Genomic DNA, 72,089 nt, shown 5'->3' on the forward strand with positions numbered 1-72,089 from the left:
CACTACAATTCAGCTCTGGCACATAGGAGATATTCAATAATATATTGCTCAATGGATTCTTGAGAAGCTTGAATAATAGAGTCCTGTTCAGTCTGTTCAGTCTATTAACATTTTTTTTTTTTTTGAGACAGAGTCTCATTCTGTTGCCCAGGCAGGAGTACAGTGGCACAATCTCAGCTCACTGCAGTCTCCGCCCCAGGTTCAAGTGATTCTCCTGCCTCAGTCTCCCGAGTAGCTGGGATTATAGGCACCTGCCACTGCACCCAGCTAATTTTTGTATTTTTAGTAGAGATGGGGTTTCACCATCTTGGCCAGGCTGGTCTTGAACTGACCTTGTGATCCACACTCCTCGGGCTCCCAAAGTGCTGGGATTACGGGTATGAGCCACCACACCTGGCCTACCATAAAATATTTTATGTGGCTCATAAATATATCTCAAATCCATGCACTGCTCCAGTTTTAACAAAATCATCCTTATCCTAGGTGAACTTCTAAAACATTTTAAAATTTATCTACCTGCAGCCATGTTTGCTTTTCTACAGTCTGTTATTTTTACTACAGCCATAATAATAATTTAAAAATATAAATGTGATTATAATACCTCCTTAATTAAAAGCCTTTGAAATTTTATAATTAAAAAAATAAAGATGAAGTCTAAAAAAGCTGTTCATCTGACTGTATATCCTCTTGAAGCTTCACCTCTTACCACATTTGACATTACTCTCTACCCACCATTCCTACCAGCCTTTTGAGGAAACTTGGAGTGCTCCTGCCTGCCTCTACCCCATCACATATGCTGTTCTGTACTTCTCATTCTCTTTAGACAAAAAATTTATTTTCTTCATTCTGATTTCAGTGCAAACATTATTTCCTCATAATCATCTTGCACCTATAAAATTATGACATCTCTGTAATTGTTTCTTCACAGTACTTTTTAGGGTTGGAAACTAGATGATAATTTGTGTGAATAGTTGTTGATAACTCTCTTTTATCACTGGAATTCAGGTGTAATAAGGTCAAGAATCATATCTATTTTTGTTTCTCATTAGATACCTAGATTCTGATAGAGTACTTTGTATATATAATAATTTTGTCTGAAAAAAAAATTGAATGAACAACCTTCTTACATGTTTCAACTGAACTAAGCATTCTAAATAGACATCTCAAAAAATGTCTTTTTATTTGAACAGAGAGGCAAACAGCATCAACTTTCTAAATCCACTTTTCTTTCATGTCTGGCCCCAGAGTATGAATATTATGAACAAGTTTTTCCTATATATGGGACAGATATGCCTTAAAGTAGATGAACTATTAATGGTTCTTCAATGAGAACAACTTACCTGGCTTTATGTCTTTTTTTCTCTCTCAGAAATACCAGAGGAGTAGTAATGAGTTTTAGAAAATTAATCTAACCAGTATGAATTTAGCATCAATTATATGAGCCTACATCTGTGATTAGAGTTCAATCCTTTTGTAGTACTCTCTTCAAGATTTGTTAAAATCTTCTAATAAAAAAAAAAAAGATGAGGACTGGACATGGTGGCTCATGCCTGTAATCCCTGCACCTTGTTAGGTCATTGTGAAAGGATCATTTGAAGTCAGGAGTTTGAGACTAGCCTGAGCAATATAGTGAGACCCCCTCCAACTCCACCTCTACCAAAAAAAAATTAAAAATTAGCTGGGCATGGTGGTGTGAACATGTAGTCCTAGGTATTCTGAAGGCTGAGACAGGAGGATTGCTTGAGTCCAGGAATTTGAGGTTACAGTGAGCTATGATCATGCCATGCATTCTAGCCTAGGTAACAGAGCACTACCCTGTCTTTAAAAAATAATAATAGTGATGAACACTGGAGTCAGGCACTGAAGGAGACCAAATTTAAATATGCAATGTAGCAATTGTATGGGGAATTATACAAAAAGCTACATAATACATATGAAATATACTCAAAGAAGTTTTGGAGGAAAATTATATTTAATAAACATACATATGTTGTGAAACAGATTGCAAAGTGGCATGATTAATGTATCCTTTTAGACAGACTTTCTACTTTTTCTGCAAAATATATCTTTAGCTAAGTTTAGGAATGGGAAAATATTCTACAATATATCTGGTTTATACTCTTCTAAAGATCAAAATCAAGAAAGACAAAGGCTAAGTAATCATTTCAGAATAAAGGAGACTACAAGGAAGTAATAACTAAATGTGTGGCTTTGGATTTGATTATATGGAAGAAAGTGTAAAGGACATTACTGAGCAGTTGATAAACTGTAATTATGAAGTATGAATTAAAATACAATATTAGATTAATAGCAAATTTTCTTATTTTAATTAGTGTGTGATCAGATAAGAGAATATTCCATTTTTGTATTGATAAGCATTTAAGTATAAAAGCATTAAGGGGCGTGATAGCTCCAAACTTCAGTATCTATAAATTGATACATAGAAATAAATAGAAGAGATAAAAAGACAAGATGGAAGGGAAGAAAGAGAAGGGACAGGACAGAAGGAGAAAGTAAATAAGGCAAAATATAAGTAGTGGGTGAATCTGAATCAACGATATAATTGTATATATTTTGCAAACTTTCTTTAAACTTAAAATTATATATAATCAACAAGTTACAAAAAATGCATAGCATACTACCAGTCCTATGATATGCATATAATAAAGAAAGCTCTCAATAAGTAGGTTTGTCACATGCTGCCTATATTTTCTGTACTTTAATTAAACAACAAAAAAAACTAAATCATCACGTGAAACTTTTCATTCAAGTTTGTTCACTAATCCCAAAGTACTACTAAATATGAACCTACATATTTATGACTATAATTACTTCTGCTTCTGTCTTTCTGTGTTTGAACATTTATTTTAAGACACTGTTGTATTGAAACACAGCTATATAAAATTATATAAAATATTCTTATTTAAATGAGATTTATATATAACTAATAACATGTATTTTGCTATATTAAAATAATGACTATTATAATTAATTACTTATTTAATTACACATCAAATCATCTATTTTTATTGTAATTAGGTTCAAAAATATATTAAAGAATAATGGGCAATGATTTTTCTCCTAACTTCAGGAATTTATAAGTAATTTCTAATGAATTCCCATGTATAATAAGTAATCAAACTTAGTCTATAAGAAATAGGTGTCTTTACACATACAAATACACAAAATTCACCATAATTATTTTGATCAACAAAAAGTATTTACTTTAAATAAATTATTACTTCTTTTTAACTCATGATTATGGCATAAGTATTTACAAAAGATATATACTTGTCAATGTATAAGAGACATTTTCTTCCATGACTTGACTATTTCTGTTCCTCTCATTTTATGTGCTTCATTTGTTCTTCACAGTGAATTTGAGATTTGAGGTGGTTTTGAAAAATATATTCTAGAGTATTTCAGCCCTATTACTGAGGTCAGCCCTATAATACTGCTTTTTATGTTAAGGATAATGTTCTATTTTTCCCTCTACCTGAAGGTTATTTCATCCGTAGTTATCTTTGAACTTTTCTTTCTCAAAGAAGCATGAATTTTAATGCTGGAAATATTCCTTGGGCAGATTGTGGATATTATGACATATCTGATATATTGACTATTTTAAATAAAATTTAATTAGTCCTTTAACCTTGAACTTTAGTGCCTTCCTTATACAAGGCAGTTGACAAAATGAGGCATAACCATATTATTTAGGATAAAACCACTTATACAACAAATAATAATTGCTATCCCTTTTACTATTAGCTCCCAAGTTAGAAAACAATATATCTTATGTAAATTATAGCAACTATAACCAGGCAAGGTAAATATATGACCCATATTTTAATTTTTAATTATTCAAGTAGAAGTTTAATAATAATTATTATACCGAGGTGGGTGGATCACTTGAGGTCAGTAGTTTGAGATCAGCCCAGCAATATGGTGAAATCATTTCTAATAAAAATGCAAAATATATCTACTTGGGAGATTGAGGCAGGAGAATCACATGAACCCGGGAGGCAGAGGTTGCAGTGAGCCGAGATAGCACCACTTCACTCCAGCCTGGGTGACAGAGTGAGACTCTGTCTTAATAAATAAATAAATACATAAAGACATATTTTCATATATATTTTTTCAATAAAATATTGGAGGTTAAGCATATGTAAGTATAAATAATTTGACTCATTGTGATTATAATAGATACTAAAATGTCAGAATTATTACAAATAGATGAAATAAATTAGTATGTATACACATATTTATACATTTTCATATATAGTATGCTATCTATGTAAAAGTATATATAGTATATATTTGAAAAATACAAATAAAGAGGCAATTAGATGATACAGTGTTTTATACATGAACAGGAAATTTATAACATAACTCTCACACTTACAGCTTCTTATAAAAATATTTAGATTGAAATTGAAAAGGTAATAAGAGGGAAATTATTATGCTTTTTGAAAAAGCACTCTTCTTAAACCAAATTTTCAGAGGAAGTAGTTTTCCTGAACATTTATTTTATTACATATGGGACTCGTATTGAAATAGTGCTCAATAGTAAAAATAATACTTTGGCTCTTGCTCATGATTGGATGGCTATTCACATAATATTCTTTGGCTACTCAGCCTGCAGAATTGTAGCCCACCTGTGGGACAGATTTTATCAGTCTGTAAATTTCATATTAAATCATAAAAATCACATTAGTAATATGTGTGCTTTTCTGAGGTCAGTCACGGTTGACTAGAGAAACAGTCTCAAGGTAGATTTGGGCATAATGCAGTTCACTTCTGGTTATAATTAACAAAAATGGTTAGTTGTGTTTCATACTAGTTTAGGGAAAAGAGAGGTATACCTTGTGTTCACATTTAGAGTGATGCATTAACCCATAACATATGACCATGGGCCATTATGGACAGGCATGATGGGCAACAGTGCAAAATGCATCATATGAAACTGATTCCCAAAAGATTTTTAGGAAAGAGTCCTTTAGGTAGTAGGCATTTGAGATCATACGTGTGGATAAATTAGAGTTGATCCCACCAGAAGAGTTACTGGAATTGTAAAATTGTGTTATATATCAGTGTAAGTACAAGAAAATGTGAAGTTATACTTAATGGAGACAGCAAATGAATACTTTTGTTTTTCTCAATTCACAGGCAACTTCTTTTTCTATTATGCAGTATAGGTCTTTATAAGTTTTGCTTTGCATAACTTATGTTCAACATTATGAACTTACTAAAATGCAGAAGGACAAAAATGATTTTTTAAGGCTCAGTTATTCAAGCAGCAAAGAAGTTAAAATCTAGAGTGAATGGAATGATAATAGTACTTTTAAAGGATAATTTTGTTTCCAGACATGAAGAACTAATTGCTACAGAACTTTACTGCCTAAAACAACTAGAAAACATGGCAAAGTATATGAAAGCTATTTTCAATCACTGTGAAACAGACCTTTTAATACTGAGATACATCAGAAAATGAGCCCAAAAATGCCCTCAAATTTCTTTCTGGAGAGAATTTCCAAACCATATCTTAAGTAGGAAAAATACACATGCACCAAGTGGTCTTTCTATGTTGGAGATAATGTTCTTGGATTCTAGAGATGTCAACATGTCTAAAATGTTGGGGATATTGTACAGAGAGAAGGAAATGCCACAGAGAAAGAGCTATAGAGTTAGTCAAAGGGATGCTGGAGTCTTTGAATATCAATATGAAAATGGATAACTTACAATTCCATAAGGCTAAACATAGAAAAGCTACTAGAGAAGGAGATATTACTGGATAGTTATAAGCTGCAATTTTTTTTCAGTTCACACAGGACTGGGAATCATTTGAGTTCCTGTGAGCCAGAGTGAAAACAGCTCACTGAATATACAGAGTATTAAGTAGATTTCTTAAAAGCCTTATGATTTTTTTTGGGCTAAAGAAGCACTAGAATCAAGGGTACTCTAGACTCAGTCTGATAAATCTTCTCACAAAACGATTAAAGTGTTTTGTGAGGCGACTGTGTGATGAACAAAGATCAATAATTTAAAAAGGAATAAAACAAGACCTTTCACTCAAAAACATAGAATTCACAGTGCCAAAGATCCAATAATATTAGGTATGAAAAGAAGTGGAAAATGTGACCAGTAATACAGGAAAAAAAACAAGTCAAAATACAGTCAGAATATTTTTAAAAAGATAATGAAATTAGAAGACAAGGGTGTTAAGTATGCTCATTATGCTTAATACTTTAAGGTTGATCATAATAAAAAAAAAATAGAAGTTTTACAAACATACCTAAGAGAAATAATAAAGATGAAACTAAGATTATCCATAGTGAAAATTTTCTGTAAGTAAATTACTGCAGGCAGCAGATTGGATGATCTGGAAGAAAACATTAGTCAATCTGAACAGGGGCAATCAAAACTGTGAAAAACAAAAGACAGCAAGATAAAAAGAGTGAAATAATAAATGTTTAAAAAAACAGGTAATTTCTATTCAGCCTAATATATGTGAAATTATAGTCTTAGAAAGTGTGAGGGGCAAAATATTTAAAAAGAAATAGAAATATTTTCCAACTGTTATAACCTAAAAACCTACAAATACAATGAACTCTAAACAGGAAAGAAATTCAAAGAAAACTGCATCAAGACAGATTATAATTATCTTGATGAAAACCAATAATAAAATTAAAAATTGAATATTAATAGAGAAAAAGCCATATCTCCTGCAAAGGAACAAATATAAGTGAGTGCAGAATTTCTAACATAAATGTATAAGGCTAAAAGACAATGAAATAACATCTTTATAATACTGAGAGGAAAAGCTCACCTAAAATACCATACTAAGTGAAAATATATTTCACTTACTTCTGTAGAATACTGGGAGAAAAAGTTAACTTACAATTCAATACTAAGTGAAAATATATTTCAGTATGATGAAAAAGGTCTATTTTTCATACATACAAAAGCTGGAAGAATCTATTTCTAACAAACCTGCGGTACAAAAAAAATGTTTAATGAAATTCCTCAGGTGGAAGAAAATACTATATGATGAAAATTGAATATATACACATAATTAAATAAATATAATCATCATCATCTCAGAAATGAAAGTTTTACCTAAAATTCAGAAACAGTTAAGGGAATTCCCTATATTAAAAGAATAAGAACAAAACATTTTTATTAAATAATTTGGCACAATTCAAATTTTTTTTAAGATTAAAAAATAAGAAAAGAGATTAGGAGAGGAGCAAGATAGCGGAGCAAAAACTTTGATTGCTCCTCCTGCAGAGTGTCTACAAGGACACAAAATTAACAACTATCTACCCAGAAAAACTACCTTCATAAGAACCAAAAATTAGTTGAGCCCTCATAGTAACTGGTTTTAACTTCAAATGACTTAAAGAGCCACTGAAGTGATTAAAAAAAAGAAAACAGTTTTTAATCGCCTATGCCACCAATCCTTTACCCTCAGTGGCAGTGGTGCACTGTGGAGTGCCTGTAGGCACTGTGGGAGGGAGAACACAGAAACTGTGAGGCATTAAACTAAGTACTGTCCTGTTAGAGCAGAAATAAAAACGAACCAAACTTGACTGATGCTAGCCCACACAGGGAGCATTTTAACAAGCCCTAGCCAGAGGGAAATCTTCAATCCCAGAGGTCAGAACTTGAGTGCCCATATACCTTGCCACTGAGGGCCAATGTGCTGTCAGTCTATAAGTAAACTTGAAAGGTAGCCTTGGCCATAAGGACTACAACTCTTAGGTGAGCCCTGGAGCTTAAGTACACCCAGAGACATTGCACTGGGGAGGGCACGAGACATACTGAGAAACCAGCTGGGGCAGCCAAAGGAGTGCTGGCCTCACTCATTCCTTAACCCCAGGTGCACAGGTCATGGCTCCAAAAGAGACCCCTTTCTTCAGCTTGAGGAGAGGAGAAGAAAAAGTAGGGAGGACTTTGTCTTGCATCATACATGCCACCTCAGCCATAGCAGGATAGGGCACCAGTCAGAGTCATGAGATCCTTGTGCCAGGTCCTTACTCCCAGATAACATTTCTGTACACATTCTGGGCCAGAAGAGAACTCACTGCCTTGAAGGAAAGGACTCAGTTCTGCCAGCAATAATCAACTTCTAACTGCACGTTGTGCACGTGTACCCTAAAATTTAAAGTATAATTAAAAAAAAAGAAAAAATACACTAAAAATGTAAGAAAAAAAAAAAAGAGAGAGAGAGAGATTTGAGCCTTAAGGAAATATCAGCAGTAGTCTGACAGAACTCATGATAGCCAGGAGTGGCAGTGACAATGGGGTGAAGCTTTTCTGCCTTTGGAAAGAAGAGGGAAGAATGGGAAGAACTGCATCTTGTAGATCCAGTGCCAGCTAAGCTGCAATACAATAGAATACCAAGTAGACTTCTAAGATTTGTCTCTGTAGTCCCTGACTTCTAGACAGCATGTCTGGACCCAGCCAGGGCTTGTGGTCCAAGATTATCAAGGTAGTACCTCTATGAGACTGTAAGAATCACATTATGGACTTGGAGTGGTCCCTAAGGCAGACACAGCTTAGATCACAACATCCAAGTTCTTTCAAATATCTGGAAAGTGTTCCCAAAAAGGATGGCTACAAATAAGCCTAGAAAGTGAAGACTACAATAAACACCTAAATATTCAATACCCAGACACTGAAGAACATCTACTGACATCAACACCATCCAGGAAAACATGACCTCACCAAAGGAAGTAAATAAAGCACTAAGGACCAATCCTGGAGAAATGGGGACTTTTCCAACAGAGAATTCAAAGTAGCTGTGTTGAGGAAACTCAAAGAAATACAAGATAACACAGAGAAGGAATTCAGAATTCTATCACACAAATTTAACAAACAGATTGAAACAATTAAGAAGAACCAAGCAGAAATTCTGGAGTTGAAAAATGCAATAGGCATACTAAGAATGCATCAAGATTCTTTAATAACAGAATTGATCAAGCAGAAGAAATAATTATTGAACTTGAAAAGAAGCTATTTGGAAATACAGTCAGAGGACACAAAAGAAAAAAGAATAATAAACAATGAAGCAAACCTATAGGATCTAGAAAATTGCCTCAAATCTAAGAGTTAACTGGCTTTAAATAGAAGGTAGAAAAAGATAGTAGTTGAAATGTTATTGAAAGAAATAATAACAAAGAACTTCTCAAACCTAAGTAAAGATATTAATATCCAAGTACAAGGCTATAGAACAACAAGCAGATTTAACCCAGAGAAGACTGCCTCGAGCATTTAATAATCAAACTTACAAAAGTCAAGGATAAATAACAAAAGGTCCTAATAGAGCTCCAATACATCTGGCAGCAGACTTTTCAGTGGAAACGTTATTAGGCCAGGAGAGAGTGGCATGACATATTTAAAGTGCTGAAGAAAAAAAAAGAAAAATAACTTTTATACTAGAATAGTATATCTGGTGAAAATATCCTTCATACATGAAGGGGAAGCAAAGACTTTCCCAGACAAACAAGAGTTGAGGGATTTCATTAATACCAGACGCATCTTACAAAATATGCTAATAGGAGTACTTAAATCAGAGAGAAAAGGACATTAATGAGCAATAAATAATCACCTGAAGGTACAAAACTCACTGGTAATAGTAAGTGTGCAGAAAAACAGCATATTATCACACTGTAGCTGTGGCATGTAAACTATTCTTATCCCGAGTAGAAAGACTAAATGATGAACCAATAAAAAATAATAACTACAATTTTCAAGACATAGATAATACAACAAGAAAATATAAATGAAATAATAAAAAGTTAAAAATTGGGGGAGACAAAGTTAAGAAATAGAGATTTTCTTAGATTCCTTTTTGCTTCTTTGTCTGTTCCTTCAAATACTGTTAAGCTGTCATCAGGTTAAAGTAATGAGTTATAAGATAGCATTTGCAAGTCTCATGGTAACCTCAAACCAAAAAACAATAATGGATACACAAAAAAATAAAAAGCAAAGAACTATATCATATTACTGGAGAAAATCACCTTTAATAGAGAAAGACATGAAGGAAAGAAAGATGGATGAGAAGATAAAAACACAAACAACAACAATCAAAAACAACACAGAAAACAAGTAACAAAATGGCAGGAGTATGTTCTTACTTATCAATAATAACATTGAAAGTAAATGGACTAAACTTTTTATTCGATCAAAAGACATGGATTGGCTGAATGGATGAAAAAAGAAGACCCGTTGATCAGTAGCTTATAAGAAACACACTACACCTATGAAGACACACATAGGCTGAAAATAAAGAAACAAAAAAGATAGTCCATGCCAGTGAAAACATTTTATCCAAGAGCTGCAGAATACACATTCTTTTCCTCAGAGCATGTTTTATTCTCAAGGGTAGATCATATGTTACATCACAAAACAAGTCTTAAAACATTAAAAAAAATTGAAGTAATATCAAGCATTTTTTCTGACCACAATTGAATAAAACTAGCAATTAATAACAAGATGAATCTTGGAAACTGTACAGATATGGAAATTAAACAATATGCTCCTGAATGTCCAGTGAGTTAATGAAGAAATTAAGAAAGAAATTCATAAATATGGGATATAGCAAAAGCAATACTAAGAAAGAAGATTATAGTTATGTGTGCCTACATCAAAAAAGAGGAAAAATTTCAAACAATTTAATGATGAAACTCAACCAGAAAATGAAAAGTAAACCAAACCCAAAATTAGTAGAAGTAAAGAAATAACAGGGCAGAAATAGATGAAACTGAAATAAAGAGAATAATATCAATGAAACAAAAAGTTGATTTTTTGAAAAGTTAAACAAAATTGACCAATCTTTAGTCAGAATAATTAAGAAAAGAAAGAAGATCTAAATACAAAAAATCAGAAATGAAATGATACTACATAAATTCAAAGGATCAATAGTGGCTACTATAAGCAACTATTTGCCAGTAAGTTGGAAAATATAGAAGAAATGGACAAATTCCTAGATACATACAACCTACCAAGATTGAACCAGGAAGAAATCCAAAACCTAAACAGACAAAAACAAGTAACAAGATCAAAACGTCTCTTATACCCCATAAATATATAAACCCACTATGTGCCCACAATTTTTTTTTAATTTAAAATACAAAAAAAGAAAAGTGGAATAGAAGAAAAATTGCTTAATGAAATAAAGTACATCAAGGAACACATGAAGCCAACATCTTATATACTGCTGAATGACACAATGCTTTCTCTCTAAAATTATGCCTGTTTCTATTCAGCACTATAGTAGACATCCTAGCCAGTACAATATGGTAAGAAAAAGAAAAAAAAAAAAAAGAGGCTTATAGATTGGAAGTAAGGAAGTTAAATTGCCTTTTCTTCACAGACAACATAATTATGTTTGTAGAACATCTGAATCTTCCAAAAAGTTACTTGAATGAATAAGCTTCTTTAGCAATGTCTTGGAATATAATTGTTAATTAAACAAAATTTTAATTTTATATGTTAGCATTCAACAATCAGAGGGTTAAACTTTAGAAAATGTAGAATATCATATAATAAATACTTCGGTAGAAAGTTAAAAATATACTTCTAAGAACTTTATATGAAGAAGTATAAAGCATTATAATAATAGGTAAAAAAAGAGGTATATGATGTTCATGGATCAGAAGGGTTAATCCTAAGATATCAATTCTTTACCAATTAATTTTCTTGTTCATTGCTATCTCAATCAAAATTCAAGCAGATATTTTGACAAAATTGACAAAACAATTCTAATGATTTTAGAGAAATGTAAATAACCTAGAACAGCAAAAACCATTTTGAAATATAAAAAGAATAAGCTGGAAGTCTGTTTTCAAGACTTATCACTACTGTAAAGACATAGTAAACAATTAAGTCTGGTATTGGCATAAGGGTAGGTTTACAAATAAAATAGCATAATAAAGAAACCTGAATTATGCCATACGTAAAAGCCAATTGATTTTTCAACAGCAATACTAAGGTAATTCAATGGATAAAGTCCTTACAACAAATTATGTTGTAACAACTGCAGATTTTATATGTATTTCAACAGTTAATTCAAATCATGCTTTAAAAAAAACTTGAAATGTAACATACACCTAAAAGTAAAAGCTAAACATTTGAAAATTCTAGAAATTCAGAAAATTTCCAAAAAAATAACCTAATATATGATTCAATTCGAATGAAACCCTATGAAAAATAAAACTAGTTTATAATGGCAGAAAGAAGATAGTTGTTTTTCTGGGACCAGTTATTTGGTGATTAACTGCAGAAGGGCAATGGAATCTTTTTGGAATAAATATAAGTATTGTGATTTTGTTTGTTATATACACTCATGTTGTTATATGAATGTATGGTTTTAAAAATTCATCAAATTGCACACCAAAAATGAATACATTTTATTTTATGCAAAATGTACCCCTGTAAAGACAGTAAAAAAAATAGAAAAATACTTTATAAAATTCCTACAGAAATATGGCAACATCTAGAGCAACGAGGTTTTAAAAGTAAATCATTTATATTGATTATGGTCAATATGCAGTATTCTTATATGCACCATTTCTATAGGTATTTCTATATTTATTTTCAATATGCAGTATTTATATATGCAGTTTCTGTATGCAGTATTTTGGAGCTTAGTCAGAGGAAGTGACCAATTTGAGGGAAAGATTGATGCAGGTGAATTTGTCCTTCTTGTTATATGCAAACTTCTAACAAAGGGATGCTTTTTGGTAAATATTACATCATAGAGAAAAGTGCAAGGGGCAAAGAAATGACAAAATAAGTGCAGAATCAAGAAGAATCTTACTAACATGTTTCTTTTTATGGGAAGTTCAAATTAGAAAGTAGTACATGAAATACAAAGGTGTATTTAGAGAAATATGTGTAATTTGGAAACACATAAATGTAATCTATTATATAGAAGGAAGCAAGTGATTTAATTTTAGCCACAGGAAAATAAAAGAACTTAACATATTTGGGAGAATTTTTTTTAGCCCCACCAGTTTTTTTCCTGGGAAAGAGACTAAACAAAATTAGAAAGCAAGACAAAGTTGGAAAATTTTACGTGTGTAAAATTAGCCAAAACCAAACAGGAAGCACTATCAAGGATAAGTAAAAACCTGCTGCTTAAAAGGAAATTCAAAAACTAGGACAACATTACAGAAATGTGAATACAAATTGTCTTGTTGCCCTGTTAAATGGTTCAATGAATTAATGTCAATAGGTTTTTATTATAATATTATCAATAGGTTATTATTATGGTATAATCACTCCAGATAATTACAGAAAGAAATCAGAACACAGGCAAAATAGAAAGGCCAACAGAAGACAGTGTGACAACTTAAAAATAAGAAACACATGCAGGCTTCCACTATGCCTTGGTTTAGAGAGTAACAGGAAAAGATGGTGTTACTGGGTCCCAAGACTTGTGGTCACTCATTTGGAACTGTAGATATGACAAAGTGCTTCCTGGTTGGAGCTGGAGCTATACAGGAGAGGGTTGTCTTGTGGGCAGTGGAACCCTAAAGGAGATTCAACCCCTGCTGGAAATATTGCCCAAAACAAGGGGACAGAGTATGGTGTTCACTTCATGTCCACGTGTATAAAGTGATAAAGGCTGTGCCTGAGCTCAACTGCATGAACTTCAGTTCTCCGAGATAGACCTGGCTACCACTATTGGTGAAACCTCAGCCTGTCAACAGCACCTATCAGTTTTTAGTCGAAGAATGGCTTTATTTCCCTGGAAGATCAGGCATACACCTGACAGCAAGTTAATTACAACAAACCAGTTCCATCAAGGAGGTATCCATGATTGGTTATCACTGAAAAAGCCACTTCATCTGAATATGGATTTGCCTTCCCTGCAGCATCATCTACAGATACCATCCTGATGTTGTACAATATGTTGATTTTGATGAGGAACTCGGATCACAGAATTGTAAATGCAACTTAGTGTTGCATTTACTTAGTGTTACATTTACTAATGTAACTTAGTGTTACATTTACATTCTTCTCATGAGAATCTAGCCTCCATGGTACATTGATGCAATAGCTTATTGAAGACTCATTTACATTACTAACTAGCCAAGTAAATTTCTCAGATGGGGGGATGTTCTCCTTCAGCATGTGTGACATTCTTTGAACCAGAGCTCATTAGGTGCATTTTGTTTTGTTCTGTTCTGTTCTGTTTTTGCCTTCTCTCTCTAATATTTACGGTGTACTTATTCAGCTGCCACCCAGCAAGTTGTTTAAAAGTGCTTTTGCTTCCTATCTCCAGAAGAGTTAGAAGAGAAACCCTTGAGAGCTCTCAGAGAAGAGACCAAACAATACTTGAAGTGGCAAAAGTAGGAGAAAAAAATTTTGACAATTAGAGGACCACTTTAGGAGGACTAATATTTGAATAATAGGGAAATATCAAAGCAAGGCAATAACCAAGGAAACACATTTTTCTTTCACACATTTTTACAACTGAAGGATAAGAGTTTCCAATATGAAATTGCCTACTGAGTCACATCACAATTCATGAAAATAGAGCAATGTATTATCATGAAATTAAAAATTAAATTAAGGCTAGAGGCAAAGATAAGCCATTAATAAATTCCAGAAAGTGGGAGATATTAGGTCTCATGCAAGACCATTAATCAGAATGGCTTTGGAAATCTTAGCACCTTAAGTTATACTATAATACAGATTTTTTTTTCTCTCTCTCTCTCCCCCAGACGCATACACACACACACACACACATGCACACACACACACACACACACACACACACACAACTTTCTGAGTATTCAATTTGGTTCCATTGTAAAATCAACTTTTGCCATAAAAATGAAAGCAGAGAAGCACCTCATATATTTCAATCATGTAGATGAACCAGAATAAGAGAGAACAAGGAGGCAGGGGGCAGGCACAGAAACTAGGTCATAACTAGGTGTTAGTAACATTATTTGTCTTGGTAACATTATTTGTACCTCTGAATCAATTAGAAGTCAGAATCAATACCTACTCTTTTCTTTTATTTACATTTAGTTAAATGAGCCAATGAAACTGATATTCTTTGAGCTATTTTGTTTTCCTGTTAATTGAAATAAAATAGTCCTAAATTATGTAAGAATTTTGTTTAGAGCAGGTCAGCCTGAGTTAATGTCACAATGCATATCCTAGAACAATAATAAAATGTAAAATTAATTAGAAAAATGTGAGGGATAATAATTCCATATCTGAGGCACTATAGCCAGGTTTAATAACAATGCAGTAAGACATAGAGTAATGAAATGTGTTGTATTCATAGAAGTTAGCATATAAAATGATGAGTAGGGCAACATAATATAAATTCATGGCATATTTAATATATGCAAGGCACTGAGATAAAGATTTTTCATGAGGAACATGTTAATAAATTCTCAAATGAAACTATAAGGTAGGTAATAATAAACATCTCATTAATACCAGGTGATATTGCTATAACTGGAAATGTATTACAATAACATGAATTGCTGTTGTAACATGTTGAAGTATTTTGATGTGAAAAATGTATTTTGTATATCTACTAGTCCATATCTGGGGCTACATTGAAGTAGCAAATGGAAAGCATGTTTTAAGTCAACGTTACTGGGATAAGTATAGCTGGTCAAAAATAGCTGTTTTGTGAGGTAGTGAACTAGAAATGCCCTGGTAGTATATCACTTCCATTTTTATAAGATGTTAAAGTATGTAAACTAGCAATTAATTCTACATTAGGTAGGAGAATAGAATAAATAACCTTAGGACATCTTCCAGTTGCATAATTTATTGTCAATATTTTATTGGAATGACTAGGCTGTGGCACATGTGATCATTATCAGTGGCCTCCTTGGGAAATTCAAGTTACTTAGGATGAGAACCAAAAAGTCTTTTGAGATTCTAAAAGTTCCAAGTGCTGTACAATTTATTTTTTATATTACTTTATTTAACCAATTTAATTGTTCTAAGATAATGGTGTTTGCTTATTTCTAGATTTATAAAAAGCTGTATATAAGAGAAGTTACGTAGTTTAAGCCCACAAACTTAATGATTTGTACAACTGGTATTTGAACCCAGAATTTCTCTAATTTTATTAGTTTCATTCACAGTTTTGTCCAAAGGAGGTGTGACCAATCCCATTAATATAATAAATTATTTACCAAAAGAAGAATTTTACCTGAAGAATAATGATAGATTCTTATGTATTCACTATATGACAAACTATTATGTGTTTCATTCACTATATGACAACTAATATGTGTTTTATACCCAACTAACAAGAATTTGATATTTTCTTCTTACAGAGTATACCATATATATGAGCATGTGGTACACACATATGCACCTTATCTCTCTATATATACATTCCAGATATTCTGCCTTAATTCCGGACATTTATTTTTTAAATTATTTGTTTGCTTCATAAATATCTCACATCAGTAACATTTCCAAAAGGTTACACTCTAAAATATTATGAAAGCTTTGAGTAATTAAAGGTAGTAAATTAACAGACCTTGTCCATTCTTAGTTGATCGAACTCTAGTTTCATAAAAGAAAAAAAAATCATTTAAAAATTCAGGCTTAATTTTCTCCCTGTCTTCTAGATACTGTATATATCTTCTAAGAGAAACAAATGGCATGAATCATCAGCCTAATTATAGTAATGTCAGAGCTTGGTTTAGCTTACAGCAACATTTATTTTCTGTGCCTGGCTACATCTCTGTAATAATTACAGAGATTTGGCAATGGTGCTTATATAACCATTGACCATAAATTATAGTTAGACCAAACAGCTTTGGAAACTGATGGCAGAGCAGCTGACATTTCTAATTTACTGATCCTGTTGTCATTAGTGTAAAGTAGGTGGTGAGGTGAAAAGAGGGTCAAGGCTTAATCCTTCACATGTTGAAATTCTGCCCACCACCATAGGGGACAATTACCCTTCAGAAAAGATTACTCAGACAGTCTTTTAACAAGAGTGACATCTGCTGGCCCACATATGCAATTCAAACTATTCCATTTTTATAATTCTTTGCAATAGCCTAGCTTCATTTCCACAGATGGCAAATTAGCTGAGTTTATAATTACAAAGGACAATATTTAGCACAATGGAGTCTTATTTAGTTATTTTAAATGTGTGGTTTAAACAAGATGACTCTAAATTTGTTTGCTTTTCATTGTGACATTTTAATTGCAAAATTTTTTTCATGTGTTTTTCTCTTCTTGCAAATGCTAGTTTTTTTCAAGTTCGAATGTAAGATACTTATGGTCCAGATATTTTCTGGAATTTATTTTTAAGATGTTTACTGTAATACTCCAAGACAATATTTTAAATTGAATGAAACAATTAAATTGCAAAAATATCATGTATTTTTTGTTTGTTGTGTTATACATTTTTTCTTTTTTTAAAATGTGTATCATATTTTCATTTACAATGCAGTATTCTCCTGATTAGTTGGTCTCTCTCAGGTGAATGTGGGTGTGCATACTTGAAAATGATATTTTTGTATTAGAGTCAGTATGTAAATATTGTGTTATTTATTGTGAATACTTGTATTCCTTATATCTCTATAAACTGGTTGCTTTTATTTCTAGTAATCATGACCAAAAGACTTTTTTGTTGAAATAAACAAGTAAATGTTTATCGTAATGCATTTTACACTTAACGATGATTATTATGGAGTTGTATTTTTAATTGACAAAAGTATTTTTTAATTTCTAAATACAAAATTCTTACATCAGGCAAATACATGAGCAAGTACTTAAAAAAGTAAAATAGTTGTTATAGGGATATTTAATTCTGGAATGTATTCCTATGTAAAATTATAGAAGTGGAAATATATTAGAATTTTTAGTTTTACATGAAAATAATGGCATTATAATGTTCTGTAACATTTTTAAACTGATTAAGACTGTATCAGATTAATAAGCATTAATATTATTTTTTTGTGATCCATACCTTAAGATGCTGTATAAAACAATGGAGCTATCTTTTAAGTACGATATATACAAAGGCATATGCACTAAAAGCATCTAGGCATTTACAATGATTATGTTCGTACACCTCTCCAATTAAAATTAAATATGGCATCTCAAAAAGTCTTAACTTCCACATTTCACATTCTTGATTTTCTGTTTATATGTTACTTTATTTCTATTAGTCTAAACAATTATGTTGGAAACATAATTGAACAAAGAAGTAAAAATTGGTATTATATCCTTAGATCTATTATTAATTATCTGAGTCACTCAACCTTTTTTGTCTTTATTTTCCTACCTGTAAAGCTCATAATATCTATGCAGAAGATTCATGTAAGGATCAAATTTTAATATACTATATAGAAAAGTGTTCTATATACCATTAAGCACTTCTAGAAGTTGGTAGTAATTATTAATTGATCTCATGGCTATGTGCATTTCCTCATTTATTCTCTGAAATAACATTATGACATAAGTAAATCTATTTTACAGGTATTTAAAAAATCAAAACCTATATACCACACTCATCTTAGAAATTCAAATGATGGAACTAAGAGCCAAATCCAAATAATTTTGTCTTTAAAGCCAGAACCCATGTGGTCAAATACTTTTAATATAAACTTACTCAGAAACATATAAATAATAACAAAAAATCAAATCAAGCAACATTTAAAAAAAATTCTAAGTAAATTAAACATGTAATATACACCAAAATTTCTATACCATAAATAATTCACAGTTTAAAATATGCTTTCAGCATCATGAAGTAAAGTGTCTAAACACTTTGTCTTTTTCTATTAAAAATACTAAAAAAACTGCACCGCATTTACTTGCAGGTACATCTCAAATATATTCTGGATTCAGTTCCAGATCATTGCAATAAAGGGAACACTGCAATAAAGTGAGTCGCACAAATTATTTGGTGCATTGTCAATGTAAAATTCATGTTTACATTATAGAATAAATAGACTGTAGTCTATTAAGTGAGCAGCAGCATACATCTAATAAAACAATGAACACACCTTCATATAAAAATACTTGATTGCTTAAAAATGCTAACAATCATCTATGCCTTCAGCCAGTTGTCATCTTTTGCTGGTGGAGACTGATCAGGCTAGTGGTTGCTGAAGAGTGGGATGGTTATGGCAATTTATTAAAATAAGACAACAATGAAGTTTGCTACATTGATTGGCTCTTCCTTGTTTTTTTGAGACAGGTTCTTACTTTGTCACCCAGGCTGGAGTGCCGTGGCACGATCTCAGCTCACTGCAGCCTCTGCCACCCAGGTTCAAGCGATTGTCCTGCCTCAGCCTGCCGAGTAGCTGGGATTACAGGCAACTGCCACCGCACTTGGCTAATTTTTGTATTTTTAGTAGAGATGGAGTTTCACCATATTGGTCAGGCTGGTCTTGAACTCCTGACCTCGTGATCCACCCACCTTGGCCTCCCAAAGTGCTGGGATAACAGGCGTGAGCCACCGTGCCCGGATGGCTCTTCCTTTTACACACACGCACACATGCACACACACATACACACACACACACTCACACACACACAGAGCATGTGATGCTGTTTGATAGCATTTTAACCACAGTAGAATGTCTTCAAAATTGGAGTTATCTTCTCAAAAACTGCTGCTGCTTTATCCATTAAGTTTATGGAATATTCAAAACTCTTTGTTTTCATTTTTAAAATGTTCACAGCAGCATCACCAGAAGCACCACCAAGGAAACACTTTCTGTGCTCATCCAACAGGCAACTTCTCATCCATTAAAGTTTGATCATAAGATTTCAGAAATTCAGTCACATCATCAGATTCCACTTCTAATTCTAGTTCTCTTACTGTTTCCAAAACATCAGCAGTTACTTCATTCACTGACATTTTGAGGCACTGAAAGTCAATCCTGGGGGTTGGAATTAACTTCTCCTAAACTGTTAATGTTAATATCTTGACTTCCTTAAATGAATCACAAATATTCTTAATGGTATCTAGAATAGTGAATCCATTCCAGAATGTTTTCAATTTATTTTGCCCACATAAATCAGAGGAATGACTATCAATGGCAGCTATGACCTTATGAAGTGTATTTCTTACATAATAAGAGTTAGAAATAAAAATTAGTTTTTGATCCATGGGCTGCAGAATTGATGTTGTGTTAGGAGGCACAAAAACAACATGAATTCTCACGTACATCACCATGAGAGCTCTTTCTTGGGTGATTATGTGCGCTGTCATTGAGTAGGAATATTTTGAATGAAAACTTTTTCTGAGCAGCGGGTATAAATCGTGGGCTTAAAATATTCAGTAAACCATGCTGTGAACAGATGCGCTATCACCCAAGCCTTGTTTCATCTCTAAAGAACAGGCAGAGTAGATGCAACTTAATTCTTAAGGACCCTCAGATTTTCACAAGTGTAAATGAACACTGGCTTCAACTTAAAATCACTAGCTTCATTAGTCCCTAATGAGAGTAAGCCTGTCGTTTGAAGCTTTGAACAAACGCTGACTTCTTATCTGTAGCTATGAAAGTCACAGATGGCATCTCCTTCCAATGGAAATTTAATCTATGTTGAAAATCTATTGTTTAGTATTGCCACCTTCATCAGTGGTCTTACCTAGATCTTCTGGATAACTTGCTGCAGCTTCTACATCAGCACTTGCTGCTTTACCTTGCACTTTCATGATACGAAGGTGGCTTCTTTTCTTAAACCTTATGAGCCAACCTCTGCTAGCTTCAAACTTTTCTTCTGCAGCTTTTTCACTGCTCTCAGCCTTTATAGAATTGAAGAGACTTGGGCCCTTGCTTTGAATTAGGCTTTGGCGTAAGGGAATATTGCAGTGGATTTAACTTTTTATTCATGCCATACAAACGTTCTCCCTATCAGCAACGGTTCTATTTTGCTTTTTTATCATCCATGTGCTCCCTGCAGCACTTTAATTTCTTTCAGTTTGGCTAATGCAGGAGGCCTGGCTTTTGACCTATCTTGACTTTTGACATGCCTTCTTCACTAAGCCTGATCGTTTCCAGCTTTTACTTTAAAGTGAGGGAGACGTTTAAGTCTTTTTTTCACTTGCACACTTAGAAGTTACTGTAGGGTTATAAATTGGCCTAATTTCAATGCTGCTGTGTCTCAGGGCATAGGAAGGCCCAAGGAGAGACTGAGAGAGAGGAAAAGAGTGAGACACAGGGAGGAGCCAGTTGGCGGGTAGAGTGGTCAGGACAAAAACATTTATTGATTACATTTGCTATGTTATGGAAGCACGATTTGTGGCACTTCAGATCCATTACAATAGTAACATCAAAGAGTACTGAGCATATATTACAATAACAGATATAATAATAATAATAATAAATTGAATTGTTAGAATTACCAAAATGTGAAACAGGAACATCAAGTGAGCATATGCTGATGGTAAAATGGAGGCATAGACTTGTTAGATGCAAAGTTGACATAAACCTTTAATTTTTAAAAAAAATCTGTCTCTCTAAAGCACAATAAAGCAAAGCTCAATAAAATGAGGTGTGCCTATCTTTGCACACATTAGTTTGAATTAAAAATGTTAAGACCTTTCATATGAAAAACAAATATCATAATAGGAACAAAAATAATATGATTTAGATTTTTCCATGCTGGTTGCAGTCAAATTTGTTTCCTGTGTAATTAAGTGGAGAAATATCTAATAATTAAAGAAGCTATAATCAATAAATTGACAGTTTCTTATATTTTGAGGACATTTCAAATTAATTTTGGGTGCATTTTGCTTAAAAATGTCTGTCATTTTCTTCACATTATATCATCAAGGATGATTTAGACAAATTACCTACCATTTACAGCATTGTATCTGAGGAAAAAAAAAATCATATGGTGTGTGACAAGCATTAAATGTGGTCCTGTCCTTTAACTTTTGTGTCACCCTAGCCACAGGTTTCTTCCAGGAATGAAAGACAATACCTTGTGAAATGTCTCACCTCACCTGGCTTTGGGCACTTCTATAAAACAATTTCTGAAATACATTTTCAATTTATTTTAATTATTTATTTAATAATTCTATTTTGTTTTGTTTTATAAAATAGAGAATCTATTTTCCTGACAGTTTAGTATAACTAGGATAATATTTTATAAGCATTTAGTAATCTAAAATTGTAAACAATATTATAGGTTTACACCTAATATTCTAGATCAATGCTAAGTTTTATAATACATACAATATAAAGATTTAAAACATATAAAGTGTCACATTGACTTCAAATTATTGAGATGTTTTGAAAATATCCAAACATGTTATAGTACAGTTATTCTTGTTTCTTACTTCTCCCACAGATGATTGGCTGGAAAACATTCAGTTTGTACAACTTTATTTGAAGTGACGGCACGTAACACACATATAACCTTCTTCACTTTTTAAATCTAATTTTAAACCATTCTTTTTGGGATTTTTGTACTATTTTCTATCAAACTCTTTTCTTATATTCTGTTCTCGGATTTTTATGACATCTGGTTAGTGGCATACTTTTACTCACTTCAATATGTAAAAGTGATTCTATTTTAAACATACTTTCAGTTAGATACAAGTGTTCCATATTGACCCAGCAACTTGAGTCCTGTTTTACATGATATTTTTCTTGCATTACATATATAACTATTTTCTATTATTAGCATTCAAACTCCAGTTCATACACTCTAGCCTAGAAACTTTAATATCAATACTCTTCTAATTAAATGCATTGATTATATAATCAATAACATATTTTCACATGGAAAAACAAAACTAAAAAATATTATATTTCAGAATGGTCTTAGGCTTGATTAATTCGCTAGTGCAAGCTAAAACATCTGATTTCATTCTTTTTTTGTTTTTTGAGATGGAATCTCTCTCTGTTGCCCAGGCTGGAGTGCAGTAGCACGATCTTGGCTCACCACAAGCTCTGCCTCCCAGGTTCACGTCATTTTCCTGCCTCAGCCTCCTGAATAGCTGGGACTACAGGCACACGCCACCACGCCTGGCTAGTATTTTTGTGTTTTTAGTAGAGACGGGGTTTCACCATGTTAGTCAGGATGGTCTCGATCTCCTGACCTTATCCGCCCGCCTCGGCCTCCTGAAGTTTACAGGCTTGTTAACTTATAGGGATTACAGGCGTGAGCCACCACACCCAGCCCTGATTTCATTCTTAAGCTTCATGGGTCATTAAATTATAGATTTGTGAGATCTGTGCTCTTAAATAGGTGGCCGTTTACAGAAGAAGAGAAATCAAAGAAGACACTTGATATAGTCTTTCGTCTTACCAAAACCCTCAACTTACTTGTTTGGTCTTAAAACCAAGGACCTTTTCATAAAGGAGTCTGTATCTTCACAAAAGGGTCAGTTCTCATTAAATGTCACTATGATAACCCAGTATTTCCATCACAACACAATTTAACTACCTAGTATTACATGAGGATTTTATGTTTGATGTCCACTTATTCTCATCTGAGATAAGCAGGTTAAAGTGATTAGATACATGTTAGTGGCAGATATCAGTCAGAGTTTAGTTAAAAGCAAAAAAAAAAAAAAATTCTCTGAGTGATTTTACTATAAAAGAAAATTATTAATTCACTAAAAGGATATTGGATAGCTTATTGAGTCACCCAAATGGTTGTAGAAAAGGCATGGCAACAAGGAAAGCTGTCCAGATTCAAATTGAGAACTGTTCAAGACAGTAATCTGCCATGGCCCTTCCAAGTACTAGCTACTGCTGTGGAAATGCTCAACACTGTTAGTAGGGAAGTCTGAATGTTGCAACTAGTACATCTGCCATCATTGCCTGTGGACTAGATTCTATCTTGTTGCAATTAGTACCATCCCTAGAATTATTTGCATTCCTCATTCCCTGATTCAATAGTCCTGTGCAAATAAGCCTGATTACTATTGTTGCATCCTAGGTCAAATGTTTATGCATTACTTTTAAGAAAGTCTACAAAAATGAGTATTTATCATTTTGTAATTTATAGTGGAAAATAACTGTCTGTCACAAATACTCAAAAAGAGGGACATTCTCAACCAAGCGGGAGCTTTATATGTTGGAAACTAAGAACAATGACATATGTTTACTACGAGGCACCAAATAAGATGGCAGACCATTCCAGATAAGAATATCCCGAGCCATCCATTAGATAAGAGCTGCCAAGGAGAGCAGCCTGATTCAACTAAGACTTTGATAAAAGTTAAAAATTAACTTCTATTTGGTTATGTCCCTGAGATTTTGATCATTGTTAATGGAGCATTTCTTACTGCAGCATACTTTAGCATATACTGATTAATAGACTATTGAATATATTGTAACAAGAATACAAAATATATGAGAATCATTTAGTGGTTAGTTAATGGGTAATGAGAATATGTATGTAACAGTCTGAATAACCCTAGATCCATGACAGGCAGTAGCACAATATTTAGCAGAAATTTTGCCTGCTGTATTTTAGACAGCAGATCATGTGTCTCTTCATCCTGCAGGCTGAGATTGGAAAGGCAGAGTTTCTCAAAGCAAGTTTCACAAAACACTAGTCATATAAAATTATTTGATAGGAAATCGCATATATTTCATTAATTAATTAAACATTTTGCCAAGTTCTTTGTACTGTATCTCCCTCTTACGGATCCACAATGCCTACGTAATAATTAAAAGCTCTGAATTACTCAGTGTTACAAAATGAAAAACAAGCATTTAACCAGGTGTTTCCCAGTATTTAAAATATAATGTAAATTGACTAATTTTGAGCTGAATATACCTCAGAACACCCTGTATTGGTGAGAAAATTATAATGTATAAGGGAGAGAACATGGATTGCTGCTTGCACCAATATGTTGTTGCATCATTAAGATTTCTGGACCTTGAAATCTTCTGTTTCCATTTCCCCAGAAAAAAGGATTAAAAAGAAAGTTAAATGGAGTATGTGGTTGAATTGCATGAACTAAATGATGTAAACTCTCTAATCTCTCTCCACTTTTAAATAAAATCTTCTTTGCTGAATAATATATTTGGTAGAGGCTTTCTGAGGCCTGCAAAGAGGAGTCTCATATACACATTGGTGGACTTGCGAATAACTGCTCAGAAGCAGCAAAATTCTTAATTAAACACAGAGAATAAATGACATAAAATACATCAGGGTATTAATTGCCCTGCTCTCTGTCTGGTGAAATTATTTGCTATTTTAATTTTCTTCTTGATGCTTTTCTAAACATTTCACAATAAAACTGAATTTCTCTTATAACTTTAAGAACACAATATATTTTATAGAGAGCAAGGAAGGTATGCATATGATTTGGGCTTGGAAGGATTCTATGGCTATATGCAGAGACAGAATAAATAATTTTGTCATGTGATTCTGATTTAGAATGAGTTATTTGCACACTCTGTAGATACTCAAATGTCGTAGTCATTCTGATAATCACTACCTCCTAAATTTAGAATCAAAGTGTACAAAATTATCTACCTAGAGATTAAGAACATAGACGTAAATCCAACAATTACTGCATTCTAGTTTACCTGAAATGTAGATTTGCTTTACTGTTTGGTTTGATTAGAAGTAATTATTATTAGAATCTTTATTACCATTCTGCCATCTGATGACTACACACAGTATTTTTGGTTCATGTGAAAAGGATCTCAGTTTAAGACCTCAGCTCAAACATTAAAGCACCTTATGGAAATATATTTTTCCTATCATGATTAAGAAAATATGACCACTAGAGCTGACAGAAAGTTTTAGAATAAGTCAAACTTAAAATTTCTAATGGGAAATAGTATCACAGACTTAATTTAAAATATGGCTGAGCTCTTTTCTCCTAGGGGCAAGAAAAATAGAAATGCTGGCTTTAAAGCTATTTTCCATTTCCAATTTCAAAGTTCCAAGTTTTACACCACAGAAAGTAACTTTCTGGTTAACTATCCTGTCTTTATTCTACATTTTCAAAATATTAAAATGTTATTCATGTAACCTCCTGAAATTGCTAAGATACTTGCTAGCTTTTTACTCTAGTGATTTCTAAAAGGAAATTTAAATATCTACTCAGGCAAGAAAAAGAAACATTTAGAGAACTGTGCATGGCAGTTGATTGATTACAGAGGCCTAAGATAAGATTTCTAAATTAAGAGATACACTTTTGTTGAGCCATTTATCTAAACAACGAGAAAAATCTAAAGAAAAGAAAACATAATTCAACAAAATGGTCACGGGTAGTTAAACCAATAATTTGAAAGTACAATATTGGAACATGTAGTTGCTTTCACTTAAGATTAAAGGAACTCAATTGCTTTACAAAGTATTCTTAAAATCTGAGGATTTTAAACTTTTTAAAAATAAGCTTACTTTCATTTAGCAGTTTGAATCAACAGAACCTTGTGATTATGTACTAATGGATATTAATAGAGAAGGAGGAGTTATGTACTAATGGATATTATGGATTGTGTATGAATGGATATTAATAGAGAAAGTGAGGTAAAGTATTAGGTGACCTGAAATAATTCATTTTTTTTTTTTTGAGACAGAGTCTCACTCTATCGCCCAGGCTGGAGTGCAGTGGCACGATCTCGACTCACTGCAAGCTGCGCTTCCCTGGTTCACGCCATTCTCCTGCCTCAGCCTCCCGAGTAGCTGGGACTACAGGTGCCCGCCACCACACCCGGCTAATTATTTGTTTTTTTTTAGTAGAGATGGGGTTTCACCGTGTTAGCCAGGATGGTCTCGATCTCCTCCACAATCTAAGTAGTATCCCTGAACAATCTTCAGTTCATATTGTAACTTAATGGTGAAAGATTGAAAGATTAACCTCCCAAAACAGAACAACTGCAAGGTTATATATTCTTACCACTTCCATTCTATTTTCTACTGGAGGTCCTAGCCAGTGCAAGAAAGCAAGAAAAAGAGTTTGGAGCAGAATTAGAATAATTTTCTTCCTTTTTTTTAAGACGATATGATCATGTAAATAACGTATTTTAAGTATTTTATGAAAAACTGAAATTAATAATCTAACTTAGCAATTTTGTAAAAAATAAGGTTAAGTAAAAAAGGTACAATTTCTAGGCATTAGCAGTGAATTATTATAAAATAAAATTCTAATATGCATTAGCTTTTACAATAACGGGAAAATATACCTAAGGATAACTTATAAATTTAACAAAATATTTGTGAGACATATGCTGAAAGTTAAAAATGTTGCTGAAAGAAATATTAAAAGTCCAAACAGATACAGTATGTCAATGGGTTGAGAGTCTCAATATTGTTAAGACAAGAGTTTTCCCAAGATGATCTATACATCAGTGAAATAGCAATGAAAATCCCAGCTCATATTTTGTAAAAATTATTATACTAGTTCTAAATGTTGTCCCATAATGCAAAAGGGCCAGAATAGTCACAGCCATTTTCAAGATGAAGAAGAAACCTATCTGATTTCAATTTTTACTGTAAAGGTACAGCAACCAAGAGAGTGTACATTGGCATAAGAATTTTCATATAAATCAGTGGAAAAGAATAGAAAGTACATAAAATGACCCACATATATAGTTTCAAAGACTCACTCTGTTGCCCAGACTGGAGTGCAGTGGCGCGATCTCTGCTCACAGCAACTCTGCCTCCCAGGTTCAAGGGATTCCCCTGCCTCAGCCTCCTGAGTATCTGGGATCACAAGCGCCCGCCATCACGCCTGGCTAATTTTTGTATTTTTAGTAGAGACGGGGTTTCACCATGTTGGTCAGGCTGGTCTCTAACTCCTGACCTCGTGATCCGTCCCCCTCGGCCTCCCAAAGTTCTGGGATTACAGGCGAGAGCTGCCACGCCCGGCCTGGTTCAAATAATTTTTAACAAAGAGGTCAAGGTAATTCAGTAAAAAAAAAAAATCGATGAATTTAAAGCCCACCCCAAACCATGCACAAAACCAAATAAAAGTGGATTAGAGATATAAATATTAAGACAAAATTACAAAATTTCTGGAGGAAAAATAAAAGAAAATATTAATGATCTTGGAACAGGTAATAAAAAACAGCAATTATAAAATACAAAGTTCAAAAACAGGAGTTAACCAAAATTAAAATTAAATCTTTCTTCAATGATATTGTTAAAAATGAGAAGGCAAGCAACAGTATGGTAGAGTACTGTGTGTGTGTGTGTGTGTGTGTGTGTGTGTGTGTGTGTATGTGTAGCTATAAAAAATATATAAAACTCTTACAAATAATGAATAATAATGCAGCAGACAACCCAACAGAAATGGGCAAACTATATGAATACACAAATTATAAACATTTATAGCTGCCCAATAAATATATAAATTGATGCTCAATATCTTTAAACATCATGGAAATTCAAACTGAAATCATGAGACACCATTTTTTACACTGCAGAATTACTAAAACTACAATGCCTTAGAATATGAAGTGTTAGCAAAGATGTGAAGATAAAAAGCCTGTCACATTTTACTAGCGAGACTGTAAAACTTTGTAACCACTTTGAAAAACATTTGACAGTCTCTTAAAAATTAAATATATACTTAACATAATGACCCAGCAATTAAGCTCCTAAATAATGATCCAAGAAAAATACATTCATAAAAATCTTTTAAACAAATTTTCTTATGAATATTATTTATAATACAATAATGAAAAACTAAATATTTACAAACTGTTGAATGGATAAACAAATTTTGAAATGTTGAGAAATGAAATAATTTTCAGTGAAATGAGAAAAACCTACTAATATACACAACAACATAAAGACATTAAGTGAAAACAGACATAAAAATAACACATTCTCTATGATTCTGTTTATATAAAGTACTAGAGTTGTGAAATCTAATCTATAGTGCTAATCGTCAAATCTAGTGGTTGCCTGGACTGGTGATGTTTGAGGAGATTTTCTGCGAAGTATTATGAAGAAACTTTTTGCAGAGAATAGCTTAGATGAAACTTGCCTTACTCGATTTTATACATTTGTCAAAACTCAATGAACTTTCTACTTTTATTAAGTGCATTTTGCCATTTTTACCCAATGCAGAGACTTCATTGAAAATGACCATAGAAATAATCCATCACCTGCCACATATAAAGAAAATATTTCCCAAGGTGATTATTATTTATTAATTCAAATTTGCTTTTTTTGACCACTGTTACTTCTTTTTGTTGTTCAAAAACAAATCTATATGAATCAATCTCTATTACAGAAAGAGAAAATAAAAAAAACAATTGCAAAATGCTACAGCACTCTGAGTAAATCATCTTTGTATACGAGAGATAGCGTAAGTGTTTCTATGGCCTAAAAAAGAAGCATGCTTATGGAGAATTGACTATATCTGTTGAATATATGATGAGATGAAGAGCCATGGAAGCCTCTTTTTACTATTTTTTTTACAACATCCAACTCAGAGATATAAATGACCACAGCCAATGTATTTTTTGTGGCTTCTTGTGTAGATATAATTCCTATCCCTTCAATATCTATTAAGGCTTTTATAATCCATGATTGTTTCATAGACATTAATTTATAAACTCCTTGGTTTGAACTCATTACTTCAGTGATATAATTTTGATATTTGTTCTCTCCAAGTCTCATGTTGAAATTTTATTTCCACCCAGTGCTGAAGTTAGGCCCTGGCAAGAGGTGGTTGCTCCATAGAGGCAAATCCCACATGAATGACTTAGTGTTGTCCTCCCAGTAGTGAGTGAGTTCTCACTTGTAGTTTCCATGAGATCTGGTTGTGAAAAAGAGTTTGGCACCTTCTCTCTTCCTCCCTCTCTGGCCATGTGATCTGTCTGCACGGGCTCCCCTTCGCCTTCCACTGGAAGCTTCCTGAGGTCTTCAACCAGAAGGAGATGCTGGCACCATGTTTCTTGTACAACTTGCAAAATGGTGAGTGAAATAAGCCTCTTTTCATTATAAACTACCAGACTCAGGTATTCCTCTATAGTAACACAAATGGACTAAGACATTCAGGAAAAGCAAATTAATGATTACATTTTATTTCTCTGATTATTATCTCAATTCCTTTTTAAAAACAAGTTCTATGTAAAAAAAAAAAGAGTCATATATTTCTAGACTGTTCTGTATGAAGAGCCTAAGAAATGGTTAAAGTTGCATGCTACATCAATATCTTTGTATGTAAGCAGAGAAAAGCTTTAGGTACCGAACAGATTATAAAGCCAATCAGTTACCTGAGACTGGAATAGTTATGGCCATTATGTTCACTGAACTGTATCCAGCTGGCAGAAGTTGATCTAGGGGGAGAAAGTCTAAATATCAACAAAATGTGTTTCTGGTTAGATAATAAAACCGTGGTGGTGCTGATTAGAGGGCAGTCTTCCAATTCTGAGTCTGGCTCACACCTGCTTCATCTATTTGTTTTATGTGGTCTCTGGTTTACACACTGTCATATTTAGGAAAAGCACTCTGTTCCAGTAATCGAATTGCCAATGCTGATTTCTTGATTTAGTTCAAGACATTCCAGCAAGTAATGCCAAAGATTCTCATATAAAGTCTGATCTTTTCCTAGGACATGCAGGGCAATTAGGAATGTGCCAATTTTTCAAGCAAAAGGGTCCTTTCTACAAAAATGTATAGACATTTTTTCTGTATAGGCTAAGCCTGATTTATTAGGTTTTATGTTCAACTCAGCAGGTTTGAGATATCAAAGGAAACAAAAATATTTGGGTTTAGATTTGACCTTTTTGTGTGTGATTTCTATGTATTTTAAAGAATGTAAAGTAATAGCCTAAAAGCAACAGAGGAGGCTCTTAGTATTTTATTATTTTGACAATTTATTTATGATTATTAACAAGTCAAATATAAATCAAAATTAACGGACAAATTGTATGTAGCTGCAAACCTCAAATCATCATAACATTTCATTATTAAATACCATAATATTATGGATTTGCAACTGTTGTATCTGTATTATGTTATGACACCAAATTTAAAAATATTTTATTTATGGAAATGACTCATTATTTCATCACTGAGCATGATTTCTGTAATTGTTATTTGGAAGAAAATGTGTGAGGTAAATACTCTTTAAGAAACATAATTGATTGCTTATTGCACCTTGTTTATCCTGAATAACAAATAAGTGAATGTAAGACACTGACTTAAAGATTAAAAATGAATACAAATAAAATAAATAATATAGTTCAAAATATTTTGTCACGATAGTTCACAACTCATTTTATCTTTTTTCATAAATTGAATGGTTTTATTGAACTCTACAGAGCATCAGAGCAAAAAAACAGTGAAATGTTTAAACAATATTCAGTGTGTTCTTTAATATAGATCTGGTCTTCATCTTAATATTAATGTGAATACTTTTCTTCCTTAGAATAGCAGTAAAATTAATGTAAAATTATTTTTCAACTTTTTTTCTAGAAGGAAAAGAGAAAATACAAGCTTAAAGTTGATTCAACCATTGCTTACGTCTTTTACTCTGGCTCTATTTCCAATCCTAGGATAATTGTTTACTTAACATTAAGGAGCACCTGCAGTGTACTAGATTTTATTGTTGAAGTCTAGAGACAAAAATGTAAATAAGACACGGTACGTATAACTTTAAGATGTTCCAGATCCAGTTGAGGGGTGACACATTAGTGGAAAATTTCAGTGTTATCTGGTAAATGAAGTAAAAATGGATTCCCCTGGGATGTTACAGTAGCGTGGAGGTGGCGAATATTTTCCAGAGGAGAATTCAGCACTGCAAAACAACATTATTTCCCAAGGAAAATTTAAATAATGAGATGGAAAGATATACTATGCAGATGATGGAAACAGCATGAGCCATGTATAAATGTTTGGAATGGCAAAGAAGGGTACAAGGAAATGTTAGTATAGTACATTAGGTTTTTATTTTTGGACTATACTGTGTTCTTTATGTGTGATTGACACAATGCGTAGGAAGTATCTCTGCCTATTTTACATCTCATGATCAAATATTTAAGAGAATTGACCAAAACTTTTCATCTAACAAATTGGAGATACAGAATGCAAAGCTATTCTATTTCAACGAATATATTAAACCACATCCACTTTTATAGCTAACCAAATTGAACAGTGATTTGTTTATACAGATTTTAAAATGAGCTTATACATCTACCAAAGTGATAGGTATATATTGGGATTTTGTAATTCTTTTTGAAATATCTCATACACACATTACACAATTACCTCATTAAGGAGGATATACTGGAAATTTCCATTTTTACTGCCAGAATTTTTTGCAAAATATTAGCAATGTAAAATTCTCTGAACATTAATAATCATATGTCATATTCATTCTTGCAGTAAGTCCTAACCTAAGTTGAGCTATTTGTCTTCATTTTATCTTTAATTGTGTAATCTCAATCTACTCTCCTATCACAGAAGAAATTCCTTCTCCTCCACTATTAAACAATAATGTCTAGAACAATTTAAAAGTCAAGGTGATTTTTATGTCAAAAATGAAATGGATTCACTGTTTTCTACTGCATTTCTAGTTACTTATTCAGCTGATTGTATATGCATTTGGGAAGATTGAGCATTTCTGATCCAACATTTAGCTGTGTTCTAAATGACTGCATTTGAGTTTAAAGAATGAGAGAAATTGGGAATTACCTTTCTGTGTGATACTATTTGAACTGCAACTGACTGACCACTGAAAGAAAAGGGAAGTAGTTGTCAAGAAGATTTAAAGTTACTGTCAAGTTTACACAGATACACTGAAAAGGTTGTAGGAGGAACGTGATTTTCTTGAAATCAAGTACTGATAACTACTGGACCATGGAAATGCACACTGGTTGTTATTAATGTCTGACATCTGTATCCTTTTGGAGATGTCCACATTGTTTTGCTTGTTAGAAACAAAGTGCTCTACGTTGTGATCTTCATCAATTTTCTTTAAAATTTAGGGTACAGGCCAGGTGCGGGGGCTCACGCCTGTAATCCCAGCAACTTTGGGAGGCCGAGGCGGGTGGATCACGAAGTCAAGAGATCAAGACCTTCCTGGCCAACATGGTGAAACCCTGTCTCTACTAAAAATACAAAAATTAGCTTGGTGTAGTGGTGGAAGCCTGTAGTCCCAGCTATTAGGGAGGCTGAGGAAGGAGAATTGTTGAACCTGGGAGGCAGAGGTTGCAGTGAGCTGAGATCGCACCACTGCAGTCCAGCCTGGTGATGGAGTGAGACTCTGCCTCAAAAAAAAAAAAAAAAAAAAGGTTACATATTGTGTCTGTGAACCTAACATTCAACGAAAGTACATTTCTTTCTTTCTTAACTATTTAGCATATTGAAAGTCACAGAGTAGACTGCTAAATAATAAAATACTTGTGCTTTCTTGCAGTGTGAAATTATTTGGCCTAAATTGGCGATATAAATTTTATATATATATACACACAGACACACACACACACATATATATGGCTATATACACGTGTTTACATATATACATATATATGTATGTATGTATATATACATATATATGTATGTATGTATATATACATATGTATGTATGTATGTATATATACATATGTATATATACATATATGTATATATACATATGTATATATATGTATGTATCTATATATACATATGTATATATAATATACATATGTATATATACGTATATATATACATATGTATATGTATATATACGTATATATACATATGCATATGTATATATACGTATACATATGTATATATATGTATGTATATATGTAGAGAGAGAGCTACCTCTAAGCAATCTTCATGTATTTGACAAGTTTGTTCTTCTTCTTGGTATTACAGCTATGTATATGAAAGGTGCTAGGAGGCTGGTCAAATTATGAAGAATTAAAAAGAAATTGAAACTTCACATTTCTATAAATCAGTAAGTGCCTATTAAGTTCTTAAAATATGTCAACAAATTCTAGATTTGGAGGTGAAAAAGATAAATATTTTCTGTCTCCTAACTTAAAAGAGTTTACAGCTTAACAGTTGTAAGAAGATTGTTTTTCTATTTTTGATAGCAGGTGACAAGGATTGTGCAAAAACAGACTATTTACCTAGTTTTTATATGTGAAACAGAATGTTCAATTTCTGAAGTAACTGCATCATAAACTGATTGCTAAGGTAAGCAGGAGATTAGATTTTCATCGTAGTGCTTTTTATTTTACAAATTCGGCCTATAGTCTATAAATTTTTTAGATATGAAGCTATAGATCTATTTCTAATTTGTTCAATGGCTTTTAGTATAAATTTTTTAATCTTGTTCTTCTTGACAGAACTTAGCACTGCTCCCTAGTTTCTCTAATTTGATAATAACTACTATTTTATATCTCCAGTATATAAATTATTGGGGTGTGTGTGTGTCTTTTTACATATCTGGCTTGCTTTTCCAATGTCAACTTCCCAAATAACAACTATAGGACATTTAATTAGTATCGGTATGAATATACCTTTAATCTGAACATTGTTCATACCTTCATTTTTACCATCTGTATACCAGTCACAATATCTCATGCCTGAAGCACTGTTACGAGCTTTACAAAAACAACATTACTGTGTAAGAAAACGTGAACACAGTACTTTTGCCCAAGTATCTTGGACAGTACCCAGCATATAGTAGATACTCAAGTAGTTGACAGAATGAAATAATAATAAAAGATTATTCTGCATCTCTACCTATCAACAATGTTTCAGAGCCCTAGAATATCAAAAACTGAAAAACTTGTGGCTCTTCTAAAAAAATAAGAGATCATAGATAATGTTAGAGTGGTCTAATTATGTTAACCAACTACTATCTCTATTTTGATACATGCAGCAGTCTTTAAAGTGTGAAAATCTAAAGACAAATAAAAGGGAAATGATGCAAGTTGGCTCGTCAAATATCTGTAAAGTGCTTAGGTAGTACTAATAGGCAACTTTATATACAAGATGCATATATAACTTATGAGAAGATGTCACTGCCAGCAATTAATGACTATGGACATTCCTCTTATAAAACCAACTTTTATATAGCTGCTACAAGAGTTTTAAACGTTAAGGTTTTTATATGTGAAATTTGGAGCTTCAGATTTGGAAAAACAGGGCAGAAGCTCAACTCCAACTGTTTAAAAGACTTTACTAGAAACATAATTACCTGTATTCCTTGATGAACAACATATGTCCCCTTGAGTGCTATCCATCTGGCCCTAATGTACTGTCCATCCTGCAAACTGATCAGAACACAGCCTGTGTATTTTTATAGCAACATAAGAGAGATTAGTAGCCTTATGTGTAGTTACCAAGCAAAGTATTGTCAGCAAAGCATACTGTCTGACATTTATCTCTGAAAACTTGCCTCTATAGATGCATATGGTTAAGAGTAGAAGTAGTAAACTTGGATAAAAACTGTTTTATTTTGTTTTATATGTTAAAAGCCAAATACGAGCTATCAAATAGAGAAAAGTAACACATAATATGGCTTGACATTATATAGTTCAATGGTGCTTGACTCTCTCTATAGTGGCTACATTTTTAGAATGACTGTATCTACAAGAATGGCTATATTAAAAAAGGACAGACAATAACAAATTTGGGTGACAATGAGAAGAAACTGAAACCATCATATATTGTCTCTGGAAGTGTAAAATGGTGCAGCCACTTTGGAAAACAGTTTGGCAATTTTTTAACATGTTAAACAGAGTTTTATAAGACATAGGAATTCCATTTCTAGGTATTTACCTAAAAGAAAAAAAAACATATCTCCTACAAAGACTGAGATGTAAATATTCATAACAATATTATTTATAATGGTCCAAAGTGTAAACAAATGGATACTAATTTTATGATTTGTCCATACAATGGATTAATATTTGAAAATAAAATGGGAGAAAATACTGGTACACATAAAAATGGATACATTTGTTAAAATGTTATGCAAAGATAAAGAAAACAGTTGCAAAAGATTACATATTGCCATACATACAAGGAATTGAGGAAAGATAAATCTATACCACAGAAAGTGGACTGGCAATGGTCTGGGCAGTGGGGAGAATAGGGGCTGATGGACAATGGGCAGCATATTTTTTGTGGGGGTATGGAAATGATATAAATTTAGATTATGAGGATAGCAGTAAAACTCAATACATTTACTAAAAGTCATTAAACTGTATATAATTAAAACGGGATCATTTTATGGTTTGCAACTTACACCTCAGTGAAGCTGTAAAAATCATTACAGTCACTCTTTCCTCCTCAATTTTCTATTAGAAATTAATTACTTTGGTAGGATCATAGTCTATTCACTTCATTAATAGCTTGCTTTCTTCTATGATGATCTTTTTTTGTTTGTATGTGTGTATGCATTCGTGTGTTAGGTTATGGCTAAAATGTACTTTTATACACATATTCCTGTTTTGTGGTATTACAGAGAACATTGGTAGACGTTAAATACATAGAATTTCTCAGATTTTAATAGATCATTTTATTATCTTAATAGAAAGTTTATAGAAAATAATAAGGAAATTGAAATGCTGTTGGTATGGAAGAAATTTAAAAAATAATATGTTAAAAACTCTAAAAAGCCAGTAAAAACTTATTTTTTAATAGTTTTCACTACTGCTTTTAGTTTTCTAGTGTATTGTGGTCTGATTTAAAATGTCACTTAGTCTTCTACAAAACTCAAATATAATCCATTTATATTTGTCTATGAAGACAGCATTATGGAATGAAATTATAACTGTTCAAGACATTCTCTTTCTAAAATAATCAGTATTATTTAATGACACAAGGTATACAAACAATATTATCTTCCGGAATTCTCCATGTTAAATAGTATCATAGTAAAACAGGTAGTATTTTAGTCGTAAATGGGTTATTATGTTTCTTCAAGTCATAATTACCATTTTATAGTAAGTATTACAAAAGTATCACAAACGTAAAGAGATTACTGGAGACTTGTCCCTGCTTATCAACAGAAGATATGTTCCAAGACTCCCAGTTGACGTCTGAAACCTTGTATAGTATCAACTATACACGTTTCTGTTCATGTCTTCTACCCACAAATTTAATGTCTTTTCCATCTTAACTAAGTACTTTTCCTGCACTGTGATACCAGCGGTGTCACATCTCAAACTGCAGTGTGATACAATGACAGTAGACCTGATAAAAATGAGCAGCCTACTAAGTTACTAATAGGTGGGTAAAGTAGACAGTGTGGACACACTGGAGAAAGGGAGGATTCACATCCTAGGTAGGATAGAGAGGAACAGCATGAGATTTCATCACATTACTCAGAACAGTGCATGAATTAAAATGTATGAATTGTTTATTTCTAGAATGTTTCATTCAGTTATTTGTAAACCATGACTGACCTTGGATAACTGAAACCATGGAAAGTGAAATTGAACAAGGGGAGACTACTTGCACATGGTCATTAATCTTAAGAGTAAAGAAAGTTTTGTGGGAACTTAATATAATCTCCACATAAAAATCAGTTATTTTTAATGGTTTTGATTATTCTTCATTCATGATTTTTCACTTTCCATTACAATTGTACTACATTACATCAATCCATCTATTTGTTTTAATGACATTTTAGTTGAATTTCTACTGTAAACTTGAAAAACATAGTATATATTTTAATAAGTAGTGATCATGGTATCAAGGGGTTATTAAATCAGATCTTGGGAATTTCATAAGAGAATTGAAATTAAATTGAAAATCTCAAATATTTATAGAATTCTTAACTGTGTGCCAAGTACTGTCTTGTACAGAAACGTGAGGTCTCTTTTTATAAATCACACTCAACCACAAAATAAAAGTAATTTTATTTCTATTAAATATCATACTCATATAGATGATGAACCTGATTTTCTTGCAACTGAAAAGTTTCATTCATTCCACAATGATAAGAAATAATTGAAAATTGTTCATCTCAACTGAATAAAATCTGTGAGAAATACTCTGTGAGAATATGTAAAGAAAAGGAGCAACTTTTGTCATTCAGTTAAATTTAAAATAAAAACAATGTAATGCTAATTTTTATATTTATATTATTGTGCAATACAAATTTAAGAACTTCATGTATTTTTCTTGCTTGTATTGTTTTTCACAGCTACTTTGCAACACCTCCTTTTTAAGCTTCCTTCTCATCTTAACATTCCTCTTACATGATCACAGTACACAAATTCAGTAATTTCACCCTCCAGTTTCTACTTTCTCATAATCCCATACTTGTATCTTATTTCCCTTTCTTCTGTTTAATGATTATGTGATATTTTCCCTATCCTTTTATTTTCAACCCTTCTTTTGCTGAATATTAAAAGCATGTTTGGCATAAACAATATGTAGTAAAATATATTGTATTATAAATAAAAGTCCTGCTTTTTTATGCTGTTTAACAATATCTAGCTTTTAAGTGCAGTATTTATTCCACTTATGTTCAATAATAGTTATTGTTTAGCTGTGTTACATACAGGTCTTGCTATCTGTTCTCCTCACTCTTCATCTGCTATCTTTTTCTCCCTTACCTTCATGTCTTGCTTTGAGTAAAGTAATTTTTAGTTTTTAGTTATTGAAATTCTATTTCATCTTATCTATTTCCTGCTTTTCTCTACATCTTTGTTTTCTGATTACTTGAAATATTATATGTAGACTTAAATTATCACAACGTACCTTTAAATAATAATCTACTCCACAATGTAGAAACAAATAGTAACAATACAATTCTATTTATCTCTATCATAGTTTACATTCTCACTATTATTCCACTTTTATGTCTGCTCTGAAACCAAAGGTTTATTATTATTGCTTTCAATAATTAAACTTTCAAAAAAATGTATGTTTATGCATACACAGATGTTATATTATAAAGATGATAAAATATATTTTAATATTTACTCATTTACTTACACTTTTATTGTGTTCTTTTCTTCTTGCTTGACCCTGTTTTGATCGAGAATGTTACTCTTTAACTCAAGAACTGTTAGCTGTTTTTATATTTTAGCTATGCTAGAAATGATTACTTTCAGCTTTGATTCTGCAGAAAATGTCTTTATTTTGTTGTTTATACATAATATTTTTACTGGTATAGAATTTTAGTTGGGCATTTCTGTTTTAGATTATGTTCTTCTTTTTTTCATTTTCGGGAATAGATTTTGCACAGTTGATATAATTCTTGTTGAAATATTTTGAAGCATCTGGATCTGAAGATTTTGTTTGGGAGATTATATGTTGTTAATAAGATGGATACTTTTACACAGCATATAGTAGGGACCTATTTTTTCAATCCACTCTGAATCTATGCTTTATAATTGTTATTTTAGGCCATTTATACTAAAGGTAGTTATTTATCTATTAGTGATTAATTCTGCATTGTATTAATTATTTTCTCTTTATTTTCTCTGTTTTACCTTGCCTTTCTGTGCATTATGTATCCATTTTTTAGGATTTTATTTTTATTTATTTTTTTACTTATTTATAATGTATTTAGATGTATTACTTTTGATAATTTTCATAGTGGTTACTCTAAATGTTTCCATATATATGTGATTATCAAAGTACTAAAATCAAAATGTACAACTTCAAATAAAATGAGAAAGCCTTACTTCTATTCATCTTTCTTTATCTTCCTTACTTTTAAATATTGTTGTATCAGATGGCATTACATCTCTTTGTCTCTAGAAAAAGTAAGAAAAATATAGTCTATTTTATTTACTCACATGTGTATGATTTTTATTTTTCCTAATACTTTAAGATTGTTTTATTTTTCTTTTCCTTTCTGTTTCGAAGAGCTTTGTTTAGACATTTCTTAATAGTTACATATTCTGTTTCTTCATGTGATAATGTCTTTATTTTCTCATCATTCCTGAAAAACAGTTTTGCTAAATAAAAATTGATAGCAAATCTTTTTTATTGAACACTTGGAACATATTATGTCAATTCCTTTGGCCTCCATAGTTTCAGATAAGAAATTCACTGTCATTCAAATAGACTTTTCTCTATAAGTAATGTGTCTTTACTCTCTGTTGGCTTTCATCGTGTCTTCTTTGCCTGTAGCCTTCAGAAATTAATTATTATGTGTCTTAAAATATATATTTCTTTAACTTTATTCTATTGGGTTTGGCTCAGCTTCTTTCATATGTAGATTTATGTTTTTGCCAAATTTGGCAAGTCTTAAGCCATTATTTTCTTGAATATTCTTTCAGTCCCATTGTCTTTTTTCTTGCCTTCTTAAACTCTGATATTGAGGTTTGATTTTTGGCTGTTTTTCCTGTTCCGCAGGTCTCTGAGGCTCTGTTGCTTTTTTTTTCCCAGTTCATTTTCTCTTTGTTTGTTCAGATTTGGTAAACTCTATTGGTTTTTCTTTATGTTTACTGATTTTATCAGTTTATTTTCTCCACTTTACTCCTAAGTCCACCCATCAAATGTCTTTATTAAAACTGTTTTGGCACTGTAGTCCTTTTCAATTGTATACTTTCACTTGCTTTGTTATAACTTCTATTACTTTGCTAGATTTTTCTAACTTTTTATTTATTTTGTGAAAGGAATATATTTTGGGCCCCCGAAATCACTAAGCTAAAGGGAAATGTCAAGCTGGGAACTGTTTAGGGCAAACCTACCTCCCAGCCTACTCAAAGTTACCCCTCTGCTCACTGAGATAAATCCATATCTGATTGCCTCATGTCTCCCAAAAATGTATAAAACCAAGGTGTGCTCTAACTACCTTGGGCACATGTCATCAAGACCCTCCAATGCAGTCACAGGTGGACATCCTCAACTTTGATGAAATAAATAAATTAACTGAGGCCTGTCTCAGATTTTCAGGGTTCACAATTTCAAGAGAATTTGAAATTGCCTACTGAATTTTGTTTATGATGGCTGCTTTAAAATCTTGGTCTGAAAATTCAAGCATTTTAAAAGATCTTGGTGTTAGCATGAGTTGATTGCTTTTGCTCATTCAATTTTGATTTTTCCTAATTCTTATTAAAATGATTTGTATGGTAGATATTTAGTCTATTATGATAGGAGACTTTTGGCTCTACTTAAAGCTTTAGCAGGAAGTCGCCCTGTTTAGGTTTTGCACGTACGTCTTGGCTTTATCTTGTGAGTTGTTTTTTCCAATGCCAATGTCATTTTCAGTCTTTGAAGTACTATTTTATCTGCTTTCTTTATCTCATGCTAATGGAGCTCCTATTTTCCTGTTGGTGCTACTTGAGGGGATAGAAGAATCTTCTTTTGGCTGGGCTGTCTGGTGCTACTAGGTGAGAGAAGGCAATCTCTAACCCATGGGTACAAAGAGCACTTCCTTGGCAATGTTTTGTAGCAGAGTCACTCCTGTGGATGCTTCTGAGCTTTGCTTGGTCTTTGGGTGGGAAAGGAAAGCATCAGACCCAATAGGAAAAGAGAATATTTCTCCTAGTGGCTTTATTTTACTTTATTTTATTTTATTTTATTTTATTTTAGACAGGGTCTAGCTCTGTCACCCAGGTTGGAGTACAGTAGTGGGATGTTGTTTTACTGCTACCCACACCGTCCAGGCTCAAGTGATACTCTTACTTCAGCCTCCACAGTAGTTGGGTCTACAACAACTTGCCACCACACCTGGCTAAATTTTGTATTTTTTGTACAGACAAGGTATTACCATATTTCCCAGGCTTGTCTCAAACCCCTGAACTCACTCTATCCACCGGTCTCAGCCTCCCAAAGTGTTGAGATTACAGGTGTGAGCCACTGCTAGTGTTCTTTTATTAGGATGTATTCCAATTGATTATTTTTTGACAATTCTACCTTGCTTGCCTGGTGTTGGCAACTGAATTCCTTCCTGTTTGACCTTGAGTGGGGGTGGAAGTGTAGGATGGGGAGAAATAAATGAGCCTACTTGGTCTGCCTTCTTTTAGTAGTTTGGGAGTGAGGAAAGCCAAACCTGGTCAGTTCTTCTGTTGGGTAGAGACTTGTAAGAAACTTGTACCATGTTTTTTGTTGTTGGTTTTCTTGTTTGTGTGTTCATTTCTTGTCCTGGGATCCCTAACCAATATACCTTCCTTTTGAAACCTTTCTGAGTTCATCTTTGGTTGTCTATGGCCCAGGAAAAACATGTCTGTGACATGTTATTTGGATCAGAAGTCTCCATTATTTATTTGTGAGTCTATAGTTTGTGTCAAACACTGGGCTAGGCCTATCTCAGCAATATAAGAATGAATGAAACACTTTTCCAAGATCTTGTGGCATTTAAAATTTAATAGGAAACAAATACTAATACATTATTATAATAAAGTGTGAAATAGTCTATGATAATGGTAGTATGAGGTATTGTCAAAATACATAGCATGAACAATTCATCTTTTCACCTGGGATAGTTGGAGATATTCTAGAATAAATGGCACTAAAAGCAAGAAATAAAGTCAGAAAATTAGCCAGATAAAATAGAGATTGAAAGAATGTTCCAAGCAGAGGAATGATCATGTGAAAAATTTTGGATGCAATAGATCAAAATAATTTAAAAATGCAAATAGTAGATTCAAATCATTGAAGTTTATAGTGTGAAAAAATAGTAGTGGGAGCAGACACTGGATGTCCTTAAAGAACTATGAAGCTAAAGCTAAAGAAAGATTTTTTTTTTTTTTAAGAAAGAGAATAATATGTATTTTTCTTTTTCTCTTTCTTTTTTTTCCATTCTTTCTCTTTCTTTTAGTTTTTTGTTTGTTTGTTTGTTTGTTGAGAAAGGGTCTCACTCTGTCACCCAGGCTGGGGTGCAGTGGCATGATCACAGCTCACTGCAGGCAATCTCTACCTCTGAGGCTCAGGTGATCCTCCCACTTCAGCCTCCCAGGTAGCTGGGACTATAGCACATGCCACCACACCTGGCTGGCTATATATATATAATTGTATGACACAAGGTTTGGATATATATATGTGTGTATATATATATATGTGTGTGTGTATATATATATGTGTGTGTGTGTGTGTGTATGTATATATATATATATATATATATATATAAATATATAAATATATGACATGAGGTTTCACCATATTGCCCAAGCTGGTCTCAAACCTCCGAGCTCAAGTGATCTGCCTGCTACAGGCTCCCAAAATGCTGGGATTGCAGGCATGAGCCACCACACCTGGTGATAAGTATTTTTCTATATCATTTTGAATGTCCTGTCAATTACTGCGACAGGGGATTGGACAGGTACAGATGAAAATAGTGTTCCATTTTTTTGTTTGTTTGTTTTTAATCAGGAAACATAGGTCCTATCAGATAGTAGGAATTATTCAGTTACTTTGTAATACATTTCATCAAAAACTTTATCATGAAAGACTGCTTCTACTGAGCCAGAACTTATTCCATACCTTCTTGTAGAAGGTCCATACCATTAACATTTTCAAACACCATTCCTTGTCTATCTTCCAAAAAAAAAAAAACACCTGGCCCAACTCTATTTTTCAACATGATTGATAATCCAGAGCTGGCATTAGAGTTAATGACACAGAGTCACCATAAACACTTAATAATAGCACCATTATAAACACATATAACTAAATATCTAATTTAAGTTTAATGAATTTTTTTATGTTATAAATATTAATGGGCCTGAAGGAAGCATTTTGCTAAATAAAAATGTTAAGTTCAGTAAAATAATACTAAGAATGTAAAATTCAATATTTTCAAAAGGCTAACCATTTACTAGCAATACTCCTAGATTTTTAAGCTTTTGGTCAAGGAAGCGTTTTTATGCTCATTTGGAATTAATTGGCCATTAAAGAGCTTACAGACACATCCGTTTCTGTTGAAGCGGGGTGGATCTAAACCAATCTATATTTGTTTAATGGACAGTATACTTGATGTCACACCACTTGATTTTCCAACTGTGTAAAGGATGAAATCTACAATTTACTACATGTTTTGTTTGGAAGGTGGCAAGAAAGAAGAGAGGCAGAACGAGGGGAAAAATAATGTAAGGAAACTAGCATTTGTGAGCAGTCATTTCTAATAGTGTATCAGATAATTTATTTATGATATTAAAACTAATCCTTATGTAAAACTTGCTCCTAATTTACAGATAAGCAAATATGTCCAGATCACATAGCTATTCATACATATTGTAGTGAGAGATTTGAATCTACAGTCTAATTAGTTCTAATCTTCTCTTTTTCACTAAAATATATCCTCCCAAAAATATATATTCATATTTTAAAGAAGAGGGGTGTAATTTGATTATTTTTTATAATGCATTTCTAAAAGCTGATTAGAATTTTATTTCTTCTTGTAGAATAAATGGGATAAGAAGAAAGGTATTAAGTAAAAACTTGCTTTTTATATTTATTATTTTTTTCTCCCTTGTATTTTTTAAACTTACATAATGAGAATGTTTAGTACTGTGAATGGAATTATAAGGTAGATGAATTGATTGATAGGTACTGCAGATTGAGTTCTGCAGCTATGGTTGCCAGCCATTCCAGACAATTCATTCTGTAAGTAGATAATGTAAATCTATGGCATTCATGAATACAATACAGTACTGTAAATGTACGGTATAGTTTGGCTTTGTGTAACCACCTAAATCTCATCTTAAATTGTAATTCCGCATGTTGAGAGAGGAACCTTGTGGGAGGTGAATGAATAATGGGAGCAGACCTCCCACTGGCTGTTCTCATGATAGTGAGTGAGTTCTCATGATATCTGATGGTTTAAAAGTGTGCTATATCCCCCCAATATGGTTTACCAGTGTCCCCACCCAAATCTCATCTTGAATTCCCACATGTTGTAGGAGGGACCCAGTGGGAGGTAATTGAATCATGGGGGCAAGTCTTTCCCATGCTGTTCTCGTGATAGTAAGTCTCACAAAATTTGATGGTTATTGTAAGGGAGAGATTTCCTGCACAAGCTCTCATTGCTTGCTGCCATCCATGTAAGATGTGACTTGCTCCTTCTTGCATTCTGCCATGATTCTGAGGCTCCCCTACCCATGTGGGGCTGTAAGTCCAATTAAACCTCTTTCTTCTGTAAATTGCCAAGTCTTAGGTATGCCTTTATTAACATCATGAAAACAAACTAATACATTAAATTGGTACCAGGAGTGGGGTGTTGCTAAAACGATACCTGAAAATGTGAAAGTGACTTTGGAACCGGGTAACAGGCAGATATTGGAACAGTTTGGAGAACTCAGAAAAAGACAGGAAAATGTGGGAAAGTTTGGAACTTTCTAAAGAATTGTTGAATGGCTTTATAAAAATTCTGATAGTCATATGGACAATAAGGTCCAGGCTGAGGTGGTCTCAGATGGAGATGAGAAATTTGTTGAGAACTGGAGCAAAAGTGACTCTTGTTATGTTTTAGCAAAGAGACTGTTAGCATTTTCCCCCTGCCCTAGAGATTTGTGAAACTTTGAACTTGAAAGGGATGATTTAGGATATCTGGCAGAAGAAATGTCTAAGCAGCAAAGCATTTAAGATGTAACTTTGGTGCTGTTAAAGGCATTCAGGTTTAAAAGGGAAGCAGAATGCAAAAGTTCAGAAAATTTGCAGCTGGACAATGCAATAGAAAGGAAAATCTCATTTTCTGAGGAGAAATTCAAGCCAGCTGCAGAAATTTGCATAAGTAATGAGAAGCCAAGTGTCAATCCTCAAGGCAATGGGGAAAATGTCTCCAGGGCATGTCAGAGGTACTTACCACAGTCCATCCCATCACAATCCTGGAGGCCTAGGTGAAAAAAGTGGCTACGTGGTCCAGATCCATGGTCCTCATGCTGTGTGCAGCCTAGGGACTTGGTGCCCTGTATCCCAGCTGTTCCAGCCATGGCTAAAAGGGGCCAATGTAGAGCTCAGGCCATCACTTCAGAGGGTGCAAGCCCCAAGCCTTGGCCACTTCCATGTGGTGTTGAGCTTGCAGGTGCATAGGAGTCAATAATTGAGGTTTGGGAACCTCCACCTAGATTTCAGAGGGTGTATACAAATGGTTGGTTGTCAAGTCAGAGTTTGCTGCAGGGGAGTGGCCCTCATGGAGAACCTCTGCTAGGACAGTGCGGAAGGGAGATGTGGGGCCCAAGTCCCCACACAGAGTCCCTACTGGGACACTGCCTAGTGGAACTATGAGAAGTGGGCCACCATCCTCCAGACCTCAGAGTGATAGATCCATCAACAGCTTGCACTATGTGACTGGAAAAGCTGCAGCCACTTAACACCAGCCCTTGAAAGGAGCTGGGAGGGATACCAGCCACAGAGGCAGAGCTGCCCAAGACCATGGAAATCCACCTCTTGCATAAGCATGCCCTGGATGCGAGACAGAGTCAAACATCATTTTCAAGCTTTAAGATTTGACTGCCCTGCTGGACTTTGGACTTGCATGGGGACTGCAGCCCCTTTGTTTTGGCCAATTTCTCCCATTCGGAATGGCTGTAATTATCTAATGCCCGTACCCCCATTGAATCTAGGAAGTAACCAACTTGCTTTTGATTTTAAAGGCTTATAGGCTGAAGGGACTTGCCTTGTCTCTGATGAGACTTTGAAATGTGAACTTTTGAGTTAAAGCTGAAATGAATTAAGACTTTGGAGAACTGTTGGGAAGGCATGATTTGTTTTAAAATGTGAAGATGTGAGATTTGGGAGAGGCCATGGGTGGAATAATATGGTTTGGCTGTGACTCTACCATAATTTCATCTTTAATTCCCACATGTTGTGGGAGGCACCTGGCAGGAGGTAATTGAATCACGAGGGCAGGTCTTTCCTGTGCTGTTCTTGTGATAATGAGTAAGCCTCAGGAGATCTGATGGTTGTTATAAGGGGGAGTTTTCCTGCACAAGCTCTCATTGCTTGCTGCCATCCAAGACGTGACTTGCTTCTCTTGGTCTTCCGCCATGATTGGGAGGCTTCCCCAGCCACGTGGAGCTTTAATTCCAATTAAACCTCTTTCTCTTGTAAATTGTCCAATCTTGGGTATGTCTTTATCAGTGGCATGAAAACAGACTAATACATCCCCCCACTTCCTGCTACCATGTAAGACCTGCTTGCCTCCCCTTCATCTTCTACCCTGATTGTAAGTTTCCTGAGGGTTCCTAGCCATGCTTTCTGATAAGACTGAGGAACTGTTGTGAGTCAGTTAAGCCTCTTTATAGATTATCCAGTTTCTGGTAATTCTTTATAGTGGTGTGAAAATGGACGAATGCAATGTATCTTCTCTTTCTTTGATTTTCTTAACATTTCTTTTGTCTAAGTTACTTTATGGTAATAATACAATATATGGCTAATTGACTTTTTATGTTATTGGTAAGGCTTCTGGGTAAACAATGAATTATTAGTAAAGTTTTGGGAAGTCAAAAGTTATACATGGATTTTCAACTTCATGGGGAGTCATTACCTCTCATCTTCACATTGTTCAAGAGTCAACTATGTGTCTTAGGTCTTCCCTAGATATTTAGCCCAGTGTCTGTGGACCTATCTTAATAGCTCTCTCAAATACTGACTTACAGAATTGGAATATTTCTGTATCATTTAACTCTTCTTTTTTTACTCACCTCATTTTACCTTCCTGTCAGAATTTATAAAATGCCACACTCTTTTCTATTCCACTTTACAATAATAATTATTTCCTAGTAACTTCAGGCAAATCTCAACACAATTTTACCTGCATGTGTGGACATCATTCAGTACCCACAGCATATAATAAAAGATAGAATTAAATTTACCTTTAACAACTTTAATTTTCACAGGAAAATTGTAAGTTAAGAATGAGAATTGTTATTTTCCAGATGAAGAAACAGATTCAAAGATGAGGCAGAATCATAATTTAAGTCTAATTTTGTCTCCATAATCTGGACTTATTCCACTTCACAACACTGTCTTGCAGCTATAGATGAGTCTGTCATTTTCCACATCCCAGTACTTGACCTGCTTCAGTGGAACAATATAGTACTTTTATCTGTGAGGTTTTCCAGTCATCCTATAAATGAAGAGTTATTCAGAAAATTACTATAGTCAAAATGATTTTATAAGAAAAAGAGTTAATATCCAAGTGAAGCCAATGATGACATTTTTCTGGTAATATTATGCAGAATGGACAAAATAGTGCTGTACTGAAGTTGGCTAGTATGAGCTGCAAACAGCCATTTTTTACTATCTCTTTGCAAGTTCTCATTTAGGGATGTTACCCAGATAGCTTGAAATGGGATATGGTGAGATTATTTATGCAACAGATTTTGGCAAAGTCTGTAAATATTGAAACATTCTTTTGAGAAAGATGGTTGTTAAACGTTGACTAGGATACCATTACCTGAGGGTTTTATTAGGGTAAATTTATAATAGACTAGTGGTCAAATAGATTTAGATTGCAATGCAGTAAAACAAAATACAGAACAACAATGCAGGTAAAAATTATCAAAATAAAGAATGTACAGAATTATTAATTAATATTAATTAACTTTAGGAAATTAAGAAGCTATAAGGAGTCAAAAACACACAGATATATATTTAGTGATTAGTGCTAACTCATTCAATATTCGGTGACCTATGTGTATGTAAGTTACTCTTACAAGTATAATCCTTATGAGAGGAATATTAATTGAATTATTCCATGTTCACAAGTCAGTTTATGCCATAAACAATGTGTGCTTGGGTGGTGGAACAGCAGTGTCCTTACAGCAGGCAAGAGAGGCTGTGATCAGAGTCTCAAAAAGGGCCACACATTTTACAAATACATGCAAAATATTATGGATATTAAAGTGTATAACATATTTCTGTCATTAGATAGCCAGGACTCAGTTTATCCAAGAGAAATGCATAATCATAAATATGTTTTCTTCTGGCTAATACCTTAATGCTGGGAAACATTTCTCTATATGTTGTGCCTTATATCCTCAAAATGGGAAGATTTGTGAATTGCACTGCTGTCAATATGGGAGACAGAAACTGCTTTGAAGTGAGGGAACGATAAAAGGCAATTGATACAGCTGATTTAATTAAATTATGAAACATCTCCTGTAAGATAGCATGAATCCAACAAATCCTTGCACAAAAAAAGTATCATTTCTAAGTATTGCCAAACATTTTTCTTACTTTCTTTGTGATCCAACTACATATGAAACATAGAGATTTACATGTATATATTAGTTTTGTTTCTATAGGGTATATTTATTTAGGTAAGGGTCTAGATAAGTCATACTTAATAGTTATTAGCTTTATTTATATGTTTTGCTTTTTAGATATATTTTTCTCTAATTCTGAGTTCCCCAAATTACAGGGGCAGATATTTGTGGCAATAGAGGGTGGAGGGTTAGGTGTATTCCTAGTAAATACTGTTGTTCTTATTTAAAAGAAAGGCATTAGCCAGAAAGTTATTATTGATTCAAATCATCTCTCTAGAGCAATGTTGGAAGTATTGCTCCATTCCACACTGCTTTCACATTACAGGAAAAGAATCCTAGTTCCAAGACGTTTCACTGTTTTATTTATTTCCAACTCTTTTATCTCAGTCTTCTACTTTTGCATTTGATTTTTGCAGTAAATACTTATGCAGACTTTTCCTTTCCCGTGTGTGTGTGTGTGTAACTATACCAGTATCACAGCTTCCTGCTTCCTTTGGATATATCTCTTCTTCCAATCTTTTTAAAATGTAATCTTACTTTTTCAGATGTATTGGGGTATAATTAGCAAATATTATGTATATTTAAGGTGAACGAACTGGTGTTTTGGTATATATATACTACACATTATAAAACAATCACAACAATGTTAATTATCATATCTGTTATTTCACATAGTTATGTTTCTGTGTGTGTGTGTGTGTGTTAAAAATATTTAAGGTCTACCGTCTAAGCAAATATCAAGTATAGAATACAAACACATTATTACAAACTATGGTCATAATGCTGTATATTAGGTTTCTAGAGCATACTCATTTTATATCTGAAAGTTTATACCTTTTTTATTATTATGCATTAAGTTCTGGGGTACATGTGAGAACGTACAGGTTTGATACATGGTTATGCATGTGTCACGGTGGTTTGCTGAACCCATCAACCTGTCATCTACGTCAGGTATTTCTCCTAATGCTATTGCTCCCCTAGACCCGAGCCCCTGACAGGCCACATTGTGTAATGTTTCCCTCCCTATGTCCATGTGTTCTCATTGTTCAACTCCCACTTATGAGTGAGAACATGCAGTGTTTGTTTTTCCATTCTTGTGTTAGTTTCCTGAGAATGATGGTTTCCAGCTTCATCCATCTCCCTGCAAAGGACATGAACTCATCCTTTTTTATAGCTGCATAGTATTCCATGGCATATATGTGCCACATTTTCTTTATCCAGTCTAACGTTGATGGATATTTTGGTTGGTTCCAAGTCTTTGCCATTGTGAATAGTGTGGCAATAAGCATACATATGCATGTGCCTTTTTAGTAGAATGATTTATAATCCTTTGGGTAAACACTCAGTAATGGGATTACTAGGTCAAATAGTATTTCTGTTTCTAGATCCTTGAGGAATCATCACACTGTCTTCCACATTGATTGAACTAATTTATACTCCCACCAACAGCATAAAAGCATTCTTATTTCTCCACATCCTCTCTAGCATCTGTTGTTTCCTGACTTTTTAATGATCGCCATTCTAACTGGTGTGAAATGGTATCTCATTGTGGTTTTGATTTGCATTTCCCTAATGACCAGTGATGATGAGCTTTTACTCATGTTTGTTGGCTGCATAAAAGTCTTCTTTAGAGAAGTGTCTGTTCATATCCTTCACCCACTTTTTGATAGGGTTGTTTGTTTTTTTCTTGTAAATTTTTTAAAGTTCTTTGTAGATTCTGGATGTTAGCCCTTTGTCAGATGGATAGATTGCAAAAATTTTCTCCCATCCTGTAAGTTGCCTGTTCACTCTGATGATAGTTTCTTTTGCTGTGCAGAAGCTCTTTAGTTTAATTAGATCCCATTTGTCAATTTTGGCTTTTGTTGCCATTGCTTTTGGTGTTTTAGTCAGGAAGTCTTTGCCAATGCCTATGTCCTAAATTGTATTGCCTAGGTTTTCTTTGAGGGTTTTTATGGTTTAGGTTTTACATTTAAGTCTTTAGTCCATCTTAATTTTCATATAAGGTGTAAGTAAGAGGTCCAGTTTCAGTTTTCTGCATATGGCTAGTTTTTCCAGCACCATTTATTAAATATGAAATCTTTTCCCATTTGCTTGTTTGTGTCAAGTTTGTCTAAGATCATAAGGTGGTAGACGTGTGGTGTTATTTCTGAGGCCTCTGTTCTGTTCCATTGGTCTATATATCTGTTTTGGTACAAGCACCATGCTGTTTTTGTTATTGTAGCCTTGTAGTATAGTTTGAAGTCAGGTTGCATGATATGTCCAGCTTTGTTCTTTTTTCTTAGGATTGTCTTGGCCATGCATGCTTGTTTGTGGTTCCATATGAAATTTAAAGTATTTTTTTTCTAATTCTGTGAAGAAAGTCCATGGTAGCTTGATGGGGATAGTATTGAATCTGTAAATTACTTTGGGAATTATGGTCATTTTCACAATATTGATTCTTCCTGTCCATGAGCATGGAATGATTTTCCATTTGTTTGTTTCTTCTCTTATTTCCTTGAGCAGCGGTTTGTAGTTCTCTTTGAAGAGGTCCTTCACATCCCTTGTAAATTGTATTACTAGGTATTTTATTCTCTTTGTAGCAATTGTGAATTGGAGGTCACTCATGATTTGGCTCTCTTTGTCTGTTATTGGTGTATAGAAATGCTTGTGATTTTTGCACATTGATTTTGTATCCTGAGACATTGCTGAAGTTGCTTATCAGCTTAAGGAGACTTGGAGCTGAGATGATGGAGTGTTCTAAATATACAATCATATCATCTGCAAAAAGAGACAATTTTACTTCCTCTCTTCCTATTTGAATACTCTTTATTTCTTTCTCTTGCGTGATTGCCCTGGTCAGAACTTACAATACTATGTTGAATAGAAGTGGTGAGAGAGGGCATCTTTGTCTTGTGCCAGTTTTCAAAGGGAATGCCTCCAGTTTTTCCCAATCAATATAATATTGGCTGAGGGTTTGTCATAGATAGCTCTTATTATTTTGAGATGCATTCCATCAATACCTACTTTATTGAGAATTTTTAGCATGAAGGAGTGTTGAATTTTTTCTAAGGCCTTTTCTGCATCTATTGAGATAATCATATGGTTTTTGTGATTGGTTGTGTTTATGTGATGAATGTATGTATGTTGAGCCAGTCTTGCATCTCAGGGATGAGGCTGACTTGATGGTGGTGGATAAGCTTTTTGATGTGCTGCTGGATTCGGTTTGCCAGTATTTTATTGAGGATTATTGCAAGGATGTTCATCAGGGATATTGGCCTCAAATGTTCTTTTTTTGTTGTGCCTCTGCCAGGTTTTGGTATCAGGATGATGCTGGCCTCATAGAATGAGTTAGGGAGGATTCCCTCTTTTTCTATTGTTTGGAATAGTTTCAGAAGGAATGGTGCCAGCTCCTCTTTGTACCTCTGGTGGAATTTGGCTGTGAATCCATCTGGTCCTGGTCTTTTTTCTGGTTGGTAGTATATTAATTACTGCCTCAATTTCACAACTTGTTATTGGTCTATTCAGGGATTCGACATCTTCCTGGTTTAGACTTGGAAGGGTGTATGTGTCCAGGAATTTCTGCATTTATTCTTGATTTTCTGGTTTATTTGAGTAAAGTTGTTTATAGTATTCTCTGATGGTAGTTTGTATTTCTGTGGGATCAGTGGTGATATCCTGTTTATCACTTTTTATTACATCTATTTGACTCTTCTCTCTTTTCTTCTTTATTAGTCTGGCTAGTGGTCTATTTTGTTCATCTTTTCAAAAAACCAACTCTGGGATTCACTGATTTTTGAAGATTTTTTGTGTCTCTATCTCCTTTAGTTCTGGTCTGATCTTAGTTATTTCTTGTCTTCTGCTTGATTTTGAAGTTATTTTCTCTTGCTTCTCTAGTTCTTTTAATTGTGGTGTTAGAGTGTCAATTTTGTATCTTTCCTGCTTTCCCTTGGGGACATTTAGCACTATAAATTTGCCTCTAAACACTGCTTTAAATATGTCCCAGAGATTCTTCTAAGTTGTGTCTTCGTTCTCATTGGTTTCAAAGAACATCTTTATTTCTTCCTTAATTTCATAATTTAATCAGCAGTCATTCAGGAACAGGTTGCTCAGTTTCCATGTAGTTGTGTGGTTTTGAGTGAGTTTCTTAATCCTGAGTTCTAATTTGATTGCACTGTGGTCTGAGAGACTGTTATGATTAACGTTCTTTTGCATTTGCTGAGGAGTGTTTAACTTCCAATTATTATGTGGTCAATTTTACAATTAGTGCAATGTGGTGCTGAGAAGAATGTATTTTTTGTTGATATGGGGTGGAGAGTTCTGTAGATGTCTGTTAGGTTTGCTTGGTTCAGAGCTGAATTCAAGTTCTGAATATCCTTGTAAATTTTCTGTCTCATTGATCTGCGTACTATTGACAGTGGGGTGTTAAAGTCTCCCACTACTATTGTATGGGAGTCTAAGTCTCTTTGTAGGTCTGTAAGAACTTGCTTTATGAATCTGGGTGCTCCTGTATTGGGTGCATATATATTTAGGATAGTTAGCTCTTCTTGTTGCATTGATCCCTTTACCATTATGCAATGCCCTTGTCTCTTTTTATCTTTGTTGGTTTAAAGTCTGTTTTCTCAGAGACTAGGATTGCAACCCCTGCTTTTTTTTTTTTTTTTTTTTTTTTTTGCTTTTCAGTAGCTTGCAGCCACTGTCCAACCAGTCCCAATGAGATAAATCAGGTACCTCAGTTGGAAATGCAGAAATCACCCGCCTTCTATGTCGATCTCACTAGGAGCTGCAGACAGGAGCTCTTTCTATTATGCTATCTTGCCAGCAATTCAAGCAGTTTATACCTTTTAACCAAAATCTCCCTATTTCCTCCAACCTCCAGCCCATAGAAATCATAATCCTACTCTCTGTTTTTATGATTTCCATTTTACAGATTCCACATATAATTGAGATCATGTAGTATCTGTCTTTCTACATCTGGCTTATTTCACTTAGCATAAAATCTGCCAGGTTGATCCATGCTGTTGCACATAATAAGATTTTCTTATTTTTTTGACTGATCAATATTCCATTCATCTATAAATGAACATTAGGTTGTTTTCTTATCTCGGCTCTATGAATAATGCTGCAGTGAATATGAGAGTGCAGATATTTCTTTGACATTCTGCTTTCACATTCTTTGATTATATACTAAGAAATGTAATTTCAGAATTATATGGTAATTCAATCTTTTAGAAAAATTCTTGAGTAACCTCCATAATGTTTTTCATAATAGCTATACCAACTTACATTCCCACCAGCAATGTTTAAGGAAGAAAATCCCTTCCTCCACATCCTTACCAACACTTGTTTTCTTTTGTCTTTTTGATAAAAGACATCCTAACAGGTGTGAAGTGTTATTGTAATTTTGATTTGTGTTTCCCTGATGATTAGTGATGTTGAGCACCTTTTCATGTATGTGTTGGCTATCTATATGTCTTCTTAGAAAAAAAGTAAAAAGCCTTTCAGGCATTTGCCTATTTTTTAATCGTGTTGCTATTATTATCCTCATCACCACCACCACCACAACTACCATTGAGTTGTATGTTTTTTATAATTTTGGATATTATCCCCTTATCAGACATAAAGCTTATGAATATTTCCTCCAATCCTGTGTGTTTTCTCTTCACTCTGTTTATTATTTCCTTTACTGTGCTAGTTTTCAATTTGATTTAGTCTTACTTGCTTGTTTTTGCTTTTGTTGTCTGTGATTTTAGTGTCATATCCAAAAATTATTGCAATAAAAAATGTCATGGATCTTTTCCCCTATGTTTACTTTTAAAGGTTTTATGGTTTCATATTCTGTGTTTCAGTCTTTAACACATTTTGTGATAGTTTTTGTTTATGGTGTAAGATACAAATACAAATTTTTTTGTTTTGGTTTCTTTTTTACCTATGTGGATATCTAGTTTTTTTTTTTTAACGGTAATTACTAAAGAGATGAGCTTTTCCCCATGGTGCACTCTACATTGCTTTGTCAAAGGTTACTTAACTCTATATATGTGTCAGTTTATTTCTGTGCTTTCTCTTCTGTTCATTGGTCTATGTGTCTGTTTATACAGCCATACCATACTGCTTTGATTACTGTAGCTTTATAATATAATTTAAAAATCAAGCACTGTGATGTTTCCAACTTTGCTCCTCTTGATCAATATTACTTTAGCTATTCTCAGTTTTTGGTAGTTTCAATTATAGAATTGCGTTTTCAATTTCTGTGAACAATATCATGGAGATTTTGATAAGCATTCCATTGAATCTTATTATTTTAGGTAATGTAGACAATTTGCTAATATTCATTTCTCCAATCCATGAACATGGGGAATATTTTCATTTTTTTGTCTTTATTTTGTGTCATTAATGTTTTATCATGTTAATTATACAGAGTATTCACCATTTTTGTTAAATTTATTACTAAGTATTTTACCCTTTTTGATAATATTGAGAATGGAAGCTATATTCCATGAGCCTAATGTTAGCTGTGGACTTGTCATACATATACAGCTTTTATTTCATTGAAATATATGTTTTCTGTATCTAATTTGTTGAGAATTGTTAATTATGGATAAAATGCTGAATTATGTCAAATGTTTTTTTCTGTATTTTTGAGATTATCATATGGTTTGATCTTTCATTCTGTTAATGGGGAGAATCACATTTATTGATTTAATATGCTGAACCATTCTTGCATCATGGGAATAAACATCACTTGTTCATGATGTAGGATCCTGTCACTGTGCTGTTTAATTATGTTTATTACTTGCATCTATGATCATCACAAAAAAAAATGGTTTGTATTTTTTTTTTCTTGTGGCCTTGTCTGACTTTGGTATCAGCGTAATGCTGGCCTCATAAGATGAGTTTGGAAGTGTCATCTCCTATTCAAGTTTTTGAAAAAGTTTGAAAAGGATTGGAAGTAATTCTTCTTTAAATATTTGGTAGAATTTACCAGGAAAGCCATCAAATCCTGTGCTTTTATTTGATGGAAATTTTTTTATTATTGCTTTAATGCCCATTATTGGTCTGTTCATTGTTGGTCTGTTCAAATTTTTTATTTATTTCCAATTCAGTCTTGGTAGTTTGAATGTTTCTAAGATTTATCTTTTTTTCTAAGATTATCCAATTTATTGAGATATAATTTACCATAGTAATTTACTTTGTGTTTGTGTATTACCAGTTGGAATGTATCCCATTTTATATCTACTTTTTAAAATTGTCTTCTTTCTCTTTTTTCAGTCTACTTAAAAGTTTGTCAATTTTGTTTATCTTTTCAAAAAATAAGCAATTCAGTTTTTTTTTGTTTTTCTAGTATCCATTTCATTTATTTATGCTCTGCTTATTATTATTTTCATTTTTCTACCAACATTGACTTTAGTTGGTTAATTTTGTTTCTAGTTTCGTCAGGTGCAGAGTAAGTATTTTTTACTTAAAATTTTATTTTCTTTATGTAAGTGTTTATTACTGTAAATGTCTCTCCCAGAACTGCTTTTGCTGTATTTTATGTTTTGGTACATTGTGTTTCCATTTTTATTTGTCCAGAGATACATTTTATTTTTTGATTTCTTCTTTGACCCATTAGTTATTTCAGAGCACATTGTTTAATTTCCATGTATTTGAAAAGTGTCCAGGTTTCCTCATTATTGATTTTTAGTTTCATACCATTATGGTCAGAGGACATGCCTGATATTATTTCATCCTTCTAAAGTCTGCTAAGATTTGTTTTGTGGCCTAACGTATGATCTAACCTAAAGAATGTTCCATGTGCTCTTCAGAAAAACATGCATTCTGCTGCTGTTCAGTGTGCTATCTGTATATGTCTGATCGGTCCATTTCGTCTAAAGTATAGTTCACATCCAATGTTTCCTGGTTGATTTTCTGTCTGGAAGATACATCTATTGTTGAAAATTAGATATTGAAGTCTCCAACTATCTATTTCTTCCTTCAGATCTGTTAATATTGATTTTATTATTTAGGTGCTCTGAGATATACATAATTTTTCAGAGCTCCTAAATTTATTCATATTTTTATATTTAAGTGCTATGAGATATATAAATAGATAGGGAGTTATAGATCTATCTATGTGTCTCTATATATATGTGTGGTGCATAGATAGATAGATATACATCAGAGCACCTAAATATAGATATCTACCTATATACATACATATATGTCTGATATATATTTATGTATAGATATAGATAGATATATAGAGAGAATTATACATAGATTTATAGATTTCTCTTTCTCTCTGTCTCCCTCTCTCTCTCTCTTTCTCTCTCTCTCTCTCTCTATGTGTATATATATGTGTATATATATATCCCATTTCATTTCTGATCTTTTAAATTTGAGTCTTCTCTCCCTTTACCTTAGTCTACTTAAGGGTTAGTCAATTTTGTTTATCTTTTTAAAAGAGAAGCAATTCAGTTTTGTTAATCTTTTTGCTGCTTTTATATATATTATATATGGATATTATATATATTTATATGTAAATAAATTATGCTTACACATAATATACATTTTATATGCATGTATACATATAAAAGGTTATATATATGGATATATATAGAAAGAATGAAGAGGGAGAAAGAGAAGGAGGCAGAGAGAGAGAGAATTGTTAAATCCTCTTGATGATTTACTCTGTAGTCACTATATAATGACTTCATTCATCTCTTTACTGTTTTAGACTAAAGTTTATTTTTCTGATATAAGCATAGTAACCCCTGCAGTCTTGGTTAAATTATGCATGAAATTTCTATTTCTAGTCCTTCTCTTTCAATCTAGATGGGTTTATAAAGATGACATAAATCTCTTGTTTGCAGCATATAATGGGGGCTTGTTTTTCTCTATTTTTTATCCATCTATCCACTCTGTCTTTTTATTGGAGACATTAGTCTATTTATATTTATAATAATTATTGTTAGATAAGGATTAACTATTGTCACTTTGTTTCTTAGCTGTTTTGTAGATCCTTTGTTCCTTTCTTCCTGTCATCATATGTGATTTGATTATTTTCTATAATGGTATTCTTTGATTATTTCCTCTTTATCCTTTATGTAGCTACTATGAGTTTTTGCTTTTTATATATTATGAGGTTTACAGAAAATATTTTTTAGTTATAAGGCTCTGTTGATAACAAAATTAGCTTGCATACAAAAATTCTATACTTTAACTTCCTCTACATATTTGATATTTTTAATGTTACAATTTATATTTTTTAATTGTGTAACCTTTAAAAATTATTATAGCTATAGTTATTTTAATATTTTCTATTTTAAGCTTTATGCTTAAGTTCTAGGTGATTTGTATACCTCCTTGGTAGTTTTGGAGTATTGTGAATTTGATTATTAATTTATCTTTACAAGCATTTTTTACTAATTAGTGTCCTTTTGTTTTGGCTTGAATATATTCCTTTTTTTACTATTTGAAAGGCAGGCCTATTCATGAGCAATTCCTTCAAGCTTTGTTTGTCTGGATAAGTCTTATCTCTTCTATTTCTAAAGGAAATTTTTTTTCCTAAAATATTGGGTGATGGTTTTTATTTTGGGGAGGGTTTTCTCAGCACTTAGAATATATTATCCCACCCTAATCTGGACAGTAAGGTATTTTGCTAAGAAATTTTACAAGAATACCTTTGTGTATTCTTTTCTCTGCTGCTTTCAAATTTTTCCTGTCTTTGATTTTTGAAAGTTTGTAATGTGTCTTGGTAAAGTCTCCTTTGAGTTAAGCCTGTTCATAGATATTTGAGCTTCATCAAGAGGTTTGTACATGTCTCCAGATTTGGGAAGTTTTCAGCCATCTTTTATTTAAATAAAACTTTCTTCCTCCCACCTACTTCTTCTCTTTCTGAAATTTCCAAAAGGTAAAAATTATTTCTCTTGGTGGTGTCTCACAAATCCCATATTTATTCTTTATTTATTTTTATTTTTTGCTTGTGACTGGGTATTTTCGAACAATCTGTAACAGATTTCACAGAATTTTTTTTTTTTTTGGTTTACCAAGTCCATTACTTATATGCTCTATAGCATTTTTAATTTTTTTATTCTTCAGCTCCGGAATTTGCTTGGATTTTTTTCTTAAATATAATTTATATCTCTTTATTGAATCTCTCCATCTGCTTATGTATTGTTTTTCTGTTTTTTTTAAATTGTTTATCTTTTATTTGTTTGTTTTCTTTTCTGTAATTCACTGAGCTTCCTTAACATAATGGTTTTAATTTTTTCCCAGACAAATTTTAGATATCCAATTCTTTGGGAGAAATTACTGGAATGTTATTGAGTTTCTTTGGTGGTGTCATGCTGCCTTGATTTTTTGTTTTCCTTGAAATCTTACACTGCTGTCTTCACATTTGAAAAAGCAGTTTTTACTGACTGGCTAATGGAAAGAAACATCTTCACCAATTAGCACAGCTGATGATTCTGCGGCTCTCCCAGACTTTTCCTCTGTTTCCTGTTGTATTAGTCTGTTCTTGCAATGCTGTGAATAACTGCCTGAGACTGGGTAATTTATGAACAAAAAAGATTTGATTGACTCACAGTTGTGCAAGCTGTATGTCACAGGCATCCATGTGAAGAGATCACCAAACAGGCTTTGTGTGAGCAATAAATATTTTTAATCACCTAGGTGCAAGTGGGCTGAGTCTGAAAAGAGAGTCAGTGAAGGGAGATGGGGTAGGGCCATTTTATAGGATTTGGGTAGGTTGTGGAAAATTATACTCAAAGGGGGTTGTTCTCTGGCAGACAGGGGCAGGAGTCACAAGGTGCTCAGTTGGGGAGCTTCTGAGACAGAAGAAGCAATTTCACAAGGTAATGTCATCAGTTAAGGCAGGAACTGGCCATTTTCACTTCTTCTGTGATTCTTCACTTGCTTCAGGCCATCTAGATGTATATGTGCAGGCTTGGGCTTAGAGGCCTGACATTCCTGTCTTTTTATATTAATAACAAAAATAACACAAAATAGTATTGAAGTGTTGAGGCAGCAAAAATTTTTTTGGGGGTGGTATGGAGGGATAATGGGCAATCTTTCTCAGGGTTGCTTCGAGCGGGATTAGGGGCCACGTGGGAACCTAGAGTGGCAGAGATTAAGCTGAATGAAGATTTTGTGGCAAGGGGTGATATTGTGGGGTTCTTAGAAGAAACATTTGTCACATAGAATGATTGGTGATGTCCTGGATACGGTTTTGTATGAGTTGAGAAACTAAACAGAAGACACAAGGTCTGAATAAGAGAAGGAGAAAAACAGGTATTAAAGGACTAAGAATTGGGAGGATCCAGGATGTCCAATTAGGGAGTGTCTAAGGGGGTTCAGCATAATTACTTGCTTGGTTGGCAAGTTTTTAGGCTCTATCCTTGAGGTTTTTTTTTTATGTTGTCATATACCAGACCAGATTGATTTAGGTAAAAACAACACTTTTCATTTAAAAATACCCAGTCCCCTTTTCTTTAGCAGTGAGTAAGTCAAGGCCTTGGGGATTTTGGAGAAAAGAGAAAAGCAAGCCAGCAAATGTTTATTAGAGAAGGACTAGAAGCAGCTAGGAGACAGTGAGTGAGATTCATAGTGTGGTGGAGATAGTGGGGAGAGGTACAGGGTGGCATAAGAATGGGAATGAGAATAAGAGTGAGTATAAAAGTAAAGAATAGGACTTCATCAGGGTGAAAGTATTGGAGTGTACTCTGTCAGCAAAGATCATCTATCTGCTCTAAGAGGGAGTGAAGAATGGTGGTTTGGGGATAGCACCAGAAGATATTTGCTGTGATAGCTTGGAGAAACTGTGTAAACTGGCAGTGTAAACAAGGGCAGGGCATTTATGAGTAGTTGAGAATAGTGGATAGGAGTATGACTAGATGGAAGATAGTAGGGATGACAAGTTTTTGGGGTGCAGTTCAAGTTGGGCTGGTGTCTGGAATGAGACTGGGGCCTAATGAAAAGGAGCGTTCATACAGGAGCTCAAATGGGCTGTACCATGTAGCATCCTGAGGACAGGCTCAAATTCTGAGAAGGAAAAGTGGTAAAAGTATTGTCCAGTCCTTTTCAAGTTGGAGGCTGAGCTTGGTGAGGTGTGTTTTTAAAAGACCATTAGTCCATTTTACCTTTCCTGAAGATCGAGGACAGTAAGGAGTATGAAGGTTCCACTGAATACCAAGAGCTTGAGAAACTGCTTGGGTGATTTGACTAGTAAAGGCCTGTCCGTCATCAGACTCTATAGAGGTGGGAAGGCCAAAGCAAGGAATTATGTCTGACAGAAGGGAAAAAATGACCATGGTGTCCTTCTCAGATCCTGTGGGAAAGGCCTCTACCTATCCAGTGAAAGTGTCTACCCAGACCAAGAGATATTTTAGTTTCCTGACTTGGGGTATGTGAGTAAAGTAAAGTTGCCAGTCCTGGGCAGGGGAAATCCCTGAGCTTGATGTATAGGGAAGGGAGGGGGCCCAAACAATCCCTGAGGAGTAGTAGAATAGCATATGGAACACTGAGAAGTGATTTCCTTGAGGATAGATTTCCACAATGGAAAGGAAATGAGATGTTCTAAGAGGTGGGCTAGCTGCTTATAACCTACATGGAAGAGGTTATGGAACGATGACAGAATAGAATGGGCCTGTGAGGCTGGAAGGAGATATTTTCCTTGATTCAAGAACCATTTGCCTTGTGTGGGAAGAGATTGATGGTGGAAGTTTCAGTGGGGAAGTAGGTGGGAGTGACGGATGAGAAAGAGAAAAACTGGCCATGAGGGGCAGAAGTTGGAATGCTAACTGCTTTTTTGGCCACCTTATCAGCATAAGCGTTGCCCTGAGCAATGAGATCTGATGCCTTTTGATGGCCTTTGCAGTGAATGACTTCAGCTTCCTTTGGAAGTAAAGCGGCCTTGAGAAGAGTTTTTATTAAAGAGGCATTAATGATGGAGGACTCTTTCATAGTGAGGAAAGTTCTTTCAGCCTATATAACAGCATGGTGCTGCAGGATATGGAAAGGGTCTTTAGAGTAAGTATAAATATTGATGCATAGTCCCTTTGCAAAAATGAGGGCCTGACTTAAGGCAATGAGTTTGGCTTGCTGAGGGGTAGTGGTGGGGAGCAGAGCAGTAGCCTCAATGATAGATGTGGAAGATAGTATGGCATAGCCTGCCTTTGCTGGTGAGTGGTGATTAGGCCTGGAGAAGGAAATATGGGGAAATGGAGTGAATGCCAGGTGGATCAGAGGGATACAGTCATGGGGGTCAGGTGTGGTATCTGGAATATTGTAGGAGGCCGGATTGAAGTCCAGGCCAGGAACAATGGTAATTGTGGGAGACTCAACAAAGAGTAAGTACAGCTGAAGGAGCCAGGGAACAGAAAGTGTATGCATCAGGTGTGAGGAAGAAAATAGATTTTGTAAGTTATGAGAACTATAGAAAGTGAGTTGAGCATAGTTTGTGATTTTGAGGGCCTCTAAAAGTATTACAGTGGTGGCAGCTGCCACATGGAGACATGATGGCCAGCCTAAAATAGTAAAGTCAAGTTGTTTGGACAAAAAGGCTACAGGGCGTGGTTCCAGCCCTTGTGTAAGAATTCTTACTGCACAGCCCTGCACTTTGGCTGTGTGTAATGAAAAGGTTGAGATAAGTCAGGGAAAGTTATTGTGACAGCAGTCTCTAAAGCTGTCTTCAAGGAATGGAAAGAGAAGTGGGAAAAGGATTTAGGATCTATGGGGTCAGCTAGGTTTCCTTTTGTGAGTTTATATAATGGTTTTGTTAGGATGGCAAAACCAGGTATCCAAAGGCCAAAGTATCCAACCAAGCCCAGGAAGGAAAGGAGTTGTTTTGTAGAAAGGGTTTGGGTGTGGGAAATTAGCCAGAACTTGATCAGCAGGGAGAGCATGTGTGTTTTCATGAAGAATTATTCCCAGATAAGTAACAGATGAGGAAGAAATTTGGGCTTGGCTGAAGTAACGGGGGCTGTCTGTGAAGCCTTGAAGCAGTACAGCCCTACTAATTTGCTGAGCTTCATGGGTGTCAGGGTCAGTCTAAGTGAAAGCAAAGAGAGGTTGGTATGAAGGGTGCAAAAGAATAGTAAAGAAAGCAAGTTTGAGATGCAGAACAGAATAATGGGTTGTGGAGGGAGGTATTGAGGATAGGAGAGTATATGGGTTTGGCACCATGGCGTGGATAGGAAAAGCAATTTGATTGATAAGGCACAGATCCTGAAGTAACTTGTAAGATTTGTCCAGTTTTTTGACAGGTAAAATGGGGAATTGTAAGGAGAGTTTATAGGCTTTAAAAAGCCATGCTGTAACAGGCGAGTGATAACGGACTTTAATCCTTTTAAAGCATGCTGTGGGATAGAATATTGGCATTGAGAGGGGTAAGGGTGATTAGGTTTTAATGGGATGAAAAGGGGTGCATGATCAGTCACCAAGGTAGAAGTAGAGGTGTCTCATACTTGTGGATTAAGGTGGGGAGATACAAGGGGAGGATGGGAAGGAGGTTTGAACTGGGGAAAAGGGCAGGAATGAGGTGTGGCTGTAGCCTAAGGAATAGTCAGGGAAGCAGATAATTTAGTTAAAATGTCTTGACATAATAAGGGAGCTGGGCAGGTGAGGATAACTAAAAAGGAGTGCATAAAAGAATGTTGTCCAAGCTGGCATCAGAGTTGGGGAGTTTTAAGAGGTTTAGAAGCCTGGTCATCAATAACCACAACAGTTATGGAGGCAAGGGAAACAGTTCCTTGAAGAGAAGGTAATATGGAGTGGGTAGCCTCCATATTAAGAAGGGGATGGACTTACCCTCCAGTGTAAGAATTACCGAAAGCATCTGTGATGGTCCAGGAGGCTTCTGAGGTGATCAGGCAGCATCAGTCTTCAGCCTCTAAGATGAGAAGATCTGGGAAGGAGTCACTCAGAGAACCTTGGGCCAGAGTTCCAGGGGCTCTGGGAGTGGCTGCCGGGCAAGTTGGGCCATCTGATTTCCAGTGGGGTCCTGTACAGATGGACACAGCTTAAGAGGAATCCCAGGCTGTGGGCATTCCTTCGCCCAGGGCCAGATTTCTGGCACTTGAAGCAAGGGCCTGATGGAGGAGGTCCTGTAGGAATGCTTGACTGCTGCAGCTTAGGCATGTGTGGCTTAGGCATTTTGAAGTTCTTATTTGCTGGAGATGGGGCTGGAGTTTCTCTCACAGCAGAGGCAAGTAATTGTAACTCTTCTCTATTATTGTGCACCTTGAAAGCAAGGTTAATTAAGTCCTGTTGTGGAGTCTGAGGGCCAGAATTTAATTTTTGTAGTTTTATTTAATGTCAGGAGCAGATTGGGTAATAAAATGCATATTGAGAATAAGACGGCCTTCTGACCTTTTAGGGTCTAGGGCTGTAAAGTGTCTAAGGGTTGCTGCCAAATGAGCCATGAATGGGGTTGGGTTTTTATATTTGATGAAAAAGAGTCTAAACGCTAACTTATTTGGGAGAGGTCAGATAAAGAAAAAGGAGCATTAACCTTGACTATGCCTTTGGCTCCAGCCACCTCTTTAAGAGGAAATTGTTGGGCAGGTTGGGGAGAGCTAGTGGCAGAATGAAACTGTAAGCCAGACCAGGTGTGAGGAGGGGAGATGATAGAAGGATTATAGAGTGGGAGAGCAGTGGCTGAGGAAGAATTGGAGCCTGATTCAGCCTGGCAGAGAGCAACCTGAGGAACAGTCTGGGGAGGAGGGGAAAGGTCAGATGTGTTGGTAGAAAAGGAAGATTGAAAAGACTCAGCGATGCTTGGGGTTGGGACTGAGGGGACAGGCAGAAGGGAAAGAAGGAAGATTTGGGCTGAGTTGCACTGGGAACAGAGACTAGGGAGGTACAGATGTGTTAAAGAATTCCTGGATGTCAGGCACTTCAGACCATTTGCCCATTTTGTGGCAAGAATTATCTAGATCTTGTAGGATGGAGAAATTGAAACTGCTGTTTTTTGGCTATTTGGAACCATTGTCGAGTTTGTATCTGGGTCAAGCGGTACTGCAGAAGAAAATAAGGTGTTTAGGTTTTAGGTCAGATGTGAGTTGAAGAGGTTTTAAGTTCTTGAGAACACAGGCTAAGGGAGAAGAAGGAGGAATGGAGGGTGGAAGGTTGCCTATAGTGAAGAAGGTAAGCCCAGAGAAAAGAGAGGGTAGAGACATGGAGATAATTGGTGGGGGGTGCTTGACCCCAGGAAAGTGGTGCTTGCCATCAAGGGTGAAGGATCAAGGCAGGCATCCCTCTGATCAGACACCTCTGAAACATGGGTGAATAATCAAGCAGACATCCCTACAGTGATTAAATACCAAGGGAAGACTGTCTTCCCAAGTCCGTGATTGGCACTGGAGTTCTGGGTTCAGAGATAAAATGCATCTCCTCTGTCTCTACCAGAAAAGGAAAGGAACTGAAATTAAGAGAAGGGAGAGATTGAAGGATGGTGCCAAGATTGAAAGGAGAAAGAGGTTGAAAAATAGTGAGAGAGGTTGGAGAAGAGAGTAAAAAGAGGCCACTTACCTGATTTAAAATTGGTGAGATGTTCCTTGGGCTGGTTGGTCTGAGGACTCGAGGCTGTAGGTGGATCTTTCTCATGGAGCAAAGAACAGGAGGACAGGGGATTGATCTACCAAGGGAGGTCCCCCAATCTGAGTCATGGCACCAAATGTTGCATGCATCCATGTGAAGAGAAGACCAAACAGGCTTTGTGTGAGCAATAAACCTTTTAGTTACCTGGGGGCAGGTGGGCTGAATCCGAAAAGAGAGTCAGCAAAGCAAGATAGGTGTGGGGCCTTTTTATAGGATTTGGGTGCGTAGTGGAAAATTACAGTCAAAGGGAGTTTTTCTCTGGCAGGCGAGGGTCACAAGGTGCTCAGTGGGGGAGCTTCTGAGCCAGGAGGAATTTCACAGTGTAATGTCATCAGTTAAGGCAGGAACTGGCCATTTTCACTTCTTCTGTGATTCTTCACTTACTTCAAGCCATCTGGATGTATTCATGCAGGTCACAGGGTATATGATGGCTTAGCTTGGGCTCAGAGGCCTGACATTCCTGTCTTCTTATATAAATAAGAAAAATAACATAAAATGGTATTGAAGTGTTGGGGCAGTGAAAATTCTTTTGGGGGTGGTATGGAGAGATAATGGGTGATGTTTCTCAGGGTTGCTTCCAGTGGGATTAGGGGTGGCATGGGAACCTAGAGTGGGACAGATCAAGCTGAAGGAAGTTTTTGTTGTAAGAGGTGATATTGTGGGGTTGTTAGAAGGAGGATTTGTTGTATAGAATGATTGATGATGTCCTGGATACGGTTTTGTATGAATTGAGAAACTAAATGGAAGACACAAGGTCCAAATGTGAGAAGGAGAAAACAGGTATTAAAGGAATAAGAATTGGGAGGACCCAGGACATCCAATTAGAGAGTGCCCAAGGGGGTTCACTGTAATTACTTTTTCACTTGTGGAATTTGCATTTTGATTGTGGTGCTAAATGGCTGAGAAGTTAAGAAACACTTTGACAATTTCACTTGGCTGAGTGGACAAAACTTGGAATTTAGAGTTTGACCAGGAGAAGAAGCCGTGTTAATAATGCCATATATTTGGATAGGTCCCTGAAAGGCAACATAGAGTAAAGAAGGCACTTTGAATCTTGTCAATTCATGACTGAATTAATGTGATCCAATCCAAGCCTATCTGTCTTAAGGGATAAAAAGATAAATACTTTTGGGGGAAGTTAAAACCATCCAGAGAATCAAATTTTCTTTACAATATTTCTATTGCAATGTCTACAATGCAATTTTAAAAAGTAATGAAGCATACGAGAAAGCAAGGGCTGATGAGATATTAATAGAAAAAATAAAAGAAACAATGAAAACAGATCTATAAGAGATCAAATAGTAATCACACATTTGACTTTTAAAAAGGTGTTATTAATAATAAGATAAAAATGGCATATAACTAAAAAAATGAAAAAGAATTAAATGGAAATAAAGGGTTTAATAGTGGATAAGAGGAAGCTGAAGGAGTAATTGCTAACCTGTAATATGGGTCATAAGAAAATTGCCTGACTGAAGCAAATATATAAAATAATAGAAAGTTAGAAGAATAAGACATATAAGTATGCTGAAAGGAAAAACAGGTGCATAATTGGTGCCCAAGGAAAAGAAGAAGTAGAGAAGAACAAATATTTAAAATGATAATGATTGAGATATTTTTAAAACTGATGATAACTGGCCACAGATTCAAGAGACTCTTTGATCTTCAAGTAGGACAAATACAAAACAAAAACAATTTTAAAAATATACATATATAATCATGAAGTCTAAAAACCAAAGGCAAAGAGAAAATTTTAAAAGCATTTATTCAAAAAGGCATACTGATTTCAAAGAGTGACAGCTGACTTCATAACACAAACAATAGAAGGTAGGCAGTAATTATTTAGGTAGATTTACTTTAAAATAATATAATAACACTATGTAAGGAATAAAAAGTGATTTTTTTTCTCACTCTTTGCCTGATTCATGGCTGAGGCTCCTATAATGAAAGACAAATTAAGACAATAACATACATGTTTATTGAACATAAGTTTTATGTGACTTGGAAACCTTCACAGACTTGAAGAAACAATAAAGCCTGTGTATTTTTATACTGTTTCATAAATAAGTGTGTAATTGTGAGGAAATATGATTGAACAAAAAGGTTGTGATATAATCTAACAAACTAGAGGAATTTTACCTGGTTGTACAAAATTACCCTGTGTCCCTGTGTCTTCAGAGATAAGGACTTTCTTTTCTTTTGAGTATAGGGAGTGTATCTGTGACATTACGGTCTTATGACTTCATGCAGGCTTGGGCTCAGAGGCCTGACACTGTAAAGTACACATGGCTGAGGAGGCCCCAGGAAACTTACAAACACAGTGAAAGGCAAAGGGAAAGCAGGCACATCTTCACATGGTGAAGCAAGAGAGAGAGAGAGAGAGAGCAAAGGGAGAAAGTGCTACACACTTTTAAACAATCAGATCTCATGAGAACTCACTCACTGCAATGAGAACAGCAAGGAGGATGTCTGGCCCATGATTCAATCACCTGTCACCAGGCCCCTCCTCCAACATTGAGGATTACAATTCTAAATGAGATTTAGGTGAGGACAGGAAGCCAAACCATATTATTCTACCCCTGGCCCCTCCCAAATCTCATGTTCTTCTCACATTTCAAAACACAATCATTCCTTCCCAACAGCCCCTAAAAGTTTTAACTCATTCCAGCTTAACTCAAAAGTCCAAGTTCAAGGTCTCATCTGAGACAAGGCAAGTCCCTTATGCCTACTTGCCTATAAAATAAAAAAAAAGTTAATTGCCTCCAAGATACAATGGGGTTACAGGAGTTGGGTAAATTGGCTAAAAAAGGAGGCCACAGGCCCCATGCAAGTCTAAGGGCAGTCATTAAATATTAAAGCTCCAAAATAATCTTCTTTGACTCTGTTTCTCACATCCAGGCCACACTGATGCAAAAGGAGGGCTTCCAAGGTATTGGGCATCTCCATCCCTGTGGCTCTTCAGGGTACAGTCCCCACAGCTGCTTTCAAGGGCTGTTATTGAGTGCCTGCAGCTTTTCCATGCACATGGTGCAAGCTGTCAATGGACCTACCTTTCTGGGGCCTGAAGGGTGGTTGCTCTTTTCTCACAGCTCCATTAGACAGTGTCCCAGTGGAGACTCTGCGTGGGTGCTCCAACCCCACATTTCCCTTCTGCACTGCCCTAATAAGGATTGTCTAAGTGGGCTCTGTTCCTGCAGCAGACATTTTCCTGGACATCCAGGGATTTCCATACATCCTTTTTTTTAATATAGGTAGAGGCTCCCAAAACTCACTTCTCACACTCTGCACACCCACAGGCTTTAAACCACATGGAAGCTGTCAAGGCTTATGTCTTGTATCCTCTGACGCAACAGGTCAAGCTGTACCTTGGGCCCTTTTAGCAGTGGCTGGAGCTTGAGCAGTTGCAATGCAGGATGACATCTCTTGAGGCTGCACAAAGTAGTGGGACCTTGGGTCTGGCCCACAAAACCATTCTTCCCACCTAGACCTCCTGGCATGTAATGGGAGAGGCTGCTGCAAAGGTCTCTGCAATACTTTGAAGGCATTTTCTCCTTTATCTTGGCTATCAACATTAGGCTCCTCTTTACATATGCAAATTTCTACATCTAGCTTGAATTTCTCTCCAGAAAATGAGTTTTTCTTTTTTACTACGTGCTCAGGCTGTAAATTTTCCAAACTTTTACACTCTGCTTCCCTTTTATATATAAGTTTCAGTTTCAGATCATCTCTTTGCTCATGCATAACAAAAGTGACCTTAGCTTCAGTTCTTAATAAGTTCGTCATCTCCATCTGAGACCACCTCAGCCTGGACTTCATTGTTTGTATCACTATCAGCAGTTTAGTAAAAACCATTCAACCACCCTCTAGGAAGCTCCAAACTTTCTCTCATCTTTCTTTTTCTGAACCCTCCCCAATCTTATGACCTCTGCCCATTATGCAGTTACAAAGTTGCTATCAACATTTTCAATTGTCTTTATAGCAATGCCCCAATTCTATGGTAACAATTTTCTGTTGGTCTGTCCTCTCATTGCTTTAAAAAACTTAGCAATGATCACTTCTATGGTAACAATTTTCTATTGGTCTGTCTTCTCATTGCTTTAAAAAACTGAGACTGGGTAATTTATGAAGAAAAAAAATTTAATTAACTGTTCCACCGGCTATACAGGAAGTATAGCTGGGAGACCTCAGGAAACTTACAATTATGGCAGAAAGTGAAGGGGAAGTAGGCACATCATCACATGCAGAGCAGGAGAGATAGAGCTAATGGGGAAGTTCTATACACTTTTAAACAACCAGATCTTGTGAGAACTCACTGACTGTCATGAGAAGAGCAAGAGGGTAGTCTGCCCCATGACCCAATCATCTCTTACCATGCTCTTCCTCTGTTATTAAAGATTACAATTTGATATGCAATTTGAGTGGGGACACAGAACCAAACCATACCACCTGAAAGTGCATCTCTCCATACTTCTTGTTTCCTCTTGGGGGAAAGTTATAAAAATTGTATGCTTTCTCTTGTTCCCACAAAGCAAGACCGGGTGGCAAGAGCCTTCTGTTTGTTTTCCCTAAGGTGAAGTACTGAAATGCTCAAGTTTTGTACCATCTTTTAGTCTTTCAGAATTGGGCTGGATATCTAAGACACTTGCATTTTCTGTTGATGAAGATGTGCTCAAAGAGCTGACTTGGGGAGAGAGGACAAAGTTAACAGAGTATTTGGGGTGCTCATGGGTCAGTTGGGGGTAGTCCACAGGTGAGGAGTTCAAAGTGGCTTGTGTGTGATTCCTGATTGAGTTCATGAAACAGTTAGTAGAGTGTGTGGCTTTTCTTTCCTGCTCTCAACCTCTTCCAACTACTTAGCAATATTGATCACCTAAATATCCTGGGCGGGGTTAGAAGAAAGTAGATTTCTTTGCAGTAGTAAACAGAGCTGGATGGAGAAGTTTCTGCAAACTGTTAAAGCAAAAAAAAAAAAAAAATGTAAGAATAGATGCATTGAAGATGGTGGGAATAGTTTTATTTTACTCATGTACCCATGCAGCACAGGTCAGTACCAAGAGAGACCCCTATAGCTCATGACCTCCAGAGGGAAAGTGAAAGCGAAGTGAATGAACACTGTGATGATTTAACCCTGGAAATATCTCTTTTGATTCAAGATATACTTTATCAATGAAAGCAAGTTCCACCTTACCCTAGAGCATTTATCTGAATATCAAAACATCTTCAAGTTCTTTAAATTACCTTAATGAGTAATAATATTTATTTACTTAATTTGTTTATGTATTTATTCAGCAAGTATTTACAGAGCACCTACTTCATGTCAGCTACTTTCTAGGCAGTAAATTATATTTCTCCTACATAAAACTAAGGATTTAATGACTATTCTCACAAATATTTTTCCACCAGATAAACCTTTCCTGATACTAAAACTGTAAGAGTAGTATACATTTGTAGCATCATATAATTTTTATTTAATTAATCACTATTGCAATTTAATAACTACTTGTTTCATGTTTGATTCCCTAGTGTCATTTTCATCTTTATATCCCCAGGCACTAATATTGTTACTTGTGCAGAGTAACGGCTTAAAAAAGTTTGTTGAATGAATTAATAATTTAATTTATATTTTTAATATCTCTGTAACAAACGATTACTCACATTTGACATATGAAGAATTTATGTTTTTGAGAGTATTAGTTCAAAGTTGTACCTGATTTCAAGGCAGGTGCTCTCATACACTATATTGACTAAAACAGTTGTTAGTTCTATCAGTATAATGTATTTTCATCTACAGGTTTAAAGTACATCATTCTTAATTGCAGAAGGATTGTGGTCTTGTTGAACATATATAAGTACATTATTAAACAAAAAGAGGTGAAAAGTGATAGCACAAGGATACAATAGATATTTCAATGTAGTATAATATTAATTACAGAAATAGATGAAATAGACAAATTAAAACTTTTAAATTAATGAATATTCTAGGGTATCTAAGTATTCTCATGCATTATATCTTTAATTAAATAATAACAGTATATTTGCTAAGTAGAAGTAATTTGTTTTTATTTTGTATACTTATTTTAACAATTTCAACTCAAGGCTATATTAATGCATAGTTATATAACCTAATAAGGTATAAGAAATTAGTGCAAAATCAAGTATTCTAATGTATTTTAAATTCATTTTAGAAGTTGTATGTTAATACATGTGTATGTGTGTGTGTGTGTATATGTTGTATGTGTTTGTGCATGTATATATATAATCTGAGTTTGGAAAAGGTTAAACAACTTTTTTAAAATTATACTTTAAGTTCTGGGATACATGTACAGAATGAGCACATTTGTTACATAGGTATACATGTGCTGTGGTGGTTTGCTGCACCCATCAACCTGTCATCTCCATTAGGTATTTCTCCTAATGTTATCTCTCCCTTAGGGCCCCACCTCTGTACAGGCCCCACTGTGTGATGTACCCCTCCTTGTGTCCATATGTTCTCACTGTTAAACTCCCGCTTAT

The sequence above is a fragment of the Pongo pygmaeus genome, chromosome 1, assembly GCF_028885625.2.
Source record: "Pongo pygmaeus isolate AG05252 chromosome 1, NHGRI_mPonPyg2-v2.0_pri, whole genome shotgun sequence".
NCBI classification, from domain to species: domain Eukaryota; kingdom Metazoa; phylum Chordata; class Mammalia; order Primates; family Hominidae; genus Pongo; species Pongo pygmaeus.